Genomic DNA, 72,089 nt, shown 5'->3' with positions numbered 1-72,089 from the left:
TTGTATACGAGTGACCTTTTTCTTTGTTGTTGTTGTTGTTCTGCAATTTGAAAGCACCATAGACACATCTATACAACTGCAAATACAAGAAGAGTATCAATTCAGGTTAATCATGACTTCTGACAATTTACAGCATGTCCTACGAAAACACACACAAAAAAGAAAAGAAAAGAAAAGAAAAGAACACATTGTTTTATAATGAGAAGGATAATAAGAATCCCAAGGGGAAAAGAGCTAGGATACCACACCCACACAGTTTCACAAGCATGAATGAACAAAATTCCTCAACCATGATCTAAAATATATAACATTGGGAATCGATAAAAATTTGAAGAGTTTGATAGCAAAAACCGATAAGTCCATTTTTGAAGATTTTGAAGTACGGTCTCTGTCATAAAGTACAAAATAATACCTTTTAGATTATATATTGGTTACTACACTTACATATAAAGGTACATTTTTGAAGTTATGGTCAAAAGAAGCAAACATTTTCTTATTGTTTTCTTTATTTTTCTTGACCTTTAATCGCAAATATCTCCATTTGGCAAATATGGACTTATCGGTTTTTGCGAACAAACTCTTCATTTACACTTTTTTTTAAAAGCAGAGCAACAAATTCATTAGAGTAAACTATATGCAGGCCTAAAGCTGAGGTTTGAATTTGCTGTCCTATAACCTGCCTATGACAATAATATGTTGTTAGCATTTGTCATTTTGTTCACCAAATTTGCCGACAGTCTTTTAAACACCACACATACATTTTGTATTTCTGCAAAAGCAATATAAACTGGTGACAAGAGGTGCATCAGTGCTTTGAAATAAATTACATAATCTTCAATTCTCTACACAATACGTAATTCCTGCGTGGGTATAAATGCAATAAGTTTTACCAGTCTAGGTGCAAACTTTAAAATTGTGCAGAAATCGACCACACAATGACTGGAGAATTATAAAGAGCATTTTCCTTTTGTGCTTTTAAAGTTTAGAACTATGAATGACTCCACTTCTCAGATTGGCATCTGGTCTGATCTCATTACGTCTACCCCGCCCCCGCCCCCCCCCCCCCCCAATTACAGTTGATTCAAAGCTGTTAAATGCAAATTATAGTGAAACATTATCACTGGTACATTGTAAGTTGCAAATACTGTATTGGGATCATAACAAAACATGTGACCCTCCATCACACAAACCAACAAAAAGTCGCCTGACATGAATATTTGGTTGACGGCAGATTCTGAAAGAGCAGCTATAAAATACACTATAAGTCAATGCAAACGAACTTACCTACCCTATCTACATATTTCTCAAAGGTTTTCTCTGGCAGCATCAGTGTGTTTTCTTTGACTCAGCTCATTCTTGGCTAGCGTAGGTTTCTGGTCGATGCTGTCAACGGGCTATCGGGCTAAAACTGTCATTCTGATTGATGTATTCTTTTGGTCACCCAGCTCATTCTTGACCAGCCCATCGGTTCTTGTTTGATGCTGTCAACGGGCTATCACAGGCTGTCATTCTGGTCGATGTATCGTCTTAGCCACACAGCTCATTCTCGACTAGCCCAGGGTTCCGGCTGATGCTGCAAATGGGCTATCCCGGGCTCTTATTCTGATCGATGAATTCTTGTGGCCGCCCAGCTCATTCTTGGCTAGTGTTAAGCCTACCGGTTCTGGCCGATGTTGTCAACGGTCTGTCACGGGCTGTCTCTCTGATCAATGTAGAGTCTATACCTTTTTCCCTAACCGCACCAGCGACCCAAACACGTACGTACTGCTTCATCGTCCCGGCCAGAGTTACTTGTTCCCTGGTTTCTGTGCATGTTGGTGTGTCCACTTCCCTGATATATGAATTGAAAGATACAATAGACCTACACCGCGTTAATAAAACAATGTCATTGCTATAATTCGATAAACAGAACACGGCATTACACGGCGTGACTCCTCACTGATGAGAACAAGCCTGAAAACATACTGAAGAGATTTTGACCTAACATAACAGTTAGGCCTACTGGGCTGTAGACAGACCTCTATTGGCTCTAACGTTAACACTGACAGTTATACATAACTTATAAGCTTCTAACATTAGAACAAATTTCCTTATTGCATGTAGACGGTATAGACCTTACCTCGGGGCGCTCCTTGTACACAGTATCTTTGCGTTCGGCGTTTGGGCTATGTTTCGGAGTTAGTAGACTCTATTTTTAATAGGCATAGAAATGTCTAAACGTTACATGCATACTATACCTAGCTAAGTAACTTAGCCCGGCCCAGTCGCTGTAAAAACGTGACAGCCATGCTCCGGCCCCGCACGGCATCTGTTCGGGCTAGCCCATGAGCCATTGCTATGCCAAATTTCTAATTGTAAAGTGTCTGTCAGCTCAGCCTAACATGTTATTGATAGATCTGGATCTACTGTACCTGGTAAACATTACACAAGATAGCAGCTTCGATCAAATTAGATCTAACATTAAGATCTAGCTAACCGTTAACCAGTTGACAAGTTGAGGACGGTTTGATTTTGCGACAACACGCATTTTCCATAGTCACCTGCCCGAGTATGCTCGGGACTCGTCCTCAAACTGAGTGATGAATCTAACACGTAACATTCTAACTTGATTTTGTACCAACGTCGAACGAATGTCATCTAAAAATGAGATAAAACCACATTAAAACTAAAAATCTTACCTCTTCTCCTAAATTGTGATGACTGCTGTGGCGAAAATGGAATTGACAGTGACACGTTTCCAGTCCACTTTGTCAAAAGTAATGTCTAACGTTACCGGGTGCCGTTCGTTATGGGTGTGATGTGTCTACACTAGGTACAGCCGTCTGTCTGCCGCTGCATGTATGGCAATGGTATTATTGCATTGGCACTCTGCCGCTTTGTGGTGGTAGCTAGGTTTGCATAGGCGCAGGCAGGCAGCACAGGGCTACATAGCCGCGGCGCGTGCCGCCGCGGTTACATACTAGTAGTCCTACAGTGCAGTACTAGTATGTGTACGTTTACGCGTACGCATATCTGATCGAGCGCTAAAATTGGATGGTGGCAGCTGTCAGTTGGCACGCAGCCAAGAGAAGTCATTAGTCTACGATAAAAACAATATTATGTACTTTTTATTATCACAGCAGTAGAAACACATACAATATTTTTGTATATACCACAGTTTTGGTGATTCTTACATCTGACATTCGAATATACAGCAAGGGGAAAAATGAAAGTGGACCCAAAGATATTGTTTGACCTGCAGGAGTACCACAAATAACACTCGGGGACTGGGTCGCATACTAGCAAATGGTGACGAACGGAACCATTTCGATTGGGAACCATTTATAGGTGCTCATCGGAACCATTTTGCGAGAACCATCTGATGAGAACCATTTTGGAGCCGACGAGAACCATTTGAGAACCTTTTTTTCTTAGAGTGTATGCATCACAACGAAATAAAAAAAAATAATAATTATCAGCATGCATGTCTAAAAGGAAGCTCTCATATTATGTAGGTGCCTAAACATCCACGACAAAAGCTGTTACACAAAATATTTCAAGGGACAGATATATCCTCCACATGCCCCTTCGAACTCCAGTGACATATACAATTCAGATGGTGTGATCCCAAAGTGTGCCACTTTCAGTTACTAGTGTCAACCACATCCAGTAATGAGAACAATAATTCTGGTAGCAGTTTCCTCGCAATGTTCAACAAAGTCACCAAGCTAACTTAAAATTTCTCTATATTTTAGGCCTATGCATGGAAGTTATTTCATCTCTCCATTGTTGAAAGGATTCAGCCGAAAGTATAGCTATATACAGGCCTACAACCAGGTAAAGGAGAGTCTCCCTGATGTACCATCACAACCACCTAAAACAAGGGTAATTTCTACCCAGTTCTAGCGCTTGTCCACTATTCACGTGCATGAACTTTAGGGGCAGGCCAGGGAGGTTAGACTTCTCACCTCTCGGGATAGGCAAAGAGCAAAACCACATGTTCCATTGCACAGCCAGCATCCTCGACCGGATAAAGGCTGGAGGCGATAACAAAACCCTGACCTGCTCCTTGGTACGAACTGGTCCCCTTGACCTCAAGGACTTTGTTCTTTACCACACGAGGCCCATACAGTATAGGCCTACTGATCTTCATACGCCTTCGTTCATTGTCATTGACCTATACTCCGTCTTTATGAATATCTAAACCAGTTAAACTAATTCAACTATTATATCTCAACATAATGATAAACATGACTGCAGAAATCAGGAATGGGTAATTGAATGTGTTGTTATTAAATGGGCCCCTATGCACTAGAGGAGGCTCAGGTTAATAGTCGAGAAGACCCATGCATACCTGCACGAGACTATGAAATACAAGGTCACAAGAGTTCATCGAACGCCTCCATACTACACCGCCGTATACTTTGGCAAAAGGAAGCAAGTGACATACCATCCGAATTTGAGTTATTGATGTTTTCATAATTCACATGATGAGCTCTTCTTCCAGACCAAATTTCATGGGTGGAAACACTCATCCTACTAAGAGATACATGATGTTAGATAAGACATCATGATAGTCCATTGACGTCAGTGTAAATGACGAAAATGAAGAATAAGAAGAACAAAAAAAAAAGAAGAGAAAAAGGAAAACAGAAGAAGATGAGAAAGAAGTTGAATTTACAGATATTTTTAAAGTAATCGTGATTATTTATGGTAATGAGAATAGTGATGTTAGAAATTGTATATGTATAATGGGAATTGTGTTTTTGTTTTGAATGTTGATATTGTGTGACGAATATGATTGATATTCATTTTTCATTCTATGTATTTTATACAATCTTGTACATATTTTATAGTATCGTGTTTGTTTCTGTAAAATGTCTGCAATCCAGCCTGCGGGCTGCAATGGACATTACTCAATAAAATACCCTTTCAATTCAATTCAATTCAATTCAAATGACAGACACATTTTGCTCTTTTACGAGAAATGTCACTTTTGTCACTTGCTTCCTTTTGCCAAAGTAGGGCAGTACAGTATATCTGGAATGGTCGTGCAGTGTAATACAGGGGCCGCGGAACGTTTTTCAGTGGGGGGGGGGGGGGGGGGAGCGCTGCGGGACGGGGGGGGGGGTGTAAAGGTCAAGGTCCCCCCCCCCCCCCCCCGACGTACCGGCGTTGCCAGGTATATGATCTTGTGGAGGGGGGTACTTTGCGAGGGAGCGAGAGAGAGAGGGGAGGGTGTGGGAGGGGGTGTTTCCCCCCCCCCCCCCCCACGGTGAGAACTTTTGGCATTTTTATGCTGTGATTTTTTCCCGATTTTTACCTTTTTTTCTTTCTTTGTTTTTTTTTCCACGAACCAAATGTGTGTGTGTGTAGGGGTAGCCCCCCCCCCCCCCCCAGCCCCCGGTTTCGCGGCCCCTGTAATAGTTTTTATTGTTTTGACCGAAGTGGCATGCAGACAACTGATAAGAACTGAAGAGGAATCACCTCTTGTTTTGGGCAAGGGAAGGAACATTTAATCGTCGAGTTTTTCTATCATTTCATGGGAATTGTAGCCTGCAAAGAGAGGAACAGTCATCCTGTAATAGTGATACACTGATCGACTTTCTTTCGGAAAAGTTAGTTTAGTACATGAGTGGCCTTGCTTTCTATTGAGAGGAAAGATGGTGCAAGAATTTGCTACTTTGTTTATTGAAATAGGAGGTGCATAATAATCATACACGATGCATATCCACGGAATTCGAACGGCGATTCCTAAAAAAGAACGGTATGGCAATTCAAACTTCGCACGAAATACGCATGTAAGATTATGAGTCAGTCGTGTCACGATTAATCTGTCTCGTCACCTCCTTGGTTGTACCAATTTAAAGGGGAAATCCAGTCCAAAAAATAAGTTAGTCTCATTATAAAGACTAAAATCTTGTACGAGTTCAACGGTAAAGATTCGACTGAAATTGGATAAAAAATAAGGAAGCTATGAAATCTGAAGTTTTGCTAATTTCTGCAAAACATGACAGTTCTTGTACAGTGGATATGAATATGCAAATGAATGAGTTGACCATGTCATAACCTCACAACCTTCCATTGATCGTGTACAAAAAAAAAAATGGCAGTGATTATATGTTGCTGTCACTGAATTCTGAAACGTGATGTTATTCCTGGTTGAATTACTTCAAAATAGTGATCAGTTAGATATATCAGGATTTGAGCCTCGTGCATAATTGCGTTTGAATGAAAAACGGGAATTGTCACAATTTTATGTACAAACTATATGGCAAGTTGTGAGGGTATGACATGCTCACTTTGCCATTAGCATATTCATATTGACCGTTCAAGAACCTTTTTCCTCAAAAATTAGCGAAACGTTAAAATGTCATTACTTCCTTATTTTTCATCTGATTTTAGTCAAAATTTTACCATTGACCTTTACTCTTTACTCTTTCTAATCAGACTAAAATTTTGGACTCGATTTCTCCTTTAAGGAGGTGTTCTCTTTAGTTTGTCACAAAAAATCACCAATCTGATAGCTGTCACTTGTCATAGTGGCCTGACATGTTTCCTGTTTTTCCCCGTAAGAGATATGCGCATGGGCAGTGTTTGAACTGCAGTGATATTCGCAAATCGTACGTATGAGAACGCAGTGTGAGTTACTGCGGTATATACACTGTACCGTGATATTTCGCCAATGAGAATGGTGCTAATGTATTCCCGAGGTGTTTGAATAGTTATTTTAATGATTGCAGTCACGGTGAATGCACCTATCATCATGGATAGCTATACAAGAGGCACACTGTGTGCTTACATGTTATAATGTCCTATATACGGTAAGATAGCGTTGTATTGATAACCAAGGTAATTTATTGGCACCATTCTAATGGGTGAAATAACGTTGTACATGATTGTAATAGACTTCCGCGGCAAATTGGTTATAAAGTACATATCCCATTTTCTTGCCGAAAAGTACACCTCTCCGAGGTAGACACTGCGCAAGCTCATATTTGTAAACGGGGTTTAGACGACAGGTTGTGTGTCAGGTCACCTGGGAAAAAAAAAAACCAGAAAGAAAACAAAACAGAAACAAATTAAAAACAACAATAACAACGCTGTACGATCGGTGGTAATACCATGACAATTCGCCGCTGTACATTTTTACCTCATGAGGTTTACCTGCGATCAGGCGCGCCGGAAGCAGTTTTGGATTGGGGGGGCAAACATTGGAGGGGGCTCAAGATTAGACCATGCATATGTTACACAATATACACATACACACACACACACACGCACACACATATGTATATATATATATATATATATATATATACATATATATATATGTGTGTGTGTGTAAAGTGGCGTACGGTGGGTCGAAACATGGGGGGAACCATAAAGTAATTTTGACGGTCTGTATGCTTGTGCGTGTGTGCGTGAGCAATAATGGGACTACTATACATTACGGAATGTGATACATTCAACAACGCAGTCATTGAGGAACATTGTAAGTTTTCCTTACATGGATTATGGAATGACGGTGTGAAGCGATCGACAAATTATATACTGTCAGCAACATAAGGCGAATGGCATAACAATAAAATGCGAGCGAGCGAAGCGAGCGAGCTTGAAAATTTTGATATTCTACAGTTCCAAAACTGGAGTTTTAATTGTAGCTACATATTTCGCTTTGAAATAAATGGGGGCGCATCGGGCGCAACTGCTGGCAATTATTGGCAGCAACATTAGGAGAATGGCATAACGATTCAATGCGAGCGAGCAAAGCGAGCGAGCTTGAGAAATTTGACATTTTACAGTCCCAAAACTCCCGTTTGTAGCTATATCTTTCGCTTTGGAAATTAAGGGGGGCATCGGACGCAACTGCTGGCAATTACTGGCAGCAACATTAGGAGAATGGCATAACGATTCAATGCGAGCGAGCAAAGCGAGCGAGCTTGAGAATTTTGATATTTTACAGTCCCTAAACTCCCGTTTGTAGCTATATCTTTCGCTTTGGAAATTAAGGGGGGGGGGGGGGGCATCGGACGCAACTGCTGGCAATTACTGGCAGCAACATTAGGAGAGTGGCATAACGATTCAATGCGAGCGAGCGAGCTTGAAAATTTTGACATTTCACAGTCCCATAACTCCCGTTTGTAGCTATATTTATCTTTCGCTTTGGAAATTAAGGGGTGGGGGCATCGGGCGCAACTACTGGCAATTACTGTCAGCAACATTAGGAGAATGGCATAACGATTCAATGCGAGCGAGCGAAGCGAGCGAGCTTGAAAATTTTGACATTCTAGAGTCCAACAACTGCCGTCGTAGCTATGTTTTTCGCTTTAGAAATCAAGGGGGAGGCGCACCAGGCTCAACTGCTCGATGCGAGCGAGCGAAGCGAGCGAGCTTGAAAATTTTGACATTTTACAGTCCAAAAGCTGCCGTTTGTAGCCATATTTTTTCCCTTTTATTCATATATGTATACATATTTATTTTATTTTCTTTGTTTATTCATTTATTTTTATTATTATTTTATTATTATTATCATTTTTTTTTTTGGGGGGGGGGGCTTTTTGGGGGGGCAAAAATGCGTTTTGCCCCCCCACTTTTTGGATTGGGGGGGCGGCCGCCCCCCCTGCCCCCCCACTTCCGGCGCCTATGCCTGCGATACCTTTCATGCTATATATTGACGGCGTTACCCAAGAGAGTTCGCGGGAGATCTTGAATGAAATTTGCTTTACAAGCAAGTTTAAAGAGGTGTGCTTGATTTGCTAGTTGAAATTATGCATTCCTATAGTTTACAGGAAAAGCACTTTGTAATTGCCGAATATACAACAATAATGATAATGATAACAATAATGATAATAATGACAATAATATAATGATAATAGTAATAATAATAATAATGATAATATAATAATAATAATAACAATAATAACTCATCGATGGTGATGATAATAATGTTTATGATAATACAATTTCCATCGGGGTGCTGATATAGATTTTGAGGAGCGCAGCCCCGAAGAAAATTATAGTGTAATTTCTGTCACCGATGAATCAATAAAAATAGGGCCTATCATGAGGTTCGAAATAAGGTACCGCATGGTATTTGTGTTTCAGATATCCTCAAACACATCTTTGAAAATATAAGATTAGGAGACGTTTTCACCTACAAAACTATACCTTTAGCTTTGGTGTGCATAATGCAGCACATCAGACACGCATGCAGTTTTATGCCACGCCCATGCAGTGGACGTGATTATAAGATACAGCGGTCCAACAGCGAGTCCAATCAACTGCACTTTACACATGCATGATATCGATACTTATGACATCTATGCCATGGATATGACGTCACGGTCATCGTCTTCAACATAATCAACGTTATGTTTGGTCACATGACTCTACGTATATAGACCAATCAGCGAACAAGACTTCATTAGTGAAGGATGTTATGATACCAATTATAGTTTGGATGAAAAAAAAAACATCCTCTAGTCATTGGTTGACAGATCTTCACGTGATTATTGGTATTTTCAGCTATGTCAGAGTGTTGGCATGTTTGACACTCCATGAAGTACATGTACTACAACTATTTGCAAATTGATGTCACAAAGCTATTTTAACATCGTCACTCTGTGAAATGTAACAATTTCTAACAAAACGATTGCGACGCCACTTATAGTCCATGGGCCAAGACCCGAAAAATGGGTTATTGGTACCACCTGAGGTGGCAAAACCTTTTTGGTGTCATTTTGTTTGTTGGGCATAGATATGCTCATCAAGCTATGATAGCATTTCCAAATGAGTAGCTTAGTCATAATAAATGAATTTTTAACCAATTTGGTCTCGTTTTTATATCCCTATACTTCTGAATCGAAACTAACCGCTATACAAAGAAGAGTCTGTCTTCTGTATGTCCACAGGTGTTCTGTTGTAAACGCGGTGCGCTTAGTCTATATTCAAGGCAGCGAAGGGAATATCCAAAGGGTTATGATGTCCACAGCTGTCAGCAGTGCGCTTAGTCTTTCTCTTGAACAATGTACCGTTATCATATCTAAAGTTCCTGAAAGGGATTATCTATGCTGTTTTTATACTTCCCTCTCAACAAATACATCAGTTTTAAACAAAAATCACTCTGTTCGTTTACAATATTAGTTATATATTGCAATGTATTGTAGTGTACCAGTACATTGTTTTTGCATTATCTTTCATTGTTGGATGGAAATAAAGCGACATTGGCGTGGTACTGGCGTTTTCACCGTAGCGTTTTCACCGGAAAATGATAAATAATAGAAAAATACGGTAAAAGTCACGAGGAATTGCTTTGCTGTTGTTGTTGTTTTTAGATAAAGGGATATATACTGTATCATAAGCTTCGGATATTCCCCTCGCAATCTTGAATAAAGACTAAGCGCTGTGAACATCATAACCTTTGGATATTCCCTTCGCTGCCTTGAATAAAGACTAAGCGCACCGTGTTTACAACAGAACACCTGTGAACATGCAGAAGACAGTGCTCTTCTTTGTATAGCGGTTGGTCTCGATTCAGAAGTATAGGGATATAACAACGAGACCAAATTGGTTAAAAATCAATTTATTATGACTAAGCTATATTGTTTGGAAATGCTATCATATAGCTTGATAAGCGTATCTATGCCCGACAAACAAAATGACACCAAAAAGGTTTTGCCACCTCAGGTGGTACCAATATCTGGCCTGGCCCATGGACTATACATTTTGTATTAAAGCAATTTTGATATTGGGCACTATATACTTCATATCGTCACTCTGTGAAATGTAACAGTTCCTTCCAAAACAATTGTGACGTCACATAGCAGTTCTGACATCATACGCTCCTTCTTAGGGTCCTTTCAAAATCAACAACATCGCATCATCTTTTGTTAATATATGTGTGTGTATATATATATATATATATATATATATATATATATATACCTTGCCCAACTTCGAGTTTCTGGTTAAACTATAAGCCTCCGTGGATATAGTTTAACCAGAAACTCTCGCAGATAAAGTACATTTGCATACTATTTCGTGATATGATTCATAGTATACCCAAGTCTCGCATGCGTATTGATGTACTGAGATGGATTTTGCGCCATGTATCACGGTATTTCGCAATGTATTTCGTTGTGCAATTCTTGATATAAATTTGCATTCACATTCAGACGTATGTCTCACGTCTCCAGAATTATTTCTCACGCTCTTATTTCTCGTGCTCACATGCGTGACGTTGGTGGCTTTTTATCACGCCTCACATGATACCCCCTCCCAAGGATTTTTAAAAGTTAAAGACCTAATAAAATGCTTGCAAAATGTTTTAATATGCAAAAGAAATGTAAAATATATGTCATGATTATCAATGCAATTATGTTGTCAGTGTCGTTCCGGTTTTTATCGCTTCTAGAAACTCCCCCAAATATCACATTTTTTGAGGACCCCGTTGCAGCTTTTGCGAAAAAGATAGTCACGTGACCAACACCCCTGAACCGATTGATGACGTATAAGCACGGAGTTGTGCTCAGTTAGCAGACGCCGCTCAGCACAAGCGATCAGATTACTAGCTTGGTACACGCGCGTACACGATAGCTAGCCCGGCCAGGCCCGGGCCCCGCGGGATGTGCGCTCCCGGTCGACCCACTGACTGTCGACAATGTACGCATTAGTTACCACGTACATTAAAAACATCACTAAGTTAGCTTGCACAGATACCTGGTACCTCGAGCATAATGTCTTCCCCTATATGGGTAAACTTCGACATTGATGATGATGATGAAGACTGCAGCTCTGACGATAGCGGAGAAGAAGAGGAGGCACATGAAGTTGAAGGGGAAGATGGGGAGGGAGAGGCAGCCGATGAACCAGAACGTTATCGTGGGACTGCACCTTACCGATATGAACCAGCTGCATCTCCCCCGCTGCCAATGCAAGAGCGTATAAAGAACATGGCACCAAGCCCGAGAATAGACATCACGGAGACGATCGCCTGGGAAATACAGAGTGGTATGTCTGGTATGCCCCCATATAGTTTAACGTTAGAAAGGATATACGTGTACTGTATTCTACATGATTGACATTGCAAGTTGTAACTATTTGTCTAGTAAATAGATTAGAACAGACCCAGCTTGCTCACAAAGTGAGCGGCTACTTCGGCCGCAGCAAGCAAGCGGGAGCGTCCCGGCCGTGGCCTGGCCCGTCGGCCGGCGCTTACAAGTTAAACTACTAGTAGTCTAGTAGTAGATCTAGTAGCAGTCTACTAACAATGTTAGTAGTTATAGTAGTCTACTAGTAGTAGTAGTCTACTAGTACTACTACTAGTAGTAGTACTATTACCACTACGGCACTAGGTGTAGTAGACTAGTAAGTAGTAATAGCAGAATCTTTGGTAGTAGTACAGAGGCTACACTCTAACGCCTATTCGGGGGAGGTGCCGATATGTTGTTACAGGGTGGGTCGTGGCTATAAAAAAAAAAAAAAGGCCTAACCAGTTCCCCATAGTCAGTTTCTGCAATATTTGTTATCAGTAATTTAGATGCGCCATTTTCTAAGAAAAACGATACCAAGAATGATCGTCAATTTTGGTCGAGTAGTTTTTGTTTTATGCTAAAAATCATACTGTGGAAGGAAGCCCAAACGCCGTGCTTGGTCTACAGATGAATGCCACGGTGGGGCTGAATTCACGAGTAGGTCTCTAGGCCTATATCATAAAGCAGGCGAGTCGCCGTAGTATTAGTACTGTACAGACACGCAGTGATGGTGGGGCTATCGTGAAATAGGCCCCACCGCAGTGCGCGTGCACCGTACCCGTGCGTTTATAGCAAGCAAGGTTAGGTCCTCCTAGTGCTAGGGTTTAGGGAATTAGGGTTTACTTTAGGTAGGGTTGTATGGTTAAATTGGCCGTTAAATTAGTCGAGGGCCATATTATGAAGTCATTTTCGCCGCATTCACGAGTATTGACTGTGGAAGGCAGCCCCACCGCCGTGCTTACCTACCGAGATGAACGCCACACGGTGGGGCTGAATTCATGAGTATTTAAACAGGCGAGTCGCCGTAGTATTACTATTTATCTATTAGTACAGACACGCAGTGGTGGGGCCTATTTCACGAGTTTGCCGAAAATAATGGATATCCAAGCGTACCACAGTTGTAATCTGTATTATTGGCAGTATTAAGTCCGATACAGTTCATTAAATATTCTTTTGTCTAAAGGCTTAGCCAATGACAATAGTGCAGCGCAGCACCTGCTATGCGCTCGCTAGCTCGCTCCCCCGCCAGCGCTAGCCAGTGCAGCCGGCGGCGGCCGGCTGTCGCTGCGCTGCGCTAGCATAGCCTTGCCAGCTCGCTGGCTACGGCTAGACTGGTCGTGAACGACTCCGTTCTTAGACGTCATCACAATTTAGAAGTGATAGTGCGCCGCATGCGGCGAAAGTATAGCAAGTTTTCCAAAACCGAGGAAATTGCATCCATTATGTTAACATATATAGAACAAAATTCAGAACAGTAAAAAACCCCGCACAACCATAGAATTACTTAGAATTTAACATTTAATATTATTACATTATTGAGAAAAAAATGCCTAAACCATTTTATTAGGTCTTTAAACTAGAAATGTCGCTATGGCTACTGGTATGCCTCCGCCATAATGTATGGTTCTCCTAGTAGGTCTATAGTATACATCTTGACAATGTTTCATGCAACAGTTTAACATAATTGGTAAAATATCAAAATGAGAGGTTTGTCACAAATATGTAGAATGTTCACATTCCTTGAACTAGGTTTAATTGGATGAATATATTGTCTATGAGTGCAGGTATTTGGAGATTTGAGAATTTTTACTTGACCTTTGACCCTTTTATAAGTTTATGCATTGAGTAATTTTCACGGTGTGGAGAAAAAAAAAATCTAATTTTAGAATCAAATAGTAAAATAACGGCATTTTAACCTGGCCTTTGACCCTCGACCTTTGACCCTAAAATTCTCAGGAGAATCACTGTCGGTAGAACATGCATGTACTGTTTCAAAGACACCTGAAGTTACTTTTGAGATTATGGAGGAAGAAGTTGAAATTTAGCACCCTCTCATGACCTTTAACCTTTGACCCTTTTGCAAGAAACTTCCCAGAGAATCTCTGTTGGGTAATACATGTTTATATTAAGTTTCAACAAAGGTGCTGTATAGGCATTGCAGAAATATGAGGGAAAATAGTGAAATGTTGAGGACCTTGTCCTCTGACCCGACCTCTGGTCCACGGACCCCCAAATTCCCTATATAGATAAATTGCCAGTCAGTACATGCATAGAATGCTAGGTTCCATAAAGATACCTCGAATCATTGGCGAGATATGGAGAAAAAAAAAGTGATATTTTACCATTTTTACTTGACCTTCGACCTTTGACCTCATGACCCGAAACTCTCTCTGGAGAATCTTCATTTGGTCATTTATACACTAAGTTTCAAGAAAATGCCTTCAGGCATTACACAGATATGGTAAAAATAGTGAAAATTTGAGCATTTGACCTTGACCTCTTGACCTTTGACCCTGAGCGTGTGCGCCCAAAAGTTGACAAGTACAACATCGCCCACTCATATGCATGCAAGTTTCACTGGGATACCTCAGTAACGTTTTTTTTTTTTTTTTTTTTTCCACTTACGCTGTCCACAAAATTTACGGACGGACGGACGGACGGACGGACAATCCGAAAACATAATGCCTCCGGCACCACTTCGTGGCGGAGGCATAAAAAGCCAAAATAATTAGATTATTCAAGACGACAACTTTCCATATATTATCTGCACATGGAGGTGGAAAGAGACCACGGCGTCTCTACCGGGCGTTATATACAGTATTTCGTTTGATGTAGTTTACTGACAAAGGTAATGAAAAGGATTTTTGTGTTGATCTTTGTTATCTATAAAAGCTAGCACGCTTTGATGGTTTATGACAGGTTCAGATTTGTGTATGTGTTACGCGTGATCGTTTTAAAGATAGTACATCTATCATTCCATTGTGATAGAGAGTAAGGGTAAAGTATTAGGTAAAGAAGTGGGAAATGTGTAATTAAATTGAACAGGAATGTTAGTACACTGTCTTGATTACTGACACCTCCCTGCTGAACATAAAGTGCATGTGCCTAGTCACTGAAGCGATTGACACAATCGACGTGCTGTGAATTTGTCAAAACAAAACAAAAACATACAACCCCTGATCAATATACGCGCAGTTCTGGTAGTGTCAACTTTAACCACACATGGCGTGCCATAAGAGTCGCGTGTTTACTACGTTTATTCTGCACACGTTACTAGAAGAAAGGAGGAGCTTGTTGTTTACGCGGTTTGCATTGCATGCTTCTGTCCAGCAGTTGTTGCCGTACCATTTATTTCTTTTCTCAGGAAGAGAGAGCTTTCATCCATTGTGATCCAGCCATTGCCAACTCGAACTCGCGCGCAGAATCTTGCCTCCATCATTGCATCGTGAGCTTTAGTACAAGTAGAGTGCCACGCACGCCATTCTCCATCACCTGCAATCAACAAATCATAGCTCCAACATCTTCCGTTGAGTAGATACAATCACCAGAATTGACAATGTCGGATGCCAAGAAACCCAGAACTGTAAGTGTTAATTTCTCGTATATATTATTATAATGTCTATCCTCAAACAAGTTCAGCGCTGCATCGAACTGCATCTGCTCTTAATCTTATTGTGCTTCACTCCACACACCAGAGTCAGAGAAAAGTCAAAATGGCTTCAGAAACAGGATCTTTCCTCTCTCAATCATGTGGTGCATAGCCATATCATCATGTGGTAGCCTTATCGGTCTAGGGGTCTAACAAACCCGAGTTGTTTGGGATAACTTTTTGAATAAACTAAACCAGTCTAGTTTATGTCATGATTAGAAAGGGTTCAAATGAAAGAAATATCATTTCCTTTTAATTATGATTAAATTTATGTCATGACTCATGAGCTGACTCTAGGGCCAGGGGTGGTAATAATTCTGAATCTGAAATTCTTCATAGGAAGAAATTTCTTTAACAAGTTAGAGGGCCTGGGCGGGATTTTTTTCCTAAGAAGTGGTATTCTGGAAATCTTCCTAAGTTTCTTCCCAAGTCTGTTCCCAAGTTGTTGTTTTTTTTTCCTGTACTTAGGAAAACAGGAGTAAAATGAAGGAGGTACCACTGAGTTAGTATATGCTTTAAACTAAGCTAAAAAAAAAAAAATAAATTAAAAAATGTAGACTCTATGTTAGGCCCTAGGCCCTATAACGGTAACGTTAATTGACTTGCTAAACTTGGACTAGGCCTAGGGTCTAACGTTATTCAAAAAAATGACTGAAATATGAGAGTTTTATTATTATTAAATTCATTTTGACAGCAGGTAGAGAAAAGATTAACTCTTCAGGTATAGATAATCATACAGATTTGAGTTACTTCTTTGTCAAACTTAAAGACATGACCAGGTATTTTGGTCATTTACAAAGAATTCTGATTTACTTTACATTGGTTTTAAGTTGGGTGGTCACACATCTTGTGTTTTACACAAGTTATGGCAGAAAGGCAAATCAAGTAATTTCATCGGTCGAAGTTATCAACTGATCATACTTAACAGTGACTGACTTTCTTGTAATATTCCATTGTCCCAGAGTGGTTTAAAACCTTTTTCCCCAGTCAGGGATGAATATCAAATCAGAGATTTTGAAAGGCCCTATCAACAGCATAAAATCACTTTTAAATATGTAGAACCTGGCATGTGTGGTAGTGGTAGGCTGTTGTGAATGTTTCAGTAGGCCTGTACATACTTACTGTAAAAGTGGAAATTTTCATGGTGTTGAAATTTTCGCGCATTTTGCGCAACCAGAAACTAGCGCAAAAATGATATAAGCACGCGAATATTTTTGCTTGCTATATGTTCCTGTGCATGATGTCTTGATTCCACGGAATTAAAAACATGTGAAACTCTTCTTACCTGGCCAAGCGCGAAAAATAAGTCGTGCAAAAATATCCGCTTTTACAGTATGATGAAGGAGGGTCACAGTGGTACCTTGGTCAGGTAACTTCGCATAAATCGATCTTACTTTATTTGTTTAAAAAGTTTACATCCCTCTTCCTCACAAGATGTTGAACTTCCCAGAAAGTTTGTAAAGGACATATTATATTCCCATGGATATTTTGTTTGAAAAAAAAAAGTGAAGTCTTCTACCAGTGTCAACCTCTTATTGACTGTGAAATGATTATGGTGCTTGCGGAAAACTCATTCAGTACATAAATCAGAAAAAATTGTCCTGTTAAATGCAGAATTTTCCATGACATCAAATAGTGAAAATTTGAATGTAATTGGATGATTCATTCAAAAGATATCATACTTCAAAGTTATAAAACTTTAAATTTTCATGAAATCCTTGTGCAACTCTCTTCATTTAATGACTGTGGTGCAACATTAATATGGCTGCACTACACTTATGTTCCTTCATGAGAAGAGAGATGGGGTTTTCACTCACTTTAACCTATTCTTGAATGTTTTTATTGGCAGAACTAGAGATCCAAGTCATTTTAGAAATCTTGCAGACTTGTCAGGGATTATATAGCTTGGCATTTTCTACCCACACATATTTTAATTATATTGTATCAGGGTAATTCCTCTGGGGGTAATTTCCATAGACCTTGATTATACTGTATCAAGTACAAGCACTCAGACATTCATTTTGCTTCACAAGTCAGTAAGCAATTTTGTGTGTACTGGGTACATGTGTGGATATTTGTAATAGAGAAGAGTGAATCCATGAGAACACGACCTTTGTCAGCATACATGAGAGGCATTTGGGGTTTACTGAATTTTGTATTTATATCAGTAAATTATCCCGTTTCTATTTTATTGATTATTTTGCATACCTAATTGCCAAATCCACAATGTGTGATTTTCTGATGACTGTATGCTTTTGATAATAAAGGTTTCCACTTGTAACCTGAAACATGAACTTTGCCGAGTGAGGGAATTACTGACTTTTCTGTGCAGGTTATGTTCTAAGTGTCATTACCATTGTAAGTGTCATTACCATGGTAACTAACACATTCTCTTCTATGGTAATGGGTGTGATGTTTTGCCTAAGCATGCACTTTGTGTAGGGTATCAGGCAGTGTTGATAGGAAAATTCGGGATTCCTGAAGTTACATAGAAAAAGGTCTTGCTTCAAGCAAGACCTTTTCCATGCAGGAAATGTGTTTTCTCATTAAACTGTAACTGTAGACAGTAATAGTCTGGAAACATTTTTATTATAACTATTGTTCACATTTTGTGTATACGATTATACAGATTCAAATTTTTACAGTGGTTGTTTCTATCCATAACTCATATTTTAGAACTATTTCAAAGCACTAATGCTGAGTTTTTGTTTCTTCTACAAATGGTAAATTATGCCTTTAAGGAGTCAGTTCCACAGAGGAGCAGACAATTGAAGTAAAGCATGACCTTTGATCTGAAACGTCCCGCAGATTTGCGTGCACAGTCAGGTAGGCCTTTACCAGGGAGGTGGGAAGAGAGTGGTCCCCACCTCCCTGTCTATACCGAATGTGTGGTTCATGTACAGTTCATGTGCATCTCAACGTTGCCTGCTGAAGCAACCTTCAAAGGCCATTTGCCACCGGTAATTAAAATTCCCTCTAAATGTTCATGGGAAAGATTGAGGCATGAGGCCACTTTCAGGTACAGTTATAAACATCACATAGTACAGTATGTCAATATTACAGTAAATTGATCAGATGTTGTGATTTTGTTAGGGCGCAGGATGAGATGCCTGTATTAAAGGAAGTGTTGAGAAATTCAGGAAATATTTTAGATCTTTCAATGGAAACTGTGCTATGCAGCAATCAATAGACTGACATTCAAATGAGACATTTAAATTTGATACATGATGAAGATTGCTTAATACACATATTTTTTTGTAGGCCTATAGGTACACTGTATTAGTTTTTCATGAATAACTTGTAAGGCAATTTCGTAAGTGGTTGGTTGCATGATTGAAAAAAAAAAATTACATAGAGGGAAATAACCCTTCTTCAGAGAGGAGTTGGGGGTATCCTACTTTTGAGGTGATACAAGGCATTTGTCCTATAGGAGGCAGTCTTAATTCTAAATTTTGCAAGTGGATTAAACTTGAGAAAATCATGACTGTGCAAAATACTTGATATCGTGTACACAGCGATTGTACAAAGATATGTCTTGTGGCTTTATGCCGGGGAGGTTGGAGGAGGCTGGTAGAAATCGCTAATGTGTAGTTGGTGATAGTGCAACTTGGCATGAAGCCAGAAAGCCAAGGTTTTATGTTTTGTTTTTTGTTTTGTTTTTTCTCGTGGTCTGAGTTTGGTGGCTGGATAAAACTGGTTCTGACTGGATTGGTATGTGAAATGATGTGTGTAGCAGTCCTCACTCTTCTTGAGATACCAGGGTACTTGGAATTGATGGAAAGTATGGTTTAGGGTCTGGGGTTGTACCATGTGTTAGTGTTTGGCAGAGCTCTGTTGAGTAAATTTCCTGTAATGAGAGCAGTGAAAGAGGAAATCAATTCTTTGACCATAGAATATTGTTAGTCCTGTGTATAGCTATCATTGAGACAAAAAAAAAAAAAGGAAGCTGAAAGTAGTAGAACATGCTCAGGGAATAATTTTCCTGGTATCGCATCGCAATTTGCTCTGCATTTTTACACCACTGCTACACAAACTATCTTTTGTGTAGCAGTTTTCTTCCATTGAAGTGTACAGGATATCATTTGAAATATTGTTCATCAGCTGAAATTGCTAATCAAATTTGAGTTGGAAAATTATTCCCTGATGCTTATATAAACATTGAAATCTATGGTGCAATTCACCAGGCTTTAGAAAGAGAAAATAGTACAAGCTACGTCATAGACTGGACTTTGGAGAGGTCAACCAAGTACAGGCCTGTACGATGGTACAAAGTTCATTTTCTTATCTTTATCTTTTTGTAGGCTGTTGTGTATAGGGCTACCCTACATCATGACACATTATTCTGAGACCGCGAAGCATGAGCGCTTTTGAAAAGAAAAACCTTTAAAGTCATGTACCTTTTTGCAGAAGTGTTTATGCTAGAAATGCATGCAGTATAGCAAATTTGTCAAGAAGTTGATATGAATATAATGAAAAAAGCTACAAGTTTGTATGGCTATTTATGTACCAGGTACTGTTGCAATATACTGTTGCATATATTGCAACGCTGTAGGCCTACACTGACACTGGTCCAAAGGTCCTTGACCAGTAAAAATCACTGTTGGACCAGGAACTTTTAAAGGAATGGACCAGTAAAAAAAAGATTGAAAAACTGGGTACCTATTGGCCCAACAAAAAGGTTGGACAATAGAAAAAAATGGGTTCGTGTGCAGCCTTGCATATTGGGACTTATTGATCGGTTTTCATCTCCATTGTGAAAATTAGTGAGTTTGAGCAAATTATGGGATGTTTGCAAGCCGCTGACTCAGCCAGGCTAGCAAAGATGGCACACAAAGAGAGGTTCAAGCAGAGTTCAGAATCCAGAGATAAGTTTCTTAAAATTCTAGGAGGGAATGCTGTAAAGAAAGAATGTATTTTGAAAGCCTGTGTTCCCTTTCTCCAGTAGGATGACCTTTAGCTTTATACATTTCAGAAGTGGAATTCAGAGAGAATGTTGCCATCCCAGCAAAATATAATTAGTTTTGATCATGGCTGCACTCTCCATGAGATAAACAGGGCGTATCAAAAGAAACGTTACACGATTGTCTAAATTACATTTTAAAATATTTCGGAGATTTTTTCGTATCTATTGATGCCCAATAGTCTCATCTATCAAGTGCAATCATCAAAACAAATTTTTGTTCATGCTTGGCTGAACACTGACGCTCTTTGTCCAGACTGGGAAAAATGACTGGCGCCAAATTGAAAGAAGATGGAAAATTCAGCCAGCAGTCCAAATAAGTGCTCCCGTTCAAACAAATTGCTCATTTGCTTAAAGCTTTGATTATGTTATGATAGTGTGAGATTTTTTTTTCAGCTTTATCGTAATTTTAATGATTCCATTTCTAAATAATTGGTTAGAATTGGAGTGTGCAATTACTTCAAGATCTGTAAAGCAGAGTTTTCACAATACACGGACACATCAATACAAAACAACAAGGGAAGAGAGCAGTGGGCAGTGGCCATTTTGGATGAACAAAATACCAAAAACCTAAACAAAACAAAAAAACCGAGCCTTTAAGCCATTGGGGGGGGGGGGGGGGGGGGAGGGGGAGGTGATATTCCCTATGCATGTACAATAATCGTGACTGACTGATTGATTGATTGATTAATTTGATTGATTTGATTGATAGATTGTATTGATTGAATGATCTGAGGATGCATTAATTGTGTGCTTTTCTTCTTGACTGAGTGACTGGCATGTGGGTTCGATATGTCTGTGCATAATTTGTGATAACTGTGCTTAAAAGATCTTGATGTTGTTAATCAACATTCCATATCACATTGCACGATGGAATCATTTAAAACGTGACAGAAAATCGCCAGAAAATTCCTAAGCTATCATAACATAATAGAAAATGTGAGCAAAAGAGCAATTTGTTTGAATGAGAACACTCATTTGGACTGCTGGCTGAATTTTTCATCTTCTTTCAATTTGGCGCAAGCCATTTTTCACACTCTGGACAAAGAGCGTCAGTGTTCAGCCAAGCGTGAACAAAAATTTGTTTTGTTGATTGCACTTGATACTAGTACTAGATGAGACTATTGGGTAGCCATAGATATGAAAAAATCTTCCAAATATATTGAAAAGTAATTTAGACGATTTTTTCAAAAGTGTAACTTTTTTTTGATACGCCCTGTATATTGCTGCCCCACCCCCCCAAGCATGATCTAAAATATTAATTCAATTAATTCCCATCAAGCTACCAGCATGTTTTCACCATTGGATTTAATATGATGCTGAAGGACAACAGTGCCATGTGATGATGAAAGTGTGAGTTTGCGCTGGATCATCCCAGGCTACAAACACAAATGAGTAAGGGTGCGTGTGTGAATTTTTTTTTTTAATTTATTGCTTCCACCCCGACTGCTGCATTTTAGGGTTTTAGTCATCTCAGATATTGTTGCGCTGTAATAAAAACTATTCATTGGATTTCCTGGTACTTCGCTGAGGTATAATAGCATATGCAACATACCCTTGATTAGATTCAAGGCAAAAACTGTCAAGATTAAGGGTCAAAGGTCAAGCTTGTCATTTTTGACATACATAACTGTAATTCATACATCTTTTGGTAATGACATTTGATCGGAAATAAAAAAATGGGAAATAGAAATAGTACAATTTGGATTGTTTACAAAATGATAGTGGTGAAAGGTTAGAAGGTATATGTACATAAATTTGTACAAGAGAAACATTTGACACAAACAAACAATTCCAGTGAGTATTTTAGCTATGTACACACAAGTTCATTTACAGTAGTAATTTAGCATACTTGTACTGGACATAAGTAATTGACAGTTATTTGCTTGAAAGGTCTCAATTTAACAAGATCAACAGTCAAGCCCGCAAGGTACTTCGGCCATGTCCAGCCAGTATTTCAGTTAGGAATGTTTGTGAAGGGTAGCAATTTATATAACAGATAAGGCCTACATGTAGTCCATCATTTACTTGAACAAGATAGTGGTGATAGGTCATTGTATTCATTGAAAAAGGGTCACATTCGAGCAAAAGCTTTAGTTAGGAATGCCCAATAGAAGGGAGCACAAAACCTGGTTCGCAGTGAATTGCCTTAAAGACACTCAGTCGTGGCGAGTGGTTTGTGCGGCACGGAGACGAACGCAACACGCTGCCTCCCCCATTCTGTATCAAATGTAGTGACCCCCGAATGAGAATAGCGCTGGCTCAATGGGTCAGCGAAAATACGGTAGGCTACAAGAGAGCTCCCTGTGCTTATCTCCTAACCCAAATGGCTGTCCCAGCGAGCCACGAGAGCTTCCGAATGGACGCACACTTTCAGTGCGCATGCGCATGAAGAGAGGCCAAAAGAGCCACGCGTCTTCTGGCCTCTCTCCTCCAATCACCGCAGCTCGCGGTGACAATATTTGTGTATGATGCGTACACACACACGCACACACACACACACACACACACACACGACGCAGCGTCTTCTGGCCTCTCTCCTCCAATCACCGCAGCTCGCGGTGACAATGTTTGTGTATGATGCGTACACACACACGCACACACACACACTTGTCTCAGTGGTAGCATTGTCCCACACGTTTATGGATATAGCATTGCGCAATAGCATGCACAAACTTCGGTCGTTCGGAGTTTACATACCATTAGGGATGGCGATCGGCTGCCTTTAAGTCCCTGGGGTGAAGGTGAAGGTCAATATCATCACCAACTGTAGTGAAATACAAATACAAATACATTTCTTTCTTTCTTTTTTTAGGCCACATAATTTCCCCGGGAAAATTCCAATAATATTATTTCTTTTTTTTTTCTGGTATACCTGATAGTGATATTCTCGAAAAATATATTCTTTGTGAAGAGAGGGTTAAAACTCAATCCTCTATCATTGGTGGAGGTTAATGAGCTTCATCAAAGTGTGAAATAAGGGCTATGTTCATGGGGCAAAAATGACAATTACATTTTTGATGCTAAAGAAAAGGCATTCTAAGAGTCAACTGCAGGCTGGATTGGAATTGTCCAAGTACATGCCTGTCACGAGTGTCAAAACTTGAGTGTTAGCAAGCAATAGAAATTGGGGCTTGCCTACAAGCAGGTAGGAAGAAGAAGACTCCTTGCAGGAATGCCCATGAGGGCCAATGGGAGAAATGATGGTCCTAATGCCCTGGATTTGTGTTGCTTTTCAGGACCGACGGGGTCTGCTTGAGCGTCTGGATGGTGGGGAAATTGTCGTTGGAGATGGAGGCTACGTCTTTGCACTGGAGAAGAGAGGCTACGTGAAGGCAGGACCATGGACTCCCGAAGCCACCGTGGAGTATCCAGAGGCAGGTCAGTTTCCCTTCCCACTGGTCCTGGCAACTGAGGATACCTAAAAATAATAACATGGCATACTTGGCTAATTCATATGAATCCATATTTGCAGTTTCATTTCAAGGAGGTCATTTCATTCTTCATGTCTGGAGACAAAACTATGTTCATCATTAACCTCTAGCTGCCTCTGAGATTTGATGAATTTCTATGTGGAGTTCATACAGGGCACACCAGGTTGGCATTGGACTCGGTTAAACATTTTCAATAAACACCAGAAGAGTAACAGATGAAATTCATAGCATTATATTGAGAAGCCTACATGATTTATTTATGTGCACTTTTTTATTTATTTTTTTTTTTTTGAAGGGAGTCAAGGGAAGGCATTTAACAAAGGGGGGGGGGGTTCCTTATGTAGGTGTTAATAAAATCTGTGGAGAAGATGTGTCTACTGTCAGATATTAGAAAGAGAAAGAGAGAGAGAGAAAAAAGAAAGTAACAGTCTAATATTTATTGTAAGCTTGAATACACCAGAAATAACACCAGACCAAAATCCAAGTGTTCATTACTTCCCTTGTGTTTATTGAGGTAGTGATTCAAACATCAGAGCATAATCACAGCGCTGGTACTCTACTAAAGTGCAGACATGCATCAGCGTACACACGAAGGATACAAAACAAAAAGAGATAGAATTAGAAATTTGTCAAGATGATAAATTAGGTGATCCTTCTTTGAAGTGTGAAAGGACGAAATTGACAAAAGATTAATAATGTGCTAGTATTTGAACAAAGCCATGTCAAGTAGGGTAACAAAGAAACGACAACAAAATGCCATCAATTTAACACTTAAAATGGGCATATTTTATAAGGTTCACTGTAATTTATTTTGTCACAGTGGTGGCAGCATGTGGCAGCATCAAAATAATAAAAAATAAATGTCATTGACTAAGATAGATTTGCGTAAACTACAAAAAAGTGAAATTGACATTTGATCAAATTGACATTTAACCCAAATTTGCAAAATGTAGAGCATCTGATCAAGATGTTGTTTTATGAAATGATTAATCTGATATTGTCTGAATAAGTGTAAAATATGAGAGCAATAGGCCGTGTAGGTCATAAAATAGTATCAAGTCAGAAAAGAATAATTGACCTTTCACCCTCATTTCCATACTCATTAGCTCTTTTGAGATGCCGAAGTATTCCTGTCAGGAGGAAAGTATGGGAAGAGCAACGAGGTCCTCTCTCTGGTTAAATGTTCCCATGGCTTCACATACCCCGCTCTATCTTCACCCTACATTTTGAATTCTCCTTATCACATATAGCCGATATCAAGTTGTAACACCTCACGATATCGATATCTGATCGATCGCTTTCGGGACGTATACTTGCAGTTCTGGAAAATCGTACCAAAGATCCTGCGTAGTGTAGGATCTTTTAACGTACCCTCCTTTCTTGGAATGTCTCAAGCAAATACGCAAGTTTGACTTTGGGTCAAAGTGGTTGTTCCACACTCTCCGCTGAACTTTGTCGGGAACTTCACCCACATCACATCCTTCATCTACGGATATTTTCCATTATTTCGTTGTTAAGCATTATCAGCCCAGCACTGGGCCGCTTTGCAGAAGGATCTCATTTATCTAATGTAAAGTTTCAGATTAGAAAATAACTCCATTATTCGCGAAATAAGACAGAATTTGATACGATTCTATAAATACTAGCCAGTACTTTGGCGTTCAATGTGCATAAAAGTGTACATTTACACATTGCACGTTCATAACCGTTTATATCCCAAGAATTAAAATTAAAGATAAAAAAATTAGGGTGCCACACGCGCTCAGATTCGGAGAGCTATATTGATGCGAAAGGGAGAATTGACAACTCAACATAGAGATGCATTTGGAACTAATTTTAGTTCATTCAAAACAGTATGCAAAGGCACCTAATAATACCCATGTTGGATGGAAGTGTCATCATTCGACAAGTATCTCAATGTCTCTCTTGGAAGCTATTAATGTTCTACTTTTCCTTAGTCACTGTTACCCTTTTCAGAGAGCTGAGCTGGGCTCGGGCCAGGCTTTCTAATAGTTCTTTTTTTTATGCCTCCGCCACGAAGTGGTGCCGGAGGCATTATGTTTTCGGGTTGTCCGTCCATAATGAATTTTGTGGACAGCGTAACTTAAAAACCTTTGGAGGTATCCTAATGAAACTTGGCATGTATGTGTATTAGGGGGTGAAGTTGTGCCTATTAACTTTTGGGTGCACATGCTCAAAGTCAAAGGTCAAAAGGTCAAGGTCAAATATGTAAAATTTCACTATTTCCACCATATTTATGCAATGCCTGAAGATATTTTTTTGAAACTTAGCGTATACATGTATTACCCAATTTTAATTCGCTGGTGAAAGTTTGGGGTCATGAGGTCAAAGGTCAAAAGGTCAAGTAAAAATATTAAAACTTCACTTTTTTCTCCTTACCTTGGAAATTGTTCAAGGTATCTTCATGGAACATAGTATATATACATATACTGACTGGCAGTGATTATCTAGAGAATTTAGGGTTCATGGGGTTAAAGAGCAGGGGTCGAAGGTCATGTATTATAGACCTACTTCAAAATTCTACTACATATTTCCGTCATATTTATGCAATGCCAGCAGGATTATTTTTTTTTACACTTGGTGTATGCATGTATATTCTGATAGAGATTCTCTGGAAAATTTCTCTTTTTTTTTTTGCTTTTTTTTTGCCCAAAAGGTCAAAGATCAAGTGAAAGTGCTGAACTAGCCTTTTCCTCCATATCTCAGAAGTGGCACAAGTTATCTTGAAACTTACTACATAATTATTTACATTTTATATGCATGTTCTGCCTGACAGTGATTATCGTATGAATCTTAGGGTCAAAGGCCAGATGAAAATGGTGACAATTTACTATTTAATACAGAAATTGCACTTTTTCTCCTTACCTTAAAAATTACTCAATATATAAACTTATGAATGGGTCAAAGTCAAGTTAAAGTCCTTAAATCCCCAAATACATGCTCTCCTATTCATCCAATCAAACCTAGGTCAAGGAAGGTGAACATTCAACACATCTGTGACAAACTTGTCATTTTAATATTTTGCCAATTTTGTGAAAATGTAATCACACATTGTCCACATGTACTATAGACCTATTGGGAGAATCATGCATTATGGCGGAGGCATACCAGTCGCCATAGCGACATTTCTAGTTTTTTTTTAAATTCTCTCACAGACTTCACATTGTACAACCATTATAACATTCATCAACATTTGTATCCAGTTGAACAGTTTTCTTAACTTCGACTTAAACCTCCCAAAAGTTATTCAAACAAGATTGAAAAGTGGGAAATATGGTATATGATATAAGTTTTTGAGTTTTGCTTTGTTTTGTTTGTTTGTTTTCTGTTTATGGTCTTGTTTATTTACCAGGGTTAAATTCTAGGTCTACTTCAGTTCCTAGTGCATCATACTGCATGAGAGAAGACTAACAAGTTTGATATTGTATTGCAGCATGGAAGCAATATCTCCTGTCACATGCTAGGAGTTAAAGAAATGTGATAGTGTATTCTAGTTCCTTACAACTTTTTAATAGTTCTGTAATGATTTGGGCCTTTCATAGATCAAACAAATTCTTCACTATCAGTGATGAGTGCTCATTTAGATTTTATTTCCTCCATTATATTCATTAATGTTTTGTGTTTGTTTGTTTGTTTTTGCACCGTGTGTGTTGCTCAGGGTGCAAAGAATTAAACATGCATTCTTAATGGATGATTGGACATTTGCTGCTTTTCACTATTCTTTGTAACAGTCCAGATATTTTAACATCTTTAGCTGTAACCATGACATTGACATTCGCTGTGTGAATGGCTATCAGTTTCATATATTGTGTAATTTTGAGTGTATTTTGACATACAAATCCTGTAGATGTTTATTATCTTGTGCATTTTCAAATGTCAATAACCCAATGTTAGTTTTGGTCTTGATCACAAACTGTCAATGTTTAAAATTGTGTTCATCAGTTCAGTTTTGTGTTCATACTTGTGCACTAACATCTCTGAATGGTTTGACCTGTGTCCAAGCTGACTTGCCCTTGAGTGTATGCGTGTGCTGAAATGTCTTTAACCCAGTTTCATGAATGTTATTCAGGGAGAAGAAAATTGAGAAAGAAGACATTCATGGACGAAGAGAATGAAGACCAAGAAAGAAGAATCATCTTGAAGAAGATAAGCAAAATCAAAGATGGCAGAGAAGTGGAGGGAAGCAGATGATCTCTTGCGAAGGTAAAGAATGATGATATTTTCTCTGTTACGAGTGACTCCAAACGATGGCAGAGTGAGGTAAAGTGTAGAATGTTAGCAGTAAGTATTAAGTAGCTTTTTGCACCTTTTTATCACTATCATTTCATTTCACCCAGAGACCTCAAGCATGATTAAGTGAACAGCACTTTGCATGTTTGCTGCTATCATGTCAGTTATGACATTACTGCTCTCATGGATCAGTTTCACTTTGCCCTTCCCTTGCAGTGAGGCAGATCTCAAAAGAATTTCTGCGAGCTGGGGCAGATGTGATCCAGGCATTTACCTTCTATGCAAGTGACGACAAACTGGAGAATCGTGCCAACAAATCACTAGAGAAGCACACAGTAAGTACTTCAGCGGTGAGAAGGCTTTTTGGCTAAGGAAAATGAAATGGAGACACCACTTGCTGATAAAGCATACAGTTCAGATTTTTTTTTTCTGTAGTCCAAGATGGGCAGGGATTCCACTTTAAGTGTTGTTACTGTAATTTCTGCATCTCTAGGTATTCAAGTTTGTTTCACATTTGTATTAGTTGTGTCAGGACAGAGACGCAAGGTACAGGATACACCACATCTACCCATAAACTCAACATGAATCTTTTTTATTCAGTATTCCAAATTTTTACAAATAACAACAATTACAACAAATTAATGTTAGGGGAAAATAAAAGGGGAAAATTTAACTTCTCCAATTTGATTAGCAGTTTCGATCAATGGAAAAATATGTTAAACAGTTGTGTACAGTCCTATGCAAAAAACCTGCTCCACACAAGAAATTTTGTATAGCAATCGTTGAAAAAAAAAAATGCATAGCAAATTGCGATGTGTGATACCAGGAAAAATATTCCTTGTATGTTAAGCATGATATATGAACATACGCTTGAAAGCAAAGAAAAAAGATGAGCATGTGCAAAACCTGCCTTCATAAGAAATATTTGTTCAAATCATTGTGTTATCGGAAAAGAGAGTGCTTAATTATTACACTCAAATCAACCTTTCAGAAATGTTCTTGCAAAATCCGCACCTTCTGTATGCTTCACACCAAACATCAATTGACCAAACATCAAATGTTACTTTAATCCTGAAATAACATGAGGCATGATGGCTATGACTTTGTACAAATGTACCCAAACTAGGCCTACATACATGCTTACATACGCATAACACATGGTGCAATCATGAGCTTTAGCCATGCAGTTCAGGTACATTTGAGGGCATTTTCTGAGTAAGCCAGTTGCATCTATTAAGTGCTCAGCTGTTCATAGGAGTGCACTATAGATGAGAGACTAAAGCAACATGAAAATGTGTTGTGTCAGACAAAGCCAAAATAGAAAGCATTATCCAGAGTTTACATCTCTTGTTTAATAAAAAAAATTACAAGAAATAAGAAACACACACACACACACATACAGATACAGATGGTGTACATGAATCTGGAGGGAAAAGTGTGCTAGTACAACTGCAGGACACCCATTTTGAGCAGAGAAGAACTAACTTTCTCAAAGATACCACAAGGCTTTACTATAGGGCCTACATCATTTTCTGGCGTCAGTTACGACTTTGTGCAATTTTCTAAGTACATATTCATCCAGAACACCATAGTTATCTAAACAGTATTTGTGAGATCCGTTGTGTATGTCACTACCATTGCACACAGAGCTTTACATGTGTTTGTGTTTGTGTGTGTGGTGTTTTAATTGTATGAAAAGAGCAATGCATTATTCAAAATGTTCATCATATCCTGCATTTTGATGGATGTTTTCATTTCATTTTTGTTGTGGTGTGCAATATGGGTGCATGTCTGAACAGTTGTCATCAAGAGCAAATGCTGCTAAATAGAAAGGTTCAACATTTTTTTTTTTTTTTTTTTTTTGGGGGGGGGTTGTTCCACCATGTCTTTATCTTGGGACAGTCTTATCAGAATCGTAGTACAGCTTGTATTATGCCTCACAATGTATTTCACATGACATCTTGCCTATGTATTTAACAACGGTTTATATTTAGTCATTGCTTTGTTATTTGTTTACATTTAGGGTGCTCTTATCAACCAGAGGGCCTGTGAAATTGCCCGTGAAGTTGCTGAACTGGGCAACGGCAATGGGCCAGGGCTAATGGCAGGAGGAGTCTGCCAGACTCCTGCCTATCTCTCTGGCGGCACTAAGGAGCAGGTACAGGCAGTTTTCCGCAAGCAGGCTGAGGTGTTCATCAACAATGATGTCGACTTCATGATTGCCGAGGTCAGTGCAAGTTGGGACTTAGCTGGTCCAAACCTCCTCTCTTTTATAGGGAAGCTTTTGGGTTTTTCAGTTCAAAGTAACTTCTTGGAGCATGTTGCATTTACTTCATGGAGTGGGCTGCATTTACTTCATGCGGTGTTACAACAGTATGCTTACAGTGAATAAAATATGTGACCAACAGATTAGGCATTGTAATATTAATATCTTATGGCAGTATAATTCTAGTGATGGCAATTAATGTTGTATCCCCCAAAAGTAGCCAGTTCATATCATCATTACTACCCATTTCAGGCATCTTGAGCAGTAACATACAATCATTACAATGTAAACTTTTTACAACTTTCCTTACAGATTTTCACTCAGTGCCAGCTCGAGCTCTACACCACTGCAACCTTATCATGCATGCACACATGCGCAGCTCATCTACTGTAAAAGTGGATATTTACGCGCGAGTAATTTTTGGCGCTCGGCTGGGTAAGAGGAATTTTGCGTGTTTTTCGTTCCAGAGAATCAAGACACGCATTAGCGGCACATATGGTATGATGTGCAAAGATATTTGCGTTTTATTTTCGCGCTGGTTTCTGGTAGCGCGAAATGCGCGCAAATTTCCACACAGCAAAAACATTTCCACTTTTACAGTATGTGGCAGGCGTAACAGCCAGCTCACACAGTGGCATGATCGTCCTCTATTTTTATGTGTTAACGTATGGGAATTTGCCCTCCGTCGCGAAATTCTGATATGCAGAGCGTGTTACAGCCATGCACGCACAGTCACACGTATGGCTAAACAGAAGGCAGATGCAGCAATTGTCCTTAATTTTTTGTGTTAACGTATGGGAATTTGCCCACAGCAAATTTTCATCATCGGGAGCTCAAGTGCTCGGATGCTATATTCTCCTCTTTGTTAACACGCAAGTCCTGTAGGCATTTGTAAAAGAGGGGAATACAATTTCATAGAACCACAGCTCAAATGTCTGATGTGGGTAATAATAGTTAATACTTGAAGGAAATATGGTGCTGGCTGGCACCTTAATGACAAGGTTTAATGATATATATGTGCTGCATAGTGTAGCATATTGTTGTGCCGTGGAGCAGTATTACTAAACCGCATTTCCATTCGGAGCAGTTGTTACACTATTGATCACACTTAATATGAAAGTAGTATTCAGAGTAACTTCGTAGTTCAGAGTGAGTTCTTCAAAATTTCTAGCAGTAACATGCACTTGTGCCAGACACAATAATGATAATGATCAAGCATGCAGTGCTACACCTGTACCACGTAGCATTATGTTCTACCACCATGGAAACCTTCAAGAAATATTAACTATGAGAAATAAAAGGCTTTTTCCACCATGCAAAATTGTTGACACAAGACAAAGGCCTTTCATGTGTCTTAATAACAAAAAGCTGGGGAAATCATAAGGCCATTCGTGCCATCTCGTGCTCAAACTATCCACATCTTGTATAAATGCATTAATCATAACTAGTCTTTATGCTTTCCACTCATTTATGTACCTTTCAGTACTTCGAACATGTTGAAGAGGCAGAATGGGCCGTTGAGGAGTTGAAGAAGACGGGTAAACCAATTGTGTGTTCACTGTGCATCGGGCCCGAGGGTGACATGCACGATGTGAGCGCTGCTGATTGTGCTGTCCGCATGGCCAAAGCAGGTAGGTAGGAAACCCTGGTAAATACTACTGAAAGTGTGCACATAATCTGCAACCTTACTTCTCAACCTTTTTACAACCCAATGCCTACTTTGGCTCCGACATTTTTTTTTTAGGCCCAGAAAGATAAGGTATGAATCCTTTTAATGTTTGGCTGACATCACGGCCCGCCAGTTGAGAAGTGGGGATCTAGAAGATGTGTTTACACATGTAAATGCAACAGTTGCCTAAGAATGAATGGGCTTTGAATTTTGTTACATGTATATTGAAAATCTCTCACAAGAAATTATTTGCAGTATGGTTGACTTTTAGAGTTCCTGCCAAATTGACTGCATTTGCAAAATTTTATCTTTAGGTATGAAAATGTTAAAGTGCAAAAGCCCATATCATTCTTGGGCCACTATAACATTTGTGCCATCTGAACACAATTCTCGTGAGATTGGCTGCATCTTAAGCCCGCCGCACACTACATGATTTTGCCCCGATTCACTAGTCTTAAGACCTTAAGACTAGAAGTGTGACGTCACAGTCTTGCCAGAGTCTGGTCGTACGACTGGGTCTTAGCGCCAGTCGTAGAGATTTGACATGTTGAATTTCTACGACTGGTCGTAGGCTTTCAGCCATTCGCAATGCAGTAAAATGCAAGCGCACGCAGTGCGCACTGCGCGCTTTACAGTCGGGTCGTATAGCGTGCGGTGTCCGGTCGTACGACTGGTCTTAAGACCCAGCTTGGCTTAAGACTTTAAGACCAGTCTGATTGTGTAGTGTGCGGTGGCCTTTAATGATTAAAGGGTGTTGCCAGATTTGTTAATAAGTGAGGGAAAAAAGAGAAATTATTTAAAAACACTCGGGGTTCTTGGGTTGTGATGTAATACTTTTGAGCATTAAGGCTTATCTACACCCGAGGTAATGTTCTTTATGAAGAAGCATCCATCTTAAGGCCCTGTCACACCTTTCTGGGTAAGCTATGCGGGCTTGCGGTTGCGAGTAGGGATTTTCCAGCACGCATGAGAATTTTCTGTGGGCGGACAAGGATGTTGGCGAGTTCCGTATTTGCGTCTGACTGCTAGAGGCGTGCTATTTACCTGCTACTTGCGTGTACTGTAAAAGTGGATATTTTCGCGCGACTAATTTTTTGCGCTTGGGCGGGTAAGAAGAGTTTCGAGTGTTTTTAATTCCGCGGAATCGAGACATCACGCACAGGAACATATGGCTAGCAAAAATATTCGCGTGCTTTTATTTTCGCGGCAGTTTCTGGTTGCGTGAAATGCGCGAAAATGTTAACACCGCGAAAATTTCCATTTTTACAGTATTCCGTGTGACCTGCGTGAGAGCTTTGAAACCGATTCATTTTCAGTTACGAGCAACATATGGGGACTGTGAATTACTTGCGTTACAGCAGCTGTAACGCAGGTACTTCGTAGTCCCCATACGCGGCCAAGATAATGACATTCTGTGGGACTTGTGCCATTCATTCAGAAAATTCCTTCACTAAATTGTCAGCCCCCACGCGCCAGGCACGCAGGTCACACTGAGTACCCGCAAGTAAAACTTTAGTGGAACACGTCCAGCAAGTAAGACACATGCAAAACTCGCCCTAATCCTTGTCTGCCCTCATAAATTATCCGGTATGCTGGAAAATCTCCCACACAACAAGCCCATGTAGCTTGCCCGGAAGGGTGTGACAGGGCCTAAACATGGCTGCGGGTAGAAAGGATTTGCTTGCGCACCTCCGGGCGACTACGGGTGAGATACGTGCTAGGTACTGTCATGAGCGGGTCATCTGCAGGGACCTCCGGGTGGTAAAGATTGTTCTTCGCAAGTTGCATGCAAGGCTTGCTTGGAAAGGTGTGACACAGCCTTTAGAAGAACCTGTTCAGGAATTTTTGTAACACCAAAAGCAGATGAACAAAAGATGTGTTGACAGTAATTCATCTTACTCTACATTTTGCAAGTCTTATATCAAAGTGGGGATTCTGCTGTAAATGCATTTTATTATGAACAGCCATACTATTAAAAATAATCAGGTTTAAAAACGAAGCGAAAATTTGGTTTATTGTTTCAAGGTTTTTTTACACTAGTTATAGCCTTCCTGTGGTGGCAGCACACTGTCATCTGAAATACAGGCAACCACTGTTGCATGTATGACATGACTGGCAGTTTTCTTTCATTATGTCAACATTTTGTCATAGCTGAACAGTGAAGTATATTTGTATAAGATGTATAGATTATAATTTTTGGACCTTGATGTTCACTTTGTTGAAACAAGAATTTAACAGAAATGCACTTTACAACTGGACAGTATTTATGACGTTTTCATCCTTTTGTGTCAATTTGATGATTTTTCACCATCTTGGAGAGAGTGTACTTCCACTGATTGAAGAACAACATGCCTGTTTTTGTGTAGGAGCCGATGTGGTTGGTGTCAACTGCCACTTCGACCCCTTTGTCTCCCTGAAGGCGGTAGCACTGATGAAGGAGGGTTTGGATAAGGCGGGCATTAAGCGTCATCTCATGCTCCAGCCCCTAGCATTCTCCACCCCAGACTGTGGTAAGCAGGGCTTCATCGACCTGCCAGAGTTTCCATTTGGTAAGTGAGCCATGCAGTTTGATTGCATTGATGACAAACACAAGAGCTACACAAAAATGAAAGCAAAGTCTCTCACATCCTCGAAATTGCTGTCAAGATTAAATTGATCCTGACTCGAAACACTTCACAAGGCAAAAAGGTTTATCCAGCATTGCCATACTGGATGAAAAGTGTCACGCAAGCCTTTGACATAAATGTTGTATGAGAAAATATGTGTAATTTAACTAAGTTTGTTTTCACAAAACTTTTTTCATTCAGAGTCATTTTCCATCAACCTACACCTGCGTCCTTCATGAAGCTTGCATTTTGTAATATCAAATAAGCAAATGCAATGCAAAATTGTGGGTTACATACTTCAGATGTCATGGTTGCTGCAAGTATATCTATTTTATAAAACATTACATTCCGCAGTAGGTCCACCCTCATTTGTGTGTTGTCTTTATAAGCAGTGTTAATAAATGAAGCATAGGTACCAATTACATATGCTTAAGTAGCACCTTGTAGTTGTTTTCATAAAAATGTATCAGTGAAAAGTGCCATGTCCTTACATTATATCTCTGGTATCGCTAACCCCCCCCCCCCCCCCCCCCCCCCCCCCCCCCAAAAAAACAAAAAAAACAAAAAAAAAACAGGTCTGGAACCACGAATTATGACGAGATGGGAGTGCCACCGTTATGCTCGGGAGTCGTATGACCTTGGAGTCCGCTACATCGGGGGATGCTGCGGCTTTGAACCCTACCACATCCGTGCCGTCTGCGAGGAGCTGAGCAAGGAGCGCGGCTTCCTCCCAGCTGGATCTGAGAAACATGCTCTCTGGGGAGATGGTCTGCGCATGCACACAAAGCCATGGGTCAGGGCTCGGTGAGTTTAATGCAGAGTAAGATTCATGAATGTATAAGTTCTCTCCGTGGTTGTCACCTGTTTCTATCAGTACATTACAGTGATGACAAATGTTTGACGGGCACACTTACAATAGGCCCGTTCACACACAAGGGAAAAAGTGCGATTTAAAAATCGATTTTCTTATCGCGATCAAAATTTCGAAATTTTTTCCAGTGTGGACAGAAAAATCTCACTAATTACCGCGATCCTTATCGCGATCCAACTCGCACTATTAGTGCGATTTTTCAGAATAATCGCAATTATTTTGCCAAGCGTCGTGTGTGTGAGCGCGATCGAGATTCGGAAATCGGTATTTTTAGTCCCATCGTTCGTAGCGCGTGCGAAACTCTATTGGGACTGCGGGGTCAGTCTTCGGTCATGTAAGATTCGCGCATGCGCAGTTTGGCCACTGATCGTTCTTTCCTTGCTGCGAAGTGCGATTTTCCCCTGTGTATGAACGGTCGAAAAAAAAATCGAAATTTGGATCGCGATTGAAATTTCGATTTTCGTTGTTTGTGAACGGGCCTAATATGAATTAATCAAAAAAATAGGTGGTGTCCTTGAGTGTTACAGTATTTATTTGAGAGGGGTGACTCAAGGATGTGATTCCATAGATATAGAGAGTTGTTCTACAGGTGGTTTGACCTCATTTGCGTATAACTCGCAACACTACTTCGTACATCAAGATTTCTGTACAACCTCCTAGCTGATACAAAGCTTTTAACCCGTCGAGGACGAGTCCCGAGTATACTCGGGCAGGTGTCTATGGGAAATGCGTGTAGTAGCAAAATCAAACTGTCCTCAACGAGTTAAGAGCAGGGCAATGCAGTAAGGGGTGTGTGTGTGGGGGGGGGGGGGGGGGGGGGGGGGTAGTGGGATTAAGGCTAAAGGGATATCAGTCTGTCTGTGCAGAGACTAGGTTGTTATCACCATTTGTAAGATGTAGATGACTCCCCTTAAAATGAAGTCCGCGAGACCAGCATTTTTCTTTCATCATATCAAAATTTCGTTATAACCGAACAAATAAACAATAAAAGCCATAGAGCGGATGATGTTGCAGGCTGAATTTTTATTTTGTTGTTTCCCGAATTTTATCATAACCATGTTTGTTATAACGGGAGTGCACTGTAGCATTATTCTGATTACAACAAAGTAAAAATTACGCTCAAAAATTGTCATCTACGTAATTATCTTTATGTACTTTACTGTTAAGCGATACAGTGCACTCCCATCATAAAGAACATGGTTTTAACAAAATTCCGGTTACAATGAAGTAAAAATTCAGGCAGCAACATTATCCACTCTGTGTATTTTTATTGTTCATTTGTTCAGTTATAATGAAATTTCAGTATAACGAATGAAAACTGCCGGTCCCAAGGACTTTGTTATAACAGGAGTCCTCCACTGTAACAAATTTTTGATATAGCAAAGGAAAACTGCTGATCCTGAGGACTTTGTTATACTGGGAGTGGCCTGTATCTGTTGATAATGACTATGTGCGCTCCCATTATAACTAACACAGTTAGAACAAAGCTGTTATTACAAGATGAAAATTTGGGTTCCAAAGTAATGTCTTTATAATTTTATATATTTTATCATTTGCCTATAATGGTGTTTCATTATAACAAAAGAAAAATGCTTTGTCGCAGAGAGACTTGGTTACAATGGAAGTTGCCTGTACAACATACTATTGCAGGAAGCAATGTTGTCCCTTGACAGTAATTCTTTGCAGTACACAACTTACGCTGTTTGACAGGGAGCCATAATATATAGGATCCAATAGACCAGTCAATGACATGTTGCCCATTCCTTCACTTTACAGAGCTAAACGCAGTTACTGGGAGAACCTGAAGCCAGCCAGTGGCCGGCCATATTGTCCATCTATGTCCAAGCCAGACAACTGGGGCCAGACTCGCGGAGACAAAAATCTGATCCAGAAGGCCGATGAGACTACTGATGATGAATTGAAGAACTTGATGAACAATAAGTAGTACCTCAACGCTATCACAGTTACCCCTCCCCAAGAATGAATCTCTCAGGGGAAGTGCTTTGTACATTTTGCTTGTATTTTGGAAAATATGTGCAGCTTTTGCCTGTAATTAGAATTTTAGAAGATAAAGGCACTTTTATTTGATTTATTTTCCTTCTAGTTTTCTTTTATTAGGAATGTACAGTGTATGTTAAGACAATAGTTGTCTTTGATTTAAAAGAAATTGTAAAATTAATTGGTATCAAACCATATAGGGGAACCAGTTTGGTGAAAGCATTTCAGTTTGTTGTGATGTACCTCCCATACTGAAAATAGTTCTTTAAAGTGATCCAGGTACACATTTCCCCGGTCAGTGCCCTCAATTAGAACAAACTTGCAAATTTCGTTTAGTACTGCATATCACCAGCTAATGTGAAAGCAGAAGACGTAAGGAAAAGTTGCTTCATATCCTCTTACAAGTAGAATGCTAAAACATGTAAGCATTCATAGACTTTTAGATGTTATGCTACATGTATTTCCACTTGGTTTTCAAGGGTATGTATCATTTCCATGCTTGAAATGATGTATTTATTTTTTATGAATGAGTGAATGCAAGAATTTGTGTACATAAGTTGGATAGTCGACTGGAGATTCACCAGCACCAATCCAAAAGAAAACTGCACACTTGGTGTAAAAAATTGAGTTGTGCTGGTTCAAAGAGTAGGCCATCATGTGTTTTTAACTCATTGGATTTCATTTGTTTCCTGTGTTGCAATTCTTCGCCACATATCTTGATTAAGTAAGGCATGGCAAATTAATGTTCACATGAAATTAAGGGAGTACTTTATTCAATTTGTTATATCTCTATCACTGATGGCCTGTTGTTTTTGGTCTGTTTGTTTTTTTTTTTCTTGGGGGGATTTGTTGTTGCTTTCGTATTTTGTGTGTTTGTTTTTTTAAACCAAGAAATATGACTTGGGATAAATAAGAGTGTCATGAAGACCTACTGAGAAAAGTGGAAGTATGCAGATTTGTGGTTTGTGGATGATGTTGCTTCTGTATTTGACACTACAATACATGTATGCTAAGAAAACAACTCCTCAATTACAGCATTGCCTTATACTGTATATTAACCGCAAATACATGTAGTCTTATGTGTGTATACTTGTGTAGCACCCTACTGATTTCGGTTGAAACAAAGAAATTTGTACTCTACGGAGTATCTTGTAACAGGATGTGTGGTACAGGTCCAATAACTATCCTGTCAAACATTGTTTTAATTACTCAGATTGATGATAATGGATGCATTTAAATTGTGTGGCATGACAGTGCACTACATATGAACCTAGTAATTATGAATCCCCTCTGTTTGGACCACACTAAGTCATGAAATATCAGTGACTACCTTGTATTAAAAATTTTGGGGTCCCACCCCCATAAAAAAACAAAAACAATGAATGCTTTGTTGTGATTAATATTTTATGATGAGAGGTAGAGTGATCATACAAGTATACTTTGCTAGTTTCTGATGAGATAAATACACAACCAGGATGATATAACAAATTAGCACACAATGTACATTCATTAAATATTGGGTTTAATTGGCAAAATATGCAAAATAGAGGTACATGTGTATATTAACAAAATTGCAGACAATTTGCAAAGTGAAAATTCCTCATCACTTTCTAGCTAATTTTGATATTGGTAACAAAAACTAAGAATGGTATATAAGTTGCATGTTACAACAAAATTGTAATACATTTACTTTTCTACAACCATATACAGTGTATACTGATAAGATGAGGTAAAATAGTTATAATCTCATTTCTTTCTCTCTCTCTCTCTCTTTCATTTTAGGCATCAGAATCAATTGTTTGAATAAGTGCCTGTGTATTTCCACAAACAAATCCATGTCTCAGTGGTAATTGATACTCAAAAATAAGTCATTTTCATCACTAAATTGTTTTGTTCCATTTCGCATCTGGAAGAAAAATACCCATTTCAATCAATGAAATATAGAATAAATACAATAGGCATGAACAACAGATTGATATAAGTCAGAATTAAAATATGTAATACTGTACATGTATATTCTATTTAAATCCTGCAAGTGAGGTGGGCATGTTGTACAACAGTACGGTGCGCTCCCGTTATAACAAAATGCTCGGGACCGGCAGTTTTCTTTCGTTATAACAAAATTTCGTTATAACCGAACAAATACAATATAAAACGAAAACAAGGAAACCACGTACATATATCATATTCTGTTTGCTGAATACTCGTCATACACAGGAAAGCTATGTGAAATGTGATGGGATAACTGTATACAATAATAAACGCAAGTTCCCCTCAGAAACTGTGCATGACACAAGGAGCGAACACACAGTGGTGTGAAGCGTTCACCCATGCAGAGACGCTATATTATGCTTGTTCCACTACGTATTTTCGAAAGCAATTCGCATTTCGTTATAATGGAGCACATTTCTTTTGTTTTTCTTTGTCTGTGGCGCTCGGAAAAGATTTCGTTATAACGGAAATTTCGCTATAACCGTGTTCGTTATCAGTGAATTTTGTACCATAGACTTTAATGGTGATAATTTTGGGACCAGAAGATTTTAATACTTCGTTAAAACGAAATTTCATTATAACCGTGTTCGTTGTAACGGGAGTGCACTGTACTAAAACCACTTTCCTTGTGTGAACACTTCCAACAGTGATAAAACCAAACCACGCCTTCCTCATGTGAACACTTCAGAAAAAAGTAAACAATTGACTCCTCAACTTCAAATGCATTAAAACTGATCTATGATATTCTATGGTATAATGGACAGACATTCCAAATACACATATACAGTGTGTCAATCAAAATACGTATACAGTGTATGTACAATTGTTTATCACAAAAAAAAGAAAAGAAAAAAGAAAAAATCCAACTTTAGAGGGTTACTAATTAATGTGTTAATTATGGAGTGCACAATGTTGGTTGTGGGGAAAGGGCAACTCTTCCTTCCATTGATACCTAACTGTGCTGATAAATGCCATACATAACTGAGCACAAATAGCTTCAAAGACAATGACAGGTTGCAATTTTTCCAATGAAATCGATGAGATCTGTCAATGAAAGCAGTCAAATAAACAAATTGGCACACACTGTACATTCATTGAATACAGTATTGGGTTTAATTGGCAAAATATGCAAAATAGAGGTACACTGACAAAATGGCAGACAACCTGCAAAGTGAAATTCCTCACTACTTTCCAGCTGATTTTGATATGGGTAACAAAAACTAAGAGCATGGTATATAAGTTGCATGTTACATTAAAATTGTAATACATTTACTTTTCTACAACCATATACAGTGTATACAGATAAAGTGAGGTAAAATTGTTACAGTGAACTCCCGTTATAACGAAATGCTCGGGACCGGCAGTTTTCTTTCGTTATAACGAAATTTCGTTATAACCGAACAAAAACAGATAACGAAAACAAGGAACCACGTATATATATCATATTATGTTTGCTGAATACTCATCATACACTGGAAAGCTATGTGAAGTGTAATGGGATAACTGTAATACAATAATAAACGCAAGTTCCCCTCAGAAACTGTGCGTGACACAAGGAGCGAACACCCATGCAGAGACGCTATAAATGCTTGTTCCGCTACGTATTTTCGAAAGCAATTCGCATTTCGTTATAACGGAGCACATTTCTTTTGTTTTTCTTTGTCTGTGGCGCTCAGAAAAGACTTCGTTATAACAGAAATTTCGCTATAACCGTGTTCGTTATAAGCGAATTTTGTACCATAGACTTTAATGGTGATAATTTTGGGACCAGAAGATTTACTTCGTTATAACGAAATTTCGTTATAACCGTGTTCCTTGTAACGGGAGTGCACTGTATAATCTCATTTCTTTCTCTCTCAATGCAAACAAGAAAAGTTCTCCTTTCCTTGCAACCAACACTGGGCCCTCTTTATTTGACAATTATTAATATACTTGTATATACAATGTATATATATATATATAATAAATATAATAATATACATAATAAATATAATATAATATATATATATATATATATATATATATACACACACACATATGTATACAGTGCACTCCAGTTTTAACGGACACGGTTATCATAAAACTCCGGTTACAATGAAGCAAAATTTAGGCCGCAGAATAATCCAAAGGCACTCTTTGTTCTTTATTGTTTATTTGTTTGGTTGTAATGAAATTTCAATATAATGAAAGAAACTTGCCACTCCCAAGGACTTTGTTAAAAGGGGAGTCCACTGTTTATACATGTACATGTATAAAATGTTGGTGGTTTTTTTTTTGCTAATTGTTTAAGTTAATGTAGGCCACCATGAATATGATATTGTGTAGTAAATTACTACATGTAGTAACACATGAATCTTATTTGCATGACGTACATATGTGGTTTCTACTGCAGTTACAGGTTATTGAAAGATTACTACAAAAAGGGCCTGACACTATTTTATCAAGAATCCCCAGGAGTGCTTGACACATCTTCAACATGTACCCTATGCTATCCATCATTCCTTTAATGATATGAGGGACTACAGTAAAATGGGAAGTCATTTTGATATAACTGAGAGAGCCAAAACAATGGCAATTCAAATACGATTGATTTTTTTTTTTACTCTATTTGTTTAATCATTAAAACATGAATAAGTCAAAACATTTGTTGGCATTCATGCAAGGCAACTTTTTTTCACTGCATATTTGAAACATTTACAGAAATGATATCCCACAGTAACAAGATATGACTTGTCATTATTATGAGCCATTTCAAATACACACTGTAGGTCTTTTGTTTATTTTGTCCACATGTAACATACCCACTATGGCTGAATACATTTTAAAAGATAACTCTGCAGTAGGCTGCTGTAAACACAATGCTTTGGTGTACAGGAAATAATCTTGAGAAAATGAACTAATTTACAACCTGCGCTGGCCAACTGACCTGCGTGACAGTTCAGTAGGTGTACTAATCTCCAGGTTAAACCTGTTGTGAACTGCTTCTTGATCCAGGGAAAGATGGGATGGGGTTCTTGTAACTGACATTGTAGGGTTCAAGACAAACTCACCTGCATGGATACAGAAGGAATTAGAAAAAAAAAAGAAAATGAGAAATGTCACTGAAGGTGATGAATACTTACTGCTTCTCACTTTTGTACTGATATGCTGAAGAGAACAATGAACAGTAACTTGACATAATAATTGTTCATAAGGAGCAGACCAACATTATGAATGGTACACAGACACATTGCATGTGTGCCAAATTTTATTGAATTTCCTTGAGACTGGAAAAAACTATATCCACTTTTTCCTGACTTTGGGGGCATGATATGCTACCATGGCAATGCACTTTTCACTTCTCTTTAAAAGTGTTTTGCACAGCTTCAACTTTGCATCTAAAACTCTATTGAAAAACTAGAGAAAAAGTTCAATCTGCAAGCCTTTCATCTCATGTGGGGACAAATGAGCTGTTGCCATGGCAATGACTTTTTCTTGCATGACTTTACATTCAGCTCAACATGTGTACCAAATTTTATTTGAATTGCTTGAAAACCGGAGTAGTTTGATCTGCTACATTTGCAACAGACCTGCTGACTAGATGCTGATTCCTATATTTCCACTTATCGTTTGTTTTTGTGGGTTATAGATATGAAACATGTGGGCCGTACAATATTTGGCATGCACATGAGATCATTACCTATTTAGACATTTTCTGACATGCAACTATTTGATATTGTTTTTCATGTGCATAACAAGGTCTTTAATATGTCATGATGCTTGGCAAATTAAGTTTTAAGTAATCAGCAACTTCATGGACACAGAATGGGTGATGAAATTACATTGGCAAAGGAAGGCATTTAAACATTGAAAGTGATGCCAAAAAGGAGTAAAATAGTAACATATGAATAATATAACATTATGCAGTGGTAGCACATACAAGCTTTCACATAGCACTTTATGCTTCTACTCAGGGAAGCCAGTTGGAAGGAAAAGAGGGCCTGAATTACATACACCAAGCTACTTCGTACATGAAAGGGCTTGAACTTTTGATAGTACCAGGGCCTGAAATCGGGCTTTTTCCTGAAAACTGGCATCCTTGTCCTAATCTATTCATATTGCAAAGAAGATTGTTACTCTTACGTTCAGCAGTAGTTGGTACAACCTTTCTGTCACCTGATGGTCGTCTGTGCCCTACATAATACACAAAACAACACACATTGTACACACATCTACTACAACAAAAGAGAATGTGTCTTGGTAATACACAAACTCAACAAAAACTGCAAAGGAAAACATATGACAGCAATAGAGATAAAGACTTGTAATGCAATTAATTTCATCACTGGACAGGTGTATCATAAATTCATTGAAAATCTTTGTGTCAATAACATTGTTGTTACCACCATGATCAATACACTCTTTACTGTACAAACTGTTATTTTCTAGTTCATATATTTTCGTGATTGAGAAGGTCACAGACATTTTCGTTAGATGTTTAGTGTGAATTGACACAGAGGCCTTCAAAAGTGTACTACTACCTTAGCATGTGGTGACATTTCCATGTTTTGCTAAATTCACAGTCCGACTGTGATTCTCAAAATTTGAGAAAATTAAACCTTTGTGAAAATAACAGCATCTATGGTATTTTCACTGTCATTAGCAATTAATAGGGTAATTACACTGTAGTAAGATTTAAGATGAATAGGGAATGTGACAATAGTTTTACAAGAGGAAATCAAAAGTACAGTGCATCAAGAAAATGACAGCCGAGACACTTTTTCAAACAGATTTCACAATTTATGATTGAAACAGAGATTTCACCTGTGTAGAATCTCTGCAAATACATGCCTTCCTTTGTTCTGCTTCCTTGAGCCCCAACTCATGCATTCTTATATGGTGAGGCTGTCATGTACACGTATATCATCCTTGTTCATTGCAATTTGTTATAAATTTTGAGAACATTCTTATTCCTCATCCCAATCACTATGAATTCTGAAACTCTGTACTCAGTATAATTTATAGCTGTTCAATAGTAAAAGTCTGAAAATCATTTGGAGGTCTCTTAAGCAGTGATGTCATGTCAGTCAATTTTGTTTGAGAGTTTGACTGGCTGCCAATGGGGCGAGAATGAAATGATGTGTATTTATGGAGGCCACACGTTACTACTCAGATCCAAACCCATAAAAATTTGTAGATTAGGAATCTCTTGAATTGACCAAACTATGTCATGTGGTTTGACCTGCTCAAATTCTTAAAATTTTCTTTTTGGATTAAAACCAAGCTTAAATCAAGACATTAGCAGTTTTCTGGACCATATTTCTCTCTGAGAAATAGAATGCATTTACAATGATACTACTTAACACAGGGCTCCACACTAACTTTTTTTTTTGGTGGCCCGATGGGGCCACCAAAATCATCAATTTCAAATTTTGGTGGCCCGAGAGAAAAATTTGATGGCCCGAAAAAAAACAATGAAAAACATTAAGTCCTTTTTTAAAAAAAAATGAAATATGAGTCAAATATTTAAGTTTTATCATAGTAAGAATTGGAAGCTGGACATATACTCATAAATAAACCTCAACAAACTCGCAACACTCATTCTCAGGCACACATTCAGTCCTTTTCATCCATCATTTAAACAAATTTAACTGCTAATTTCCGGCGCAAAAAGTTACAAATTTATTCACATATTTTTCAAACATTTTTGGTGGCCCGAGGCGGGCCACCAAATTTGCCCTTTTTTAAAATTTGGTGGCCTGACTTTCATTTTTGGTGGCCCTGGGCCACCGGGCCACCCTTAGTGTCGAGCCCTGCTTAACAGCACACTTGAGTGACCCTTATAGTTATTTCCTCCCTTTTCCATTTTGATTAAATGGCAACTCTCATTTTGATCATTTTTGAATGGGTTAGAAAAGTAAAATTTTAAAAGTCATATATAATATTGAAGCTTAGCATTCATTTCTTTGAACTATGATAGAAAAGTGAGAAATTTTGGTTGACTAACCCTAACCCTTACCGTGACCCTAGCCTCCAGAAAGGTAACAAATCATTGATAAATTATCTAAAGAAATTAATTAAATCTAACAAATGAACAATAAAGCCACTTTTCTGGACTTATAATTGTCAATTTCATGACTGAAAAATGTGAAATTTTTGCCCCTGACAGGGTACTTACACATGAATTTACTATACAGACAGTAGCCCTGTGTCCTTTGAAGAGTGTTCCCCATGTAACACACCTTTAGTAAACCCTCTCATTTTTCCTTTCCTTCTAAGCTTTCTAGCAATATAAGAATATTTTTTATTGCTTGAACAAGCTTTTAATGAATGAATTTCACAATAAAACCAAATGGTAAATGTCAAAGTGGCTTGATCACCATTGCGTGGTGGAGCTGACCTAGCCTATGCATGCAACAAACTCATCACAGCGGATCATCTGCATTATGAAATCTTAGAGGTAATGGCCAAACCCAAGACAGTGAACAAGTAACACTTCAGTGACTTTACCATGAACATTTCCAACAGTTTCAGCTCATTAATAATATATTATCGTTCCCATTCTTAGTACAATGGATAGTAATTTTCTTAAGTAAGATCATAGTCCTTCCCAGGATTTTTTACTATGTTTAATTCCCTAGAAATTTGTTTTTAAATGCTTAAAAAGTCCCTACTGTCAGAGGGATATCCTCCCTCCCATCACCCTCGCCAAGGATTTCACACAGTGACATAAATGTGTGCTCATCAAGATTTTGCCCTCCCCCTCTCCCCCCCCCCCAAAAAAAAAAACCTTTTTTTTGTTGTTGGAGCTCTTGCAAACAGAATACTAGTTGTTATATCAGACTAATTGTTTACTAACGGAATTACCAAATTTGGCACACATACAGACTGATACTGTAAAACATGATATTTTCATGAATTGGATCCCACAGCCTTTTTCGTGGCATGAAATTTTTTGCGAGTTGCGTCTAATATTCAATGCGTACAGTATAGACAAGAACCTCCATGTGTATTTTAATTTCTTGAATCTTGTCTCTTGCGAAATTAAAATACATGCGAACATTCCTCGTTTTAGGGTTTATCTTAAGTAGATGTAAACATTGAGCCCCTCAGAATTTGGATGTTTTCTACCATTGACATGTAACAGTTTTTTATTTAATACACATATTTTCACTTAAATACAACACTCAAATGCAATAAAGTGAATAGACTTATTAGAATTACTCAGGTTTGTTTGTTTGCTCATTTGTTTTTTAATCAAAGTCCTAGTCATCCTTTGACATTCTCTCTGGCTGTCATCATGATATTCAACAGTTATTTTTTTTTGAAATACCTTATACCTCTAATTTTACTGAGCAATGATAAAATGTGATAAAAGGAACTAAATTTACAAAATTTGTAAGCACTCATTAATTGCCAATTCATTCTCTGGTGTCTTCTCCTGTTGCCATGATAACACATTTTTAAAGCTTATATTTTGTATTACACAATGAAATGTAATAAGAGTGATTACATTTATAGATCTAGAATTGCTCCTCCAATTGCAGTAATAGTCATTGAAAGTCATGGAAATATTCAGTAATGGCTGTTGCCATGGTAACACTTCAATTTCTAGAAACTAGCAAATGTCTACCTCAAATTTAAACTTTGTTTGTACTCAAAAGCTTGGGCATACAAAGTTCTAAATTCCTAAATAAAGTGATTATACTGCAAAGTAGTCCTCGATATTCTGTTACAAACAAGAAAGTTTAGCTCAACTCTCGCTCTTTCAAGTTTCATTATTTTTTTTTCCTGGAATGGATACAAGGAACACACCATCAAGTTGACCCTATTTACAGAGACTCCAACTCTCCCGTTTTCAACACGCCGAAAACCCATTTTTGCAAAATCTCCCGTTCTCCCGCTGGAGCTCAGACTTGATTTCTCCCGCCCTGGCTGTGTGTCTCCCGGTGGAAAGGATTTCTTACTTATTGCTATCATATGTGGAAACAAGGAAAAGTAGAAATTACGCGGTGCGTAATATATGTCCCCGCCGAAGTAGCATTTAGTAGCAAAATGTACAATATAGGTAAAAATATCAAGGTCAAAGGTCAAAGTCAAAGGTCAAAATTCTATGTAGAAGTTTTGAAGCCCTCACCTAGTGCCATCACATAGAGCAAACGGAATCGAAATCGGGTTAGAAATGGCGAAGGAGTAGCATTTTGTAGCCAATGTACAATATAGGTAAACAATCAAGGTCAAAGGTCAAAGAAGTCAAAGGTCAAAATTCTGTGTAGAAGTTTTGAAGCCCTCACCTAGTGCCATCACATAAAGCAAACGGAATCGAAATCGGGTTAGAAATGGCGAAGGAGTAGCATTTGGTAACAAAATGTACAATACAGGTCAAAAATCAAGGTCAGAGGTCAAAGAAGTCCAAGGTCAAAATTCTGTGTAGAAGTTTTCAAGCCCTCACCTAGTGCCATCACTTAAAGCAAACGGAATCGAAATCGGGTTACAAATGGCGAAGGAGTAGCATTTTGTAGCAAAATGTACAATATAGGTCAAAATCAAGGTCAAAGGTCAAAGAAGTCAAAGGTCAAAATTCTGTGTAGAAGTTTTGAAGCCCTCGCCTAGTGCCATCACATAAAGCAAACGGAATCAAAATCGGGTTAGAAATGGCGAAGGAGTAGCATTTTGTAGGCAATGTACAATATAGGTCAAAAATCAAGGTCAAAGGTCAAAGAAGTCAAAGGTCAAAATTCTGTGTAGAAGTTTTGAAGCCCTCACCTAGTGCCATCATATAAAGCAAAATGTACAATATAGGTCAAAGGTCGAGGTCAAAGGTCACAACTGAAATTCTGAATAGAAGTTTCAAAGCTCCCATGTAGTGCTATCATATAAAGCAAACAGAATCAAAATCGGGTTAGAAATGGCAAAGGAGTAGCATTTTGAACATTTTGATCACACACGGACGCACAGACGGACGCACAGACGGACAGACAGACGGACACACGGACACACACACGTACGGAGCCCGTTTCATAGTCCCCTGCTCGAGTTCGTTCGGCGGGGACAAAAATAAGCCTTAGATAGCACCAGAGAACATCAAGAACCCAAGGAACTTCGTGCTTCGCACACATCAACTTGGAGTCTCCCGTTTGCTAGGGGTTTCGGGCGGGAGAATCTCCAGATCAGAAGGTGCTTAGGGTTGGAGTCTCTGTATTTACAGTGATTTTCATGTTCAGGGGAACAATTAATATCATGATCTTATTTCTCTAGAAGCACTGATAACCCTCAAGTTTCCAAATTGTATGACAAGCCAATCCTGATGATGTGTATATGCGAGCCCTTACCTTCAATGGTCGAGAAGGGCAACTCAAAGTTGGATTCCCCCACTCCTCCTCCAGCTATGTCTCCATCAGAGAGAGTTTCCATGCAGCTCACAGTGATGGATTTTCTGCAATGCATGATCATTATAGGCATGGCTCACACACTTTGAACGAAGCTATATACCAAACACTATAACTACATATTTGACAGGTTTACGGAGCAGCTAATACAATGCATCTCTTGAAAACAGTGCCTTGATTTTCCTTTCACATTACCAATGTCAAGTACATAGATCATCATAGAGTGTTGAAGGGGAATACAGCCCAGTTATAAGTTGATCTGGAAAGAGATAGTAAAATGTTATAAGAACAACTGTGAAAGTTTGATGCATCTCGTATAAAAATTAGGGTAGTTATGAAATTCTGAAGTTACGCCAATTTTTACATAACAGCTCATGAAGAGTTGATGCATATGAGTGAGTTGATGATGTCATCTCCTCACAATTTTCCACTGATCATGAAAAAAAAAAGATTCAGTTTTCTGCTTTCAAATTGTAAAATGTAATTTAGCATTACTGGTTGAAATAACTTCAGAATAATGGTCCTCAAATTTATACAATGCATAGGATCTGAGAATGCTTCATTTTATGCATAAGAATAAAAAACTGACAATTTCATGATTTTGTGTACAAATTATGTGGCAAGTAAGTTGTGCAGGAATGACATTATCAACCACTCATCTGACTGTGAGAGAAGTGTTTTGTAAAAATGAGCAAACTCACAATTACATAACTCCCTAGTTAAACTCTTATCCAATTGTGATCAAATTTTCACAATTGTGCTTGTAAGATACTAGTTCTTTAATCAGATTAACTTTTAATGGGACCAAAATACCCCTGTAAAAACTTTGAAGAAAACTGCAAACACTCTTCATCTGCACACGATCTGATTTAATGTAGATATTCATAAATATCACTCAAGTTCATTTGGTTTTCGATATCATTTTAGAAATGATATATTTCCTTCCTAATCATCTGCATTCATCAGGTTCTTTACCCAGCATTACTTTTGTTGATTGAGAGGTCAGAAAAACAACATACAGTTGTATGAATCCAAGATGAACTTAGCATTCTTCACATGCTTAATTGCATTGAATTCTTTGAGGAAAAAGCTACGATAAAAGATTTTATGACAGCATAGATTATTAACAATGGCTTTGTTTAATACTCTCACATTTTGACTATACAGTCAGTCCGCAGCGTGTGCGATAATGAGGCACGAACGACAATTTTATTCAGAATCACGTTTACGCAGTTTGTGCCCTTGAGACTGACGAGATTTCGCGATACTTTGCGAGAGTTTTTGCAGAGGTCGCAATAACAACTTTCATAGCTTTCACAGTGCATTGTTTGACCCAGGATGGTTGGGTAAGTTATAGAGCTGATTATGCTCATTAATTTGATACCTAATTTCCCTATTTTTGATGTCAATATAGTAGTCCATTTTAGCATCAAAGTAAACGATTATTTTGCCAATGTTCAAGAAGCTTTTAGATCATAGTTTGATGTTTTGCTAGTTCCTGACTGGTATTGAAAATAGATCTCCGTAATTTCTTCGATTTCACAATCGTGAAACTTGAGCGAGTATGATCAATTAAAAAACGAAGAGGGGCACCATTTTTAAGGTTGTGAATTTTCCTGTTGAAAACAAGGCAAATTATGTTTTCTTACTGGAAGTGGGGTAGTGAATGAACATGCGTGGAATGTGTTGTTGATACCCAGACAATGGTCGTGGACAATGGCCAGGATTGGAATGTTTCATGAGGAATTCCACTATCGCAGCTAGTCTTTGTTCATTCTGAAATGTGGTGTGTGCAAGCACATGGAAACATGTGCTTACTTCTTTCATGTGCATGCATTTCACCCTGTGTCAAGAATTCAGACTAGCAGTGCTCGGGGCAATCCACATGAATAATTGATTAAGCATTCATGTGCCTTGCAGCAGAGCTCGGGACAGGTGGCAGCCAGGTCCATTGTTCATGGTCATTGTAAGTGCACACTCACATACACATCATTGGTTCCTGTGTAAAGTTCAAGTTTTGTACAGGGAGAGTGAAAATTCGATCACAATCTGGAACCTAACATTTAAAACTCACAGCATTGAGTCAGCAGCCAATGGATACTACGCAATGCGACACGCCGCGTCTTGCGACAGATTTCGACCAATCACAGACCCGGAATTCCGGTGCGAATGCGAGGATAATCTTTTTAAACTCGACGCTAGACATGTCTCTGAATTTTGCTAGTTCCTGACCCGTATTGAAATGAAGATGGGAAAACGTGCCCTTATTGTGATACTATATACCTTAGCGGACATAGTCTTCACCATATTTTAGAGGGGCATGAAAAATTTCAGGTTAATTTTTTGGCGTCAAACGTGAAGGAATATTTTTGAATACAATACCGAACTTCGAGAGGGATTTTGATATTCTTTATTCTTCTTTTCCGTTTATTTTGATCATGAGCATATTTGCTTATGTTTTCTCTTTCAGTTGATACTAAAAGTGTCGAAAACTGACAAGAAATACTCGTTCTACACGGATTTATTCATGACCATGTATCTGCTCATTACGTATGCAAGCACCGCTCAGCCGTGCATACGACTTGAATAAATACGTGCGTTTTCGCTCACGCTGCGGACTGACTGTATAAAATGGCCAATAATCCTGATACAAACTACTGTGGAACTGATTTTGTCCCTTGATTTTGTTATTTTAAGAGAACCTTGGCTTTCATTTAAATCTAAAATGTATGTTTGAATGACTAGAGAATGATGAAAACAAAGCAACATAGGACCTACTTAGCAACACTCCACAAAGAAAACGATGTGACTCACCTCCTCATTGCATCGTACAGCAACTGTGAATAAATCACCATTAAACTCACACTTTAGCAAGGCAATAATAATTGATGATTCTACAAGATACATGAAGATTTCCTCTAATAAATTTGAATTCTTTCACCTTATTGGACAAACTGTGGGGACAAGAAACCACATTAACCCGTTGAGGATGAGTCCCAAGTATACTAGGACAGATGTCTATGGGAAATGCGTGTTGTAGCAAAATCAAACAGCCCTCAACAGGTTAAAGCCGTAGCTCTTACTAACAATAATCAGCAGGAAATCCAAGGGGTGCATCTATATATTGGTAATGTGACACAAGAGTTCAAGTTCCACTAAATCCTTCATACTCAAAAAGTGTATAAGGGTATCAAAGAGGTTTTTTCCTGGCCTGTTTATTGTCATATTACAGTACAACCTTTCCTGCGTATCAATTATGAACAGGTGTGAATCTAAAGAAGGCACACACACACATACACACACGCACACACACAAATATTGATGGACACATTATACCAAATCAACTTAACATGAATGACCGAGATACAGACCACTGACCAGTCCACATGCATCTAGTTCATAATCTACAGTAAAGTAAAAGACATTGTTTTTTTTTATTGTATAACATACTTTATTTCCATTGCAAATTAAAGCATGTGATAAATAATCCTAGGATTATTTATCCTATATCTATACTATATATAAAGACTTATAGAACTTACCTGCAATTTCTGATATTGGCGGCTTCTTTCCATCAGTTTCTCAGATATGTCATGGTAGCGTTTCTTGTTCATCTCAATCTCTTTCTTCAAAGCTAATTGAAAACAGAAAGATACAGTTTTATCATCTACATTTCCAGTTTTGTGAAGACTTAGTATTTGTTACTTAGACTACAGAATCCTGCCAGAAAATGACATCAGGTGTAGGAGAGCTTTTAATAACATTCTCTAGTTAAAAGTTGCCATGTGTTGGTTACACCTCACACTGCTGTCAATTTTAAGAGTAGGCCTACTGGTATATACTGTACAGCTTTATTTAGCAAATCTAGAAACCCTAATTATTTTTTAAACTCTATGCTTGATCTCAAACTTCTGTGTTTGTAATAGTGGAGACATTTTGATCTTACATAATGATATTATTCATATTATTTGTTTAAAGAAATGGAAAAAATATGCCTAAATGTATGTATGTATGATAATGTATAGTCCGAGATGAAAAACAACAACACCACCACTGTGGGATGCCAAATGGTGTAGGCAATAAGCCTCCATCACACATTCGTAAGTCCCATTTCATAATCTGTTGTCTAATCTTTAAATGATGTGTACCTTTGGGTCACTGAGTGTAAAATTTCTTTATAACTGCACAAAAAGAGCCAACTTGAAATAAATGAAACATTAGTGACAATAACTGAAAATGTTTTGTTATAGGTCTCCCTTATGATATACAATGTATATGATATATACTGTATTGTATTGATCAAAGCTCAGGCCCTTTTGACTCCATTTATTATTTACTCTACTCTTTCTGTACTGCTAATAAAAGCCACGGCCTATTATTTGAAAGCATCACTATTAAACAAAAGGTGCTAAGATGTGCACACATACCTGTCACCTGTGCTTTAAGACCTGATGACTGGAAATTGAAGGAAAATTTGAATAGCAGGAGGGATTTTAATTACCATGTGTATCAAGTACCAGAATTCCTGATGCAAAGCAGTTCCCACAAGAAAGTAACAATCAGCATTTGATAATTAGAGCCTACAGTTGTAATTTTGGTTGATCAAAGTATAATATGTACAATGTAGCTTGCAAACACATGACAGTATCAAATAATTTCTTTATTCATTGTACATTGCCAATATTTTCCTTAGGCAATCAAACATCAGGATTTTTTTTTTTTCAGATCAGAATAACCATATGCTCTTTCAAAAAAAAGAAAAGATAGAAAATGCAAGTATTTTTCATTTGTCAGTTTTTAATCAAATGCCACTGCGTCCAGTTACCATTATGAGAACCATCAGAAGCCATCGTGGGACAGCCTTAAAGTCAGCACTCATATGGATACTAATAGACTTGTTGTTGCTGCACTTGAATCTTGAAAAAGATTACTGAAAATTACTTTCTGGTGTATTTCTGTTCAGTTTTGTAACAAAACCCTGGGATCCCACAGGTCACTGTAGGCCCTATACACACTTGAGGAGTCCTTTCAGCTACTGTAACACAGTTTTCGTTTTTGCTTTGATACTTTATTTTTTTCCTTTTTTCCCCCTTTTTTTTTCCTTTTTTTTTTTTTTTTTTTGGAGGAGGTGGTTGTTTACAGGCTTGTATTTGGCCAAAGTTAGAATTTCTCAGGACTTGCCTGTTTTTTCCCCTCAAATAAAGGCTTCGTCCACCCTTGTTGCAGAGATGATTTTTTTTTAATACTTACTAGTAGAATATAGCTTCATAATTTTGAACATAAACAGGGCTCCTCTCCCCCATCTTTATTTGTGATACCAATTGCCACAGATGACTGGAAACTATTAACTGTCAATAAATTCAATAAATACAGATTACCTTTACTCCCTCTCGTGTCACCATGGTGCATTTCTTTGGAGTGAGGCACTGTTATGCCTGAATTGGCTGAATAACTTGGGCCACATTTTTGGGACTTTTAATATTAAATGCTCGTGAAAAAATGCAGCAATTTAATGCTAAATGTCGTGCACTTTAGGTGCAAAGACCTTTAATAAAGAAAAAAAAAAGGATATTTGATGCTTCTGCCCGTGTTCTGCTCAGAATTTGCTCGTAGTACTGCTCCACCTGTGTGCTTCTTTCCTTGACTTTGGTGGCAACATAATCTTGATATGTCCTCTCCTGGTGAATCTACCTCATGAAAGATAAGAAAGGTCTAATGACTCAATTCAACTCAAATCAACTCACAAGTAAGTGCACATCAATATAAATCAGAATACTAGAATGCATCAACATCAAACACACAACTAAAAAAAAAAAAAAAATCAAAATGAAAGAAAAATAGCAAGAGACACAGTCAGTGGGTCTACCACCTAGCAGATTATCTCCAACACATTCGTGCAAACTATAACCATAGAAGAACAAGGCAAACTTGGGGTCATTTTTCGTTTGTGTATTTATTACCTTTTTTTTGGGGGGGGGACTATAGGGGTTATGCTGTTCATTTGTATAGGGTCCACCGGTAATCTATCCAACTGGCAATGATACCTGCCAAGTCTGTGGAAAATTTGACCATTTGCAAGGAATACAATATTCATTTTTCATATCAATGTTACATGAACTACCTTTTGAGTACGGTTAGCTGTTTTCTTCCATAAAAGTGTCCATAAAACCATTTAAAATACAATGTATTGTTCATCTGGGGCCTGTTTCATAAAACTTGTCATCAGTGACAAGTTGTCATAGATGTGACAAGCTACTGAAATCTTTGCATCTGATTGGCTGAGAGCAAATTTGTCATAGAAATGTCGCAGTTGTCACTGATGACAAGTTTTATGAAACGGCCCCCTGATGACATGAAATGATATAACCCTAATGAACAATGATACTTCATTATGATCACAATAGCATATTCATGTTTGTTATGTGTATGTCTGAACATAAATGATTTGCCACACACTAGAAACATGATTTTAAGAAAACAGCTTGTATTGGGTACATGCAAAATTGAGTATGTCTATACTCGAGGCCCAAAGACACTGAAACTGCCCTTGTGCAAAACTGAGAATTAGGTGGTGATGCTGTTCAAACAAGCTGCCAGCTCAAGTTAGGGGCAAACTGGGCTTGGAGAGTACTTTGACTATTTGACCCATGATAATTGCTTTTGTTGTTGGGAACATTCAGAATTTTCTCATCCGTGGGTAGCAATGTTGTTTTGCAAAATTCACATTTCTTTTAACTTCACGTCATGACTTACATCTCCCTCAATGCATCTTGCTGTAAAACCTTTGTTTGCTCTGAAACCAGCACTAATTTTAATAAATTAAACCAATGCAGAAACAGAATTCTTTAACCAACTTTATCCAATAATTACAAAACATACATTTGCATTACAGCAGGATCAATGCCTGCCCAAATTTGTCTTAGTAAATGGAAGTCAAGTTAAAACAAGATATCACAATCACCTGATATGTCCAAAAGGCTACTGCGCGTGAACAGATTTCAAGAATGACCTCTGGCCTATGACCAGCCAGAACCATTGACTTGTATTGCTCAGACGGTGAGAGATCAATGCGTAGGATGTCTAATTTACCTGGCAAATCGGTGTCGCCTAAGTGGAACAGAAAAGCATAAAAAACACATCATGTGTCTAATTTAACTATCCTTCTTTCATCTTTATCGATTCATAAATCACAGCATAGAGGACCATTCATGGACTTGGTTCCCATAATCTTACTTGGTAAACTTGTGCATCGGACTCTTGACAAATTTTAAAGTAATATGTATGTAACAATACCATTTCTGCTCGGTGGGGATTAGCTATGGAAGGCAATGGGAGTTTTTCACAGTGTCATAGAACTTAAGCCAAATGCATACGATTATCTTTCATAGATTTTCTGTCTGTCTCCATACCTACCCATGTAAAGAAAGCATACTGTATCAACTGCATTACTTTGCCAAGAATGGCAGGTCTACTTTTGTAACTGTTCCATGAATGCACTGGCAGCCAACATTTCCTTCCTGATCACAGCAACAACATACATGTGAAATGGAATTTGACGATGCAAAAACATAAAGGAATTAGGGGAAGTTGGGCAAATTACAAAAGTTTTGATCACCCAAACACATTCAAAGTTTTCAAAGAATCCTTTTTGTAAATATGTGACTACAGTATGTCACCACCAAATAACTGCATTGGTTCATGAGCATAATCAATCATACTTTCATGACCTCAATCATGAATGTACTAGTATTTGACGTAATGGAATGATACAGTGCACTCCCATTACAACGAACATGGTTATAACGAAATTTCGTTATAACGAAGTAAATCTTCTGGTCCCAAAATTATCACCATTAAAGTTTATGTTACAAAATTCGCTTATAACGAACACGGTTATAGCGAAATTTCCGTTATTACGAAGTCTTTTCCGAGCGCCACAGACAAAGAAAAACAAAAGAAATGTGCTCCGTTATAACGAAATGCCAATTGCTTTCGAAAATACGTAGCGGAACAAGCATTTATAGCGTCTCTGCATGGGTGACACCACTGTGAGTTCGCTCCTTGTGTCACACACAGTTTCTGAGGGGAACTTGCATTTATTATTGTAATACAGTTATCCCATCACATTTCACATAGCTTTCCAGTGTATGATGAGTATTCAGCAAACATAATATGATATATATACGTGATTCCTTGTTTTCGTTATATATTGTATTTGTTCGGTTATAATGAAATTTCGTTATAACGAAAGAAAACTGCCGGTCCCGAGCATTTCATTATAACGGGAGTGCACTGTAGTACTATACGATTCTGATAAAGACAAAGGCAGTATCCATGAATAAGTTGTGCATTGTACCTTGTAAAGATCCTCTGAGTTGAAAGACTTCTTGTTTTGTTTTTTTTGCCCCACACAAATTCAATTCACTATCAAAAAAAAAAAAAAAATGATTCAACGCAGTCCATGTGTCAATTTGACTTTAATCAAACGAAAAGGACAGATCATTGAACACAATATGAAATATATGCACAAGCCACAAATGATATATTTAACCCCTTAAAAAGGAGCAATGCACTTTTTGTCATGGTAACATAAAAGAAGAAGTAATCATTCAATGATGGAAAAGAATGTTCCACTAAAAAGCCAAGCTTGAATGACATGGAACACTGGAATGAAACCAACAGCAACACCGATATACCAATAAAACGTATCTATGATACTATATTATGCCATGGTACATTTAATCATTAATATACTGTATAAGATGCTGATAATACAGGCATACTTTCAATACTTGTTTTAGAATGCATATAAAACTCATTATCACAAAGCAGTATCAACGGCCAGACACTATTTGGCTGTGTATACCAGGAAAACGTGATCAAATCAAATGAGTGGAATGACATCTGTCATCTACAATAGGCCTATAGTCACATGATCAAGTCAGTTTCAAGTTAGGATTACTGCCACTGAGATAGCCCTATAATCTTGTAAATCAATTGGAATTATGATCTATGGTAGGGAGGCATGTGCCAAATGACTTCACCAACTTGTCTGTGTGTATGAAACCTTGGCCCCTATTGGGAACAAATCACTCGTAACATGTTAGTGATAATATTGGTAAGAATATCAAGATACAGGGAACCACAAATTTGCGACATTAAATCAAGTCAGCAGCACTTACAAGCTGGACAAACAGTTTTCTTGTTGAATTCTTGGGATCCATGCTCATCGCAAAATATATCTGACATCATAAAAAAGAAAGTTTTTTTGTAAGAGTTATGGAATGATGTTCTGGAAAATCTGCCTTCCTAATTTCTATTAAATGTAACACCCCCTAGACCTGGACTGTGCACAGACAATTTGTCTAGCTACATAGGTATATATTATAACTCTTTGTCTCTTACCAACACTGCAACAGAACTAGACACATTAGTTCTAAGCACGTCAGCTAACAGTAACAAAGTCTTACGTTAGACATTTTCTAGATACTTTACTTTCTTCGACTCTTCATTTCATTTCATTTTCATTTTATTTCAACATGGTAATAAAAGGGAACTTGCTCAGCAATCACCTGTTATTCTGCAAGTCTGTGCATGTACGCAATGTAACAGAACAAAAACACAGATCTAGATTCAGTAAATTCAATGTAACTCTACTGTTACTTCTAGTACAATGTAGTTCTAACAGATTCAAGTTCTCCTGATAAACTCAACATCAACAAAGTGGTTGAAATTAAGACAGACCAGTGGGCCCTGTCTAAAGACTTGTGATTGATTCAAATCAATCACAACTAAAGGATTGAATGCAAATCCATCTTATCAAAAAGTTATGATTGAAATTAAGATGAAGAACAGCAATCAATCAATCACAGTTTGTGATTGATTGCAGCTTTCAAGAGATTTGTGATTGATTGATTTCTATCACAAGTTTAAGACAGGGCCCAGAGACTTTTAACGTTAGGCCCCTATACCGGTAGGCCTACTTAATGTCTAATATGATTAACTGTTACTATAGTGTTAGAATCTAAATCTGGGTATTCTCTAAAGATTTAAAAAATCATCAAAAACAAAGAAAAAACAAACAAACATAGAGGGGGAAGGGAAGGGTAATCCCTTGTCCTGCAGACATATGTCAGACCCATTGTAGAGTATGCAGCTGCTTCATGGGATCCCCACATCCAAAGAAACATCAACAGGATTGAACAGATACAGCGAAACAGTGCGAGGTATGTGACTGGCAACTACAACCCAAGAGCAAGTGTTTCAACAACAACAAAAAATTGACCCAGGAAATGTCATTACTATAAATTTATATGTCTAGTATAAATGAAAAGTTTTTCGCGGAATTAGACATACCCGGGTATGTCTAATTCCGCGAAAAACTTGTCGGTCAACGTACACATTTGTCTTAGACCTGCCATTTTAGTGACCGTGTGCACGATATTGGTGATGATGCGCACTGGTCCCTATAAACGTCAAATTCTAGATTTACAACGAATGGAGGTCAGTCAAGCCTCAAAAGTTAAAGCAAGGATACGTGAGCAGGATGTCACCCAGGCGTTCGAATTTATTGTCTTCCGACATTTTCGGTAGTTGCACACCATGTCCTCCATTTAACTGAGTAAAAACACACACACTGTTTACCAGAGTCTACGTTAGATGACTCTACTGCTGTTAATCATGATCGACTGTGTACTGTGTGCCGTATATCCCAATGCGCATGCATGTGATGTGATCGTGTACAATGTTCAAAGCTGTTGTCATGTAACGCGACTGTGTCGTCGAGAGTCTGCATTGTATGCAGAGGGCGGGATGCGCGCTCAGTCGGCGTCGCAGCTGCTAATTTTATGTTTAAAAAAAAAAAAAAAAAAAATCGGAAAATTAAAATAAAGAGAGAGAACTTTTAATAGCCTTCGGCCTTTCTTGCATGGCTATCCGTGTGTTCCGAAAGGTACGCTACCCGAAGCGAAGATCCTTGGTGCTTCGAATAAAGGCTACAAAATATCACAGTTTGTATACTCAGATGGGCCCCTAACAAGTTTACATCTACCGCTGATAACGGTTTCTTTCTTCACGCATTTTAGTGGACGGTATACCTAGTGTAGTTGTCACAATATTGCGGTGTTCTTAAAGTTTTCTGTAGATTTTGATTTTTTGTGCTGTTTCCCCTATTTTAGGGGTGCTGAGCACGAATCCAGCTTTTGCCATTTTCTTTTTTCCACACTTCTCATAATGCCATGGTTACCTTATAGCAACGATGGTTGTCATGGTAACAAATATTTTTAAAGAAAATAGTGATATTTTCATGAAAAAGCAAGAAAATATGACAAGATCGAGTGGAATAGCCTGTTGATTACTACTATCATGATTATCAGCTTTTTTCCAACTACGTTCATTCCATTTCCTTTTCGTTGCTATATTACAGAAAATGATATTTTCATGAAAAAACCATGACAATTGACAAGATTGAGTAGTACATTTGTAACAAATTACTATTAGTTTTTTTTTCATTATATTCATCCTACATCGTCTTTGCTGCTATAGCAATAACATGAGAAAACCTACTTTTTAAAGAAAAACGCTAATAATTAGATAAGGAAGGAAAGAATTATCAAACAAAAAATAAGTAAAAACACAAAAGTTTAGTCAGCTACCCGGTACCTGAATTTCTGATCACATTGCATCTTCAAAACCTTAAATATGCCGTAATAATGATAATGTTTAACATGGTTATCATGGAAATGCATCAATTTTTTAGAAAAAAAAAATCTTCAAGAAAAAAAAAATCTTGAAATTATGGTCTAAATTTTGAAGCATTTCAAATGAACAAGACTTTTAGCCACACATAATTCTGTTCATGGAACATCATTTCTGTTCCTATCGCAACATGTTAAGGAATAGATTTTTTTTTCTGCCATAGAAATACATTTTTTTTTCTGCTATAGAAATACATAGGGAATATTAAATACAAGTAACAAGCAATACAAATAAGTAAGACCTCCCCAAAAGTTCAAATTTTCTTGTCATAGTGTACTCTGTTTCAGTATTAATGTCTCCAAGACATTTGTAAACCTGAAGTGACTATTTCAAACTTTATTTTCACTTTTTTGTCTTCAACAGAATGTACAAGAAACAATATTATGAATTTGACATGCGAGTCGTCGAAAATATACATAACCAGACAGGATTATCAACATGTTAATGTTTACAAGTTCAGTACAAAAAAGATACATACACTCTATATACACTCTGCGAGGGGAAAAAAAGTGGAGGTACCCACTCAAAAGACTATGCTTGTATCATATGGGTACCTCTATAAGGGAAAGGGTGAAAAGGGGGTGAAAAACTTACAACTCAAAGAGTGCGGGAAACTGGGAAAGTGGGGAATAGAAAAAAAAAGAAGAAAAGCAAAAGTGGGAAAAGGGAACAAAAAGAGGGAGAGGGAGAGAGAGAGAGAGAGAGAGATAAAAGCCTAAAACATTTTGCTGCATACACCAAGGGCGAAAGCCCACAGAGACAATTAGCCAAGCGTCTTCGAAAGTGATACATTGTCGAGCTGCTTTCCAGCGGAAGAGATTGTAACTGTGAGGACCAGAGCACGGATGGAATACTAGTAACGCAGTAACAATGATTGATGCCTCAAGAGAACGCATCCTATAGTGAAAGAAGAGAAGATAATGTCGGGCTTACGAAATACTGTACATTACAAAATTAAATTCATTCGGTTACATTATAAAACTTTAAAAGAAGCATTTTTAGTTTCTTTTTAAAAGAATTCAATGAAGTTGCATTGATGGTGCATTGACAGTATGATACTTCCTCTACAGCAATTTCCAACAGATTGCTAAATAGAACTTTTATCCTTGAAAAAAAAAATTCTCATCTCATCGCTTTAGCAACAGAAATTATGTGGAATGAACGTTGTGAAAACAAAAGCTGATAGTAATTTGTAATGAATATGCTACTCAATCTCGTCATATCTTCAATTTTTTCATCAAGATATCAGTATTTTCTTTTCAAGAAATGTTACCATGGCAACTGGCATTGCTATGAGGTAACAATGAAATTGGAAAAAAGGGGTCGTCTTTAATCAATTGATTAAGAGAGATGTATATATTGACATATTTTGGCCTTGGTTTTTATGATGTTAGTGAAGAACACGTGCTCTTTTCATGGCAACGGCTGAAGATATCATTTAGAAAATTGGCCACAGGTGGATTTCTTTTCAGCATTCCCAAAATAGAAAAAAGAGCCGAAAAAAATTACAAACTCTACAAAATTTGATCATTTATTCATTTTCTTTTCCTTTTAAGGAGATAACTCTCCCTTCTGGGAAAAATCATGTTGTTACCATATAGCAGCGATAATAATGTGGCATGAACATAGTGGAAAAAGCTGGTGATTTTCATAGTAATTTGTACTATGAGTATGCTACTCAAACTTTTCATGTTTTCATGCTTTTTGATGAGAAAATAATTTTCTCTTTAAAAATAGTTGTTACCATGGCAACCGTCATTGCTATGAGCTAGCCGTGACAGTCGGAAATTGTGATTGAAGCGAAATGTTTAATCTATTTTGGTGTTTATAGCATGTTTTCATGATGTTTAATGAAGAATACATGTTCTTTCAAAGAAAATAATTTGTTGCCATGGCAACGGCTAAAGATGCCATTTACAAATATGGCAACAGGTTGATTCGTGTTCGGCAGTCCAAAAATAAAGGTAATAGCACAACAAATCTCATTATACAGAAATGTATTATCTACCGACTAATCTATTCTAACTTTTCTTTCAATCGCAATGCTTATTTTTCTTTAAAAGGCAGTTTTTGTCATATTGTTGCTATAGCAACGAAAAGGATGAGAACTGAACATAGTGGAAAATAAGCTGATAATGAAGATAGTAATTCATAATAAATATTCCACTCAATCTTGTCATGTTTTCTTGCTTTTTCATGAAAATGTCATTTTTCTTTATAAATAGCCGTTTCCATGGTAACCGTCATTGCTATAAGGTAACCATGACATTACAAAAATTGCTTTTTTTTATTTGATTAAAGAGGTTTTATAATGACATATGTTGGTGTTCACAACATGTTTTTGTGATGCTCAGTGAAAATATATGCTCTTTTAAGAAAAATAACGCGTTGCCGTGGCAACGGCTGAAGACGTCGGTTAGAAAAATGGCAGCAAGTGGAGTCATGTTCAGCACCCCCAAACTAGGGGAAATAGCACCAAAAAAAAAAAAAAGAAATCAAAATCTACATAAAATCTTAAAAACATTACAACTTGCCGTCTACTATTTAACCGGGTCTTGCATGAGCCACGCGCTAAAGCCACTCGTAGGATCTGTGGGAACTGGAACACCAAAAGGCGACACTATCATCAATTACGATAAAGTATCCTAAAGCACTTGAAAGCAAAATCATACTTATATGCCCGCTTTTAACAACTTTTTGATAGCATGCTGCGCAGTGTGTTCCTATCGTTTTATTGCACAATAATTACTTCGTTAGGACTCGCATTTTGCATGCATCTCAGCAACGCCGGCGCCACGTTTTCAAAAGTGGGGGGCCCACTTCAGACTTCTGGCGCCACTTCTGGGTTTCATCAGCTGACAAGGCCTATTATTATATATATGTGTGTGTGTGTGTGTGTGTGTGTAGGAGTATACACTATCCAATAGGCCTATATTTTTTTAGCAAATTATGAAACAATCACCAAAAGTCGTGCTCCCAATCTTTCATTTTAAATTCTACAAGCAAAAAGTAAATTCTACAAATGCAACTCGTGGTATATAAATGTTTTAAAGATAAATTGTTGTATTATTATGAAAATAATATTCCTTTATGTAAAATAAAAAGTAACCGAAGTTAACCAAGAAATCCTTGGATTACAGAAATCCATAAACATTCGTAATTCTTTGTAAAAGTTACATATTCGTAACCCAACTGAATTTAAAGGGATGGTACAGTATTGGCAGAGATGAGAATTGGGCTTTTAACTTTTTGCGAGATACCAAGAAAACACGTAAGATATAGTACAGAGCATACCATTCTAAGAGAAATTCAAAGTTTATTTAATGAAAATTGGGTTTGGAATGACTGAAACATCCAAAAACACAGTAAAACAAAGCGAACGTAATAAAGTGTGGGTCCCACACTTATTAGAATCGCTCTTTTTTGGATATCTCAGCTATTTCAAAACCAATTGTCATCAAATAAACATTGAATTCCTCATAGAATTACATGCTCTTTCATATTTCATAAGAGGTTTCTCATTATCTCACCAAAAATTGTTTAGAAACCTGAAATTAGGTCTCAACCAACACTGTACGATCCCTTTAATTTGAATATGTATAAAGTTTATCAAAATAAATTGACAAAATTGATTCGTTTATCCCGTAGATTATCTTTTTCTGATAGAATGAAAAAGGTTCCTTCGAATATTAATGCAACATGGAAAATCATCAAAGAGGTCCTAGGTAAAAAGCCTGATTCTCCGCCAACGGATGATATCACATTAAACTGCATCAAAATAAATGATCCCAATGTATGCCAACTCATTTAACTCATTTTTCGTTAACATCGGTCCGGAACTTGCTACTAAAATTAGCAATACTTCTGTTCATTTTACAGATTATCTTTTTGACCAAAATCAAGAGTCTATTAATTTCAATCCAACAAGTCCCCGTGAAATTCTTGATATCACCAAATCTTTAGATAGCTCTGAATCTCGTGGTTTTGATAAAATAAGTATGACGCTATTGAAAGAAATAGTTTATCCATTCGCAGAACCGTTAAGCCATATATATTATTTGATCTTTCTTTATCACAAGATATTTTTCCTGATCTGCTGAAAATAGCTAAAGTTAATCCTATTCATAAAAAAGATGATCCTCATGAAATTAGTAATTATCGTCCCATTTCTTTGTTGCCTAGTATATCCAAAATTTTAGAAAAAATGTTTATAACAGACTTCTTAAATTCATTAATAAGTATGATTTACTTATTCCCAATCAATATGGTTTCAGAATGAATTATTCAACTGATTTAGCATTTATATGATAAAATTACGAGTGTTTTTTTTTTCAAATAAAGAACATGTTGCAGGTATATTTTGTGATTTGAGTATGAGGCATTCGATACTCTGGACCATTCTATTTTACTCTTCAAACTTAGTCATTATGGTATTCGGGGACAAGCACTTTTATGGTTTAAAGATTATCTAACTAATAGAAGACAATATGTTACATTTAATAGTTGTGAATCTGATCCCCTTTTAATCAAAATGTGGTGTTCCTCAAGGCTCAATTCTGGGCCCACTATTATTCCTTCTTTATGTCAATGATATCATTAATACATTCTCTCTTCTCTCTTTTGTTCTATTTGCTGATGATACCAACATATTTTATTCTCATAAAGATCTTAAGATTTTAAATGATACTTTAAATATTGAAATTAGTAAAGTATCAAACTGGTTTAAGTCTAATAAACTTTCTTTGAATATAAAAAAGACTCATTTCTTTATTTTAAACTTCATTCTCATAATGAAGATACGCTGATACATATCAACATTGATGATCCCATTAGAAAAGAAAACGAAGTCAAAATCTCTGGGAGTATATATAGATGAAAGTTTGACTTGGAATGAGCATTTGCATTATGTTACAACGTGTATTTCTAGAAATATATGGATTATTTCCAAGCTAAAGTTCTTTCTTCCCCGTTCAACTTTATTTCTATTATATAATTCCTTAATTCGCCCATACATAAGTTATTGCAATGTTGTATGGGGCACTTGCGGCTCCACCAAAACAAAATCTATACTCAAATTGCAAAAGAAAGTTATACGTATATTTGTGCAGGATCGCATTTTCTGGCTCATACTGATTCTTTATTTCATGAGCTTAAAACATTGAAGGTTTTTGATTTGAATATTATTCAAGTAGCAGTAATTATGTTTAAATATATACATGATCAACTTCCATCATCGTTTAATAACATGTTTGGGTTTAACACTTCTGTCCATTCGTACCCTACTCGTATATGTAGAAATTTCCACCTTTTGAATCCCAAATTATTAGTGACACATAAATCTATAAGACATTCGGGTCCGGACATTTGGAATAATCTCCCGGATAATATAAAGTCCTGTTTAAGTATTTATTCTTTGAAAGCTTCACTAAAACGATATTTGATACAATTATATTCTTCAAACCAATTAAGCTAATAAATATTTATGGTAAATGATTGTCATCTTATTGTCAATCTCCACATGTATTTTCTTCCTTCAACTGCATCTTGCACTCTCACCTGCAACTGCACTGCACTCACCTGATCACCTTCCTCCAAGAGAGTTGTGTCGTTGGAAAGTCATTTTATGAGGCCTCCATCCACTTCAAGCTTACCCCGGTAATCGCTTACGATGGTGGTCTCCTGCATTCAATGATCTCTGTTGTTTACTGAAAAATACTGTATATCTTATTTTATGTTTCTGTGTATCTACATTGCTCAATGCAATCACCTATGTGTATCTATTTATGTACTGTTATCGATTTATTTCACTGTACTTGTTATTCTTTGTCTTTGTACTTTTTGAAGTTTGTATTCAAATTGTATCTAATTGAATGCAGAAATAAAAACAAACAAACAAACAAACTCTTCTGTGTGTGTAGTGTGTGTGTGTGTGTGTGTGTGTGCTGTGTGCATGGGAAGCCTTCCCCCAGCTATTAGGTCTCCCTCTGCGTCCACATTTTTTACTTGACACTTATCTTCCAATTATTCTATTATAGGCCCGAAAGAAATGTATATAACACGAGGTCGTTTTCATGTCAATTCTAAAAGTGCTAAATCTCCCTCGTATGGGAGGGAGTTACCCCCCCCCCCCCCCCCATACCCTCCCCCTATTGTGTTTGCTTGGTTCCCCTCTCGGGCTTCATATAGTATACACTAATGGGAGATTTTAATGCAATCTTCTAAACATGCACTGAAAGTATATTGTGCATGCACCAGATCGTTGATTTTAAATGTAATCTTTCGTGTGTGTGTGGGTGGAGGGGGTGTAATGGGGGGATATACCTCGTCCTATATATAGGGCATGCTCCGTTTCCCCGTTCGGTCACCCTTTATACCCTTAGTGCAGTGTTTTGATTTTAAAATGTCCAGATATTCCACAAAACAAAACAATTTTTTTCTTTGCGCCAGATCGTTGAATTTGAATTTTAGAAATGCAAAATCTCCATCCAAGCGTGTGGAAGGGGGATATCATCATCTCGATCCACACCCTCCCCTTGCTCGGCTCCGCCGGGAGTCCATTGACTTGGTACACTTTTTTTTTGGGGGGGGGGAGGGGGGAGGAGGAGGGAGGGTGTAACAAATTTCACAATTCTTTTCTTTGGAAAGTGTTCTAAAATGTCAAAATTCCGTTGTGTGTAAAATGATCACGCACACTCAGAAGAGGTGGCAGAATGCTCTACACATTTCCTTGACTTTCTATTTATCTTTCTATTTTTTAAAGGAAAAATCCAAACATTTCACCAAAAGTGTGCCCCTTGAGATCGCTCAATTTCATTTCTTAGAATGCTATTGACCCCCCCCCCCCCCCCCCCGGTCGGCTGTTCCGCTCCCTCACATCATATTCTCCAAAGTATTTTCCAGAGTGGTTTAACTTTATGGCAATTGACAAAATGGTCCAAGTTTTCAGGATGTTCACTACAAAAAGAGCAATTTGTCTCTTTGTGTGGGTGTTAAAAAGGACGGCACATGTGTGTGTGTGTGTGTGTGTGTGTGTGTGTGTGTGTTGCCTGTGGTTATTTGATCAAGGTGTGATCGTCTCTCTGCAGGACTGCGAAATCCTCATCATTCCTCGCCCCTGGTCCGTAGACCTATATCTACTCACACTCGAAGAATTAAAAAGTCCACTGCAGTCTTTTCCTTCGCATTTTTCTCATTCATTTTACAGGTTTTGGTTTTGTAACGATGCCAATCACTGTGTGTGTGTGTTTTCCTCTTTTTTTTTGGGGGGGGGGGGGATGAAGGGCTTATATCTTTCACACGCACGTGAAACTCAATCCCATATTCAAATTGACTTTTCAGAGACTAAATGTTTCAAAACATTTATGTAATTTTGACATCTCAGAGCCAGAGACTCTAGCCTTTAAACAAGGCGACTCGCTCTGCGTGCCCCTGTATAGCGCGTTTACCCCACAAACCTGTTGGCCGGCGAGTGGAACCACTCGCCGGCCAACAGGTTTGTGGGGTAAACGCGCTATACGGGGGCACGCAGAGCGAGTCGCCTTGTTTAAAGGCTTAAGAGCTTGTGTGCTCGTAAGCACGTATGCGATTCTCTTGTATCCGAGTGAAATGAATATAAACACATACATCATCTTCGTGATGAATGGGGTGACTGTTTTCATCACCAGCCTCACACGTAATCTCAAGTGGGTTTGCACTTAACTGATTTCTTTTCTTTTTTCTAAGGAGAAAAAATGACATATTTTGTATGAACTGAATCTAGAATGCCAGTGGCTCATTGATGACGAAACAGCTGTCCCTGATACTCAACTGTGTATTTCCTGTACAGTTGTACATGTATTTCTTTTCCAAGGCAGAAGGCCTAATCACTTAGATGGTTTAGGGTCGACTATACTCATCTCTCTCTTGTCGTACCCTTTGCAGTCGCGCAAGAACGGGAATTCCCCGAAACTCTCCTTTGCTGTTATGAATACACCGCGCGTATCAATTGCGCGCGCTGGTTGGTCCCTGTACTCAAGTCCCAGGACTGCTATGAAAATAGTCCAGTACTATCCGGTCGAATGCGCACACACACGTATCGGACCGGACGCGGACGACGTGTACACAGCGCTAGCGCAACCACGCTCGGTATCGTGACGTGGATGTGTGTGTACAACGTACAAATTTTGTACGTCGCGTCGGTACTACTGTACCGTACGTGTGTGTATGTTGTATTCGTTCCCGATAACCCACATCGAGACATCCCATCTTATTAAACTAGCATTGTTGATAATAAGGAGGAAAAGGCTACTGCTGCTAACAATTTATGTTTATAACGAGTTTCTCAAGTATGCTCAGCCTATCACCATCTGCTTTCAGAATGGATGTTTCGAGATTCTGTCGCACGTTTGCGTATATTTTGTTTAGTTTTTTCGCCTGGCAGCTGGATGTTCTGTTAGCCGATACACATCCATCAACAATACACGCAACACCGACAGCAGCAACAGCTAAACCAGCACAGCAGAACTTGCCCAAGAACGACACGACATCTGGGCCTTCTTCAAGTGGAGGAGACGTAGTCGATGATGACGGTCTTACCAGATATCCAGGCAAAAGTCTGTATGATTCTGGAATGTTGAGAAGGATTTTCTTCGTGCTCATCGGGGCTACTGCACTGGTAGTCATTTGCTTCGCTTACAGATGGTTCAGGTGTGTAAACTTTACATTGATTTACAGTCAGTGGTTAACATGGTTAATGGCAATGCACTCGTCAATTGTAAATTAGTCCCGGCCCTTGGTGGCTTGGGTACGTAAATGTTTACCTGGGGATGGCCGGGACTTGCATCCCACTTGCAATTTCAGGATGTTATTGTTACACCATCCGGCCAAGTCCCGGCCAAGTCTTCAAGTTCAACAGGTCGGGCAAGTTTTGCGCGGAAATCCCCGCTAAGTCCCCAACAGGCCGGGCAAAATTGAAGTATCCCTGGCCAATTCCCCGGCAGGCCGGGCAGTATTTGCATAGAAATCTCCGGCCAAGTCCCGGCCCTCAGGGCCCGGTCACACTGCCCAAAAGTCACGTAAACGCATGAATCACGCAAGAAATTTGATTGTACGTGCTTGTCCGTCGAGAGTTTTCACTGATTTAACATTGTTGCGCATTAAAAATCACCGATGAATTGCGCAAGAACTAAGGAAATATCACGCAATAATCATTAACAGATCAGACCACGCGATAACGTGATAACGGCAACATTTTCGCGAACGATCACTGATATTCCACGCATATTTCGCGCATTGTTCGCGTAAGAACTACACAAACTACGCAAAAATTACTAGGTCTAGTAGTAGTACATAAAACAGCGCAATACTGTGTAACTTTTACGCGAAGCCGAGTTATGAGTTGCTCAAAACCTGGGGGGTGTTTCATCAACGTTTGTCAGCACTGACAATTTCAGTAAAATCCTTGATTTTGATTGGCTGAGATGCTCTGGTCACTGACTGTTACTATGGTGATTCAATTTGTCAGTGCTGACAAACATTGATGAAACACCCCCCCTGGTCTGGAGGCTCGTTCGCACTTCCCAAAAGTCGCGTAATTACGCATGAATCACGTAAGAAATTTGAGCCTGCGATAGGCCTACATGCGCGATTTGCGAATTTCATGAGTTTGTCTGACGTGGCGCCAGAGCGGTGCTTTACGCGATCCCTGGTTTTGAGCAGCTCAAAACTCGGCTTCACATAAAAGTTTACGATGTATATTGTGCTGTTTTACATAATTTTTGCGTAGTTTGCATAGTTGTTACGCGAACAATGCGCAAAATATATGCATGGAATATCAGTGATTGTTTGGGAAAATGTTGCCGCTATATCGTTCACCGACGACTTTCCGCTGACAATTAGCGGACATAATTATAATATTTATATGGCAATCATAAAATCACAAAAAAAAATATTGGCTTATGCATCTCTAACAGAACATGTAATTAAATAAGCGCGTGGATAAATACTTATGAAATACAGATGAATCACTGATGTATCACTAACAACTCACGTATGATTGTACAGATGAATCACTGATGTATCACTAAACAACTCACGTATGATTGGTGCTCGAGTGATTTTTGCGTAATCAGCAAAATTGGTCAAATTCTCGACGGACAATAAGGCCAAAAAAAGAAAAATGTTGTATTGGCGTAACATGAGATTTTCAAATAGGGTCGGGCGGACGGATTTTTTTTTTTTTTTAAACCTGTATTTTACGTGTAAAACTCATATCTAACAAAACCCCATTCGATAGAGAGGGTCTGTTGCATCCAAAGTTTGTTATATCACCGGTTTAAAAGCCGTCACGACATACCGGTCAGAATACGAACGAACAAATTCCTGGGCTAAATCACCCAGCGCCACAGACAAATCGATTCTCCGAATAATATTAAATAAAATCTTCGAACTGGACTTGCCGGTCGCCGACACGCTGTACTGGGCGCACATTTTCCGACACCAGCTGTTGTTGTTGTTGTTGTTGTTTTTGATAATTCGCAAACCCGTATCGTGCCCTCTCTCGGTAAAAACGATGTATTTTCTTTTTTTCTTTCTTTTTTTGAAAAGTTCAGGGTTGGGGGGTTTTTTAGGGTCGGGCGGGTTACGCCAATACAACAATTTTTTTTTTTTTTGGCCTAAGCTGTAGGCCTACCCAAAACCATTTTTTTTTTTACGTGATTCATGCGTGTACGCGACTGTTGGGTAGTGTGACCGAGCCCCCCCCATGGAATCATGTAAAGCGTTGATCCGTCACACATCGGCGGACAACTATACGAATTAGGTTCTATGTCAGACAAACTCATGAAATGCGCAAATCGCGCATGTATCGCGAAAAGCTTGATTTTCTTACGTCATACGTGATTCATGCGTTTATGCCACTTCTGGGCAGTGTGACCGAGCCCTCAATAGCGGGGCATTGCTAGTCGAGAGAAATATTTTTTTTTGGCCTAAGCTGTAGGCCTACCCAAAACCATTTTTTTTTTAACGTGATTCATGCGTGTACGCGACTGTTGGGTAGTGTGACCGAGCCCCCCATGGAATCATGTAAAGCGTTGATCCGTCACACATCGGCGGACAACTATACGAATTAGGTTCTACGTCAGACAAACTCATGAAATGCGCAAATCGCGCATGTATCGCGAAAAGCTTGATTTTCTTACGTCATACGTGATTCATGCGTTTATGCCACTTCTGGGCAGTGTGACCGAGCCCTCAATAGCGGGGCATTGCTAGTCGA

The 72,089-nt window shown here is 38.3% G+C and overlaps 2 protein-coding genes across 2 annotated transcripts; one reads left to right on the top strand and one right to left on the bottom strand.

Moving 5' to 3' along the window:
• Positions 1-15,403: 15,403 nt before the first annotated feature.
• Positions 15,404-39,084, top strand: LOC139723312 (betaine--homocysteine S-methyltransferase 1-like). The gene is made up of 8 exons (XM_071634571.1): positions 15,404-15,597; positions 23,863-24,004; positions 28,525-28,643; positions 30,332-30,535; positions 32,058-32,205; positions 34,610-34,792; positions 35,425-35,653; positions 37,497-39,084. Exons 1-8 carry the CDS (start codon positions 15,571-15,573, stop codon positions 37,663-37,665), a joined length of 1,221 nt encoding a protein of 406 aa, XP_071490672.1. The 5' UTR covers positions 15,404-15,570; the 3' UTR covers positions 37,666-39,084.
• A 3,527-nt stretch (positions 39,085-42,611) lies between these two features.
• On the bottom strand, positions 42,612-59,691 carry LOC139723305 (E3 ubiquitin-protein ligase CCNB1IP1-like). Its single transcript, XM_071634565.1, has 9 exons — positions 59,616-59,691; positions 58,261-58,320; positions 56,040-56,185; positions 54,658-54,765; positions 53,506-53,533; positions 52,621-52,712; positions 51,893-51,915; positions 49,022-49,125; positions 42,612-42,760 (listed from the first exon to the last, which is right to left on the bottom strand). The coding sequence occupies exons 1-9, from the start codon at positions 59,689-59,691 to the stop codon at positions 42,612-42,614; spliced, it is 786 nt and encodes a 261-aa protein (XP_071490666.1).
• Between the last annotated feature and the right edge of the window lie 12,398 nt (positions 59,692-72,089).

Source organism: Diadema antillarum, unplaced genomic scaffold (genome assembly GCF_040938485.1).
Source record: "Diadema antillarum isolate AM-2024a unplaced genomic scaffold, OU_Dant_1.0 scf00000185, whole genome shotgun sequence".
Classification (NCBI taxonomy): domain Eukaryota; kingdom Metazoa; phylum Echinodermata; class Echinoidea; order Diadematoida; family Diadematidae; genus Diadema; species Diadema antillarum.
The sequence above is the reverse complement of the archived record's forward strand: the minus strand, read 5'-3'. Positions and strand labels throughout refer to the sequence as shown.

Coding starts and splice junctions, on each gene's coding strand:
- LOC139723305 (XM_071634565.1), bottom strand. CDS start 59,691: ATGGAGGACATGGTGTGCAACTACCGAAAATGTCGGAAGACAATAAAT. Junction 53,534..54,657: donor TGAGCAGAACACGGGCAGAA/GCATCAAATATC, acceptor TTCAATTTCCAG/TCATCAGGTCTTAAAGCACA. Junction 51,916..52,620: donor GCCAATATCAGAAATTGCAG/GTAAGTTCTATA, acceptor ATTTATTCACAG/TTGCTGTACGATGCAATGAG.
- LOC139723312 (XM_071634571.1), top strand. CDS start 15,571: ATGTCGGATGCCAAGAAACCCAGAACT. Junction 24,005..28,524: donor CGTGGAGTATCCAGAGGCAG/GTCAGTTTCCCT, acceptor CTTCCCTTGCAG/TGAGGCAGATCTCAAAAGAA. Junction 30,536..32,057: donor TCGACTTCATGATTGCCGAG/GTCAGTGCAAGT, acceptor TGTACCTTTCAG/TACTTCGAACATGTTGAAGA.